The 71,736-nt window shown below is 44.4% G+C and overlaps 5 protein-coding genes and 1 pseudogene across 10 annotated transcripts; 2 read left to right on the top strand and 4 right to left on the bottom strand.

The window, feature by feature from the left end:
- Window positions 1–33,046: 33,046 nt before the first annotated feature.
- LOC125524684 (PLASMODESMATA CALLOSE-BINDING PROTEIN 5-like) lies at window positions 33,047–36,001 on the top strand. Its single transcript, XM_048689720.1, has 3 exons — window positions 33,047–33,529; window positions 33,686–33,713; window positions 35,769–36,001. Exons 1-3 carry the CDS (start codon window positions 33,175–33,177, stop codon window positions 35,920–35,922), a joined length of 537 nt encoding a protein of 178 aa, XP_048545677.1. The 5' UTR covers window positions 33,047–33,174; the 3' UTR covers window positions 35,923–36,001.
- A 301-nt stretch (window positions 36,002–36,302) lies between these two features.
- Window positions 36,303–37,294, bottom strand: LOC125524685 (RING-H2 finger protein ATL39-like). The gene has a single exon (XM_048689721.1). The coding sequence runs from the start codon at window positions 36,946–36,948 to the stop codon at window positions 36,499–36,501; it is 450 nt and encodes a 149-aa protein (XP_048545678.1). The 5' UTR covers window positions 36,949–37,294; the 3' UTR covers window positions 36,303–36,498.
- A 2,964-nt stretch (window positions 37,295–40,258) lies between these two features.
- LOC125524665 (RING-H2 finger protein ATL43-like) lies at window positions 40,259–41,158 on the bottom strand. The gene has a single exon (XM_048689697.1). The coding sequence runs from the start codon at window positions 41,113–41,115 to the stop codon at window positions 40,543–40,545; it is 573 nt and encodes a 190-aa protein (XP_048545654.1). The 5' UTR covers window positions 41,116–41,158; the 3' UTR covers window positions 40,259–40,542.
- A 2,260-nt stretch (window positions 41,159–43,418) lies between these two features.
- Window positions 43,419–57,042, bottom strand: LOC125520091 (protein GFS12-like). 6 transcript variants are annotated; one of them, XR_007288436.1, is made up of 19 exons: window positions 56,718–57,042; window positions 56,445–56,479; window positions 55,523–55,594; window positions 53,364–55,433; window positions 52,911–53,238; window positions 52,578–52,793; window positions 52,426–52,498; window positions 52,145–52,350; window positions 51,586–51,648; window positions 51,268–51,473; window positions 51,060–51,180; window positions 50,467–50,976; window positions 49,765–50,051; window positions 49,132–49,375; window positions 48,958–49,031; window positions 48,503–48,638; window positions 48,158–48,328; window positions 46,026–46,267; window positions 43,419–43,452 (listed from the first exon to the last, which is right to left on the bottom strand). XR_007288436.1 is itself a non-coding variant. In XM_048684903.1 (18 exons), exons 1-17 carry the CDS (start codon window positions 56,859–56,861, stop codon window positions 48,173–48,175), a joined length of 4,941 nt encoding a protein of 1,646 aa, XP_048540860.1. In that variant the 5' UTR covers window positions 56,862–57,042; the 3' UTR covers window positions 43,419–43,457; window positions 48,158–48,172. The 6 variants fall into 6 exon arrangements, 5 of the variants coding, with proteins under 5 accessions (XP_048540860.1, XP_048540859.1, XP_048540862.1 ...); XM_048684903.1 differs by lacking the exon at window positions 46,026–46,267 and having other exon boundaries at window positions 43,419–43,457; XM_048684902.1 differs by lacking the exon at window positions 46,026–46,267.
- On the top strand, window positions 44,193–45,003 carry LOC125518992 (annotated as a pseudogene).
- Window positions 46,415–47,236, bottom strand: LOC125520092. Its single transcript, XM_048684907.1, has one exon. The coding sequence runs from the start codon at window positions 47,077–47,079 to the stop codon at window positions 46,720–46,722; it is 360 nt and encodes a 119-aa protein (XP_048540864.1). The 5' UTR covers window positions 47,080–47,236; the 3' UTR covers window positions 46,415–46,719.
- Window positions 57,043–71,736: the final 14,694 nt, after the last annotated feature.

Genomic DNA, 71,736 nt, shown 5'->3' with positions numbered 1-71,736 from the left:
GCACTGACGGTGATAATGAAGTTACCGATGCAGGGCTTTGCCTAAGCACTACGACAATATGACCGAGGTGTAAAACTGTGGAGGGGGCACCACACACGGCTAAACATCAACTTATGTGTCTATGGGGTGCCCCCTGCACCGTATACAAAGGAGGGGAGGAGGAGGAGGGCTGGCCTCAAGGGGCGCGCCCAAAGGGGGGATTCCTACTCCTAGTAGGAGTAGGTTTCCCCCTTTCCTAGTCCATGTAGGAGAAGAAGGAAGGAGAGGGAGAGGGAGAAGGAAAGAGGGGGCTGCCGCCCCCTCGTAGTCCAATTCAGACCAGCCCATGGGGGGCGCTGATACGTCCATTTTGCATCATGCTTTTATATCGATATTTATTGCATTATGGGCTGTTATTTCACTTTATGTCACAATACTTATGGCTATTCTCTCTTATTTTACAAGGTTTACATGAAGAGGGAGAATGCCGGCAGCTGGAATTCGGGGCTGGAAAACGAGCAAATATTAGAAGACCTATTATGCGCAACTCCAAAATTCCTAAAACTCCACGGAACATCTTAAAATAAAAAAATAAAAATCCTCGCCAAAGATGAAGGCCAGGGGGCCCACACCCTGCTCATGAGAGTGGGGGGCGCCGCCCCCTCCTAGGGCGCGCCCCCCTACCTCGTGGGCCCCCTGGTGGGTCTCCGACATCCATCTTCTCCTATATGAAGTCTTTCGATGAGAAAAAAAGGAAGGAACCTTTCGGGACGAGACTTCGCCTCCACGAGGCGGAACCTTGGCGGAACCAATCTAGAGCTCCGGCAGAGCTGTTCTGCCGGGGATACTTCCCTCCGGGAGGGGGAAATCATCACCATCGTCATCACCAACGCTCCTCTCATCGGGAGAGGGCAATCTCCATCAAGATCTTCACCAGCACCATCTCATCTCCAAACCCTAGTTCATCTCTTGTATCCAATTCTTGTCTCAAAGCCCGGGATTGGTGCTAGCAGGTTGCTAGTAGTGTTGATTACTCCTTGTAGTTGATGCTAGTTGGTTTATTTGGTGGAAGATCATATGTTCAGATCCTATATGCATATTATTACCCCTCTGATTATGAACATGAATATGCTTTGTGAGTAATTACGTTTGTTCCTGAGGACAAGGGAGAAGTCTTGCTATTAGTAGTCATGTGAATTTGGTATTCGTTTGATATTTTGATAAGATGTATGTTGTCTAGCCTCTAGTGGTGTTATGTGAACGTCGACTACATAACACTTCACCATTATTTGGGCCTAGAGGAAGGCATTGGGAAGTAATAAGTAGATGATGGGTTGCTAGAGTGACAGAAGCTTAAACCCTAGTTTATGCGTTGCTTCGTAAGGGGCTGATTTGGATCCATATGTTTCATGCTATGGTTAGGTTTACCTTAATACTTTTGTTGTAGTGGCGGATGCTTGCAATAGAGGTTAATCATAAGTGGGATGCTTGCTCAAGTAAGAACAGCACCCAAGCACCGGTCCACCCACATATCAAATTATCAAAGTATCGAACGCGAATCATATGAACGTGATGAAAACTAGCTTGACGATATTCCCATGTGTCCTCGGGAGCGCTTTTCCTATTATAAGAGTTTGTTCCGGCTTGTCCTTTGCTACAAAAGGATTGGGCCATCTTGCTGCACTTTATTTACTTTTGTTACTTGTTGCGTTACCATTTATCTTGTCACAAAACTATCTGTTACCACTTATTTCAGTACTTGCAGAGAATACGTTGCTGAAAACCGCTTATCATTTCCTTCTGCTCCTCGTTGGGTTCGACACTCTTACTTATCGAAAGGACTACGATAGATCCCCTATACTTGTGGGTCATCAAGACTCTTTTCTGGCACCGTTGTCGAGGAGTGTAGTGCCTTTGGTAAGGAAAAATTTATATAGTGTGCTGAAATTTACTGTCACTTGCTACTATGGAAAGTAATTCTCTGAGGGGCTTGTTTGGGGTATCTTCACCCCGTCCAGTAGAGCAAAGAGTTGCTCCTCAACCTACTGAACCTATTGAAAGTGAAACTCCTTTTGAATTTCCTTCGGGTATGATGGAAAAACTGCTAGCTAACCCTTTTACAGGAGATGGAACAAAGCATCCTGATGAGCACTTAATATATGTGGATGAAGTTTGTGGATTATTTAAGCTTGCAGGTGTACCCGATGATGTTGCTAAGTAGAAGGTCTTCCCTTTATCTTTGAAGGGATACGCATTGATATGGTATAGGCTATGTGATGATATGAGATCATGGAACTATAAAAGATTGAAATTGGAATTTCATCAAAAGTATTACCCTATGCATCTTGTTCATCGTGATCGCAATTATATATATAATTTCTGGCCTCGCGAAGGATAAAGCATCGCTCAAGCTTGGGGGAGGCTTAAATAAATGTTATATTCATGCCCCAATCATGAGCTCTCGAGAGAAATAATTATGCAAAGTTTTTATGCTCGGCTTTCTCATAATAATCAAACCATGCTCGATACTTCTTGTGATGGCTCTTTTATGATGAAGACTATTGAATTCAGATGGAATTTATTGGATAGAATTAAACGCAACTCTGAAGATTGGAACCTCGACGAAGTTAAAGAGTCAGGTATGACACCTAAGTTTGATTGTGTTAAATCTTTTATGGATACCGATATTTTCCATAAGTTTAGCACTAAATATGGACTTGACTCTGAGATAGTAGCTTCTTTCTGTGAATCTTTTGCTACTTATGTTGATCTCCCTAAGGAGAAGTGGTTTAAATATCATCCTCCCATAGAAGTAAAAGTAGATGCACCTATTAAAGTTGAAGAAAAGACTGTCACTTATAATGATCCTATTGTTCCTACTTCTTATGTTGAGAAACCACCTTTTCCTGTTAGAGTAAAGGATCATGCTAAAGCTTCAACTGTTGTTCGTAAAAGCAATATTAGAACTTATACACCCCCTGAGAAAGTTAAAGTAGAACCTAATATTGCTATTGTTAAAGATCTCTTGTCTGATAATATTGATGGGCATGTTATTCAGTTCGAAGGTGAAACTGCTAGAATTGCTAAACCTTGTGCTAAAGATAAACATAGATCTGTGGTAGGCGTGCTTGTTATTTCTGTTAAAATAGGAGATCATTGTTATCATGGCTTATGTGATATGGGTGCGAGTGCTAGTGTTATACCGCATACTTTATACGAAGAAATTAAGAATGAAATTGCACCTGCTGAGTTAGAAGGTATTGATGTCACAATTACACTTGCCAATAGAGATATTATTTCACCAATTGGAATTGTTAGAGATGTTGAAGTCTTTTGTGGGAAAACTAAATATCCTACTGATTTTCTTGTTCTTACTTCTCCGCAAGATAGCTTTTGTCCCATTATATTTGGTAGACCCTTCTTGAACACTGTTAATGCTAGGATAGATTGCGAAAAGAATGTTGTTACTATTGGCTTGGATGATATGGTTCATGAGTTTAATTTCTCTAAATTTAGTAAAAAACATCGTGAGGAAGAATTACCTAGTAAGGATGAAATTATTGGTCTTGCTTCTATTGCCGTACCTCCTAGTGATCCTTTAGAACACTATTTGCTAGACCATGAAAATGATATGTTCATGAATGAAAGAAGGGAAATAGATGAAGTATTCTTTAAACAGGAACCTATTTTGCAACACAACTTGCCTGTTGAAATTTTAGGGGATCCTCCTCCACCCAAGGATGATCCCATGTTTGAGCTTAAACCTTTGCCTGATAATCTTAAATATGCTTATCTTGATGAAAAGAAGATATATCCTGTTATTATTAGTGCTAACCTTTCAGAGCATGAAGAAGAAAGATTATTGAAAACTCTGAAGAAGCATCATGCTGCTATTGGGTATACTCTTGATGATCTTTAAGGGCATTAGTCCCACTCTATGCCGACATAAAATAAATTTGGAAGCAGATGTCAAACCAGTTCGTGATCCTCAATGACATCTGAATCCTAAAATGAAAGAAGTGGTAAGAAAAGAAATACTCAAGCTTCTGGAGGCAGGTATAATCTATCCCGTTGCTGATAGTGAGTGGGTAAGTCCTGTCCATTGTGTCCCTAAGAAGGGAGGTATTACTGTTGTTCCTAATGATAAAGATGAATTGATTCCACAAAGAATTATCACAGGTTATAGGATGGTAATTGATTTCCGCAAATTAAATAAAACTACTAAGAAAGATCATTACCCCTTACCTTTTATTGATCAAATGATAGAAAGATTATGCAAACATACACACTATTGCTTTCTAGATGGTTATTCTGGTTTCTCTCAAATACCTATGTCGGCTAGAGATCAATCAAAGACTACTTTTACATGCCCTTTTGGTACTTTTGCTTATAGACGTATGCCTTTTGGTTTATGTAATGCACCTGCTACCTTTCAAAGATGCATGATGGCTATATTCTCTGACTTTTGTGAAAAGATTTGTGAGGTTTTCATGGACGATTTTTCCGTCTACGGTTCCTCTTTTGATGATTGCTTGAGTAATCTTCATCGAGTTTTGTAGAGATGTGAAGAAACTAATCTTGTCTTGAACTGGGAAAAGTGCCACTTTATGGTTAATGAAGGTATTGTCTTGGGGCATAAAGTTTCTGAAAGAGGTATTGAAGTTTATAAAGCCAAGGTCGATGCTATTGAAAAGATGCCATGTCCCAAGGACATCAAAGGTATAAGAAGTTTCCTTGGTCACGCCGGATTTTACAGGAGGTTCATTAAGGACTTCTCAAAAATTTCTCGTCCTCTGACTAATTTATTGCAAAAAGATATACCATTTGTCTTTGATGATGATTGTGTAGAAGCATCTGAAATACTTAAGAAAGCATTAGTCTCTGCACCTGTTGTTCAGCCACCTGATTGGAATTTACCCTTTGAAATTATGTGTGATGCTAGTGATTATGCTGTAGGTGCTGTTCTAGGGCAAAGAGTTGATAAGAAATTAAATGTTATTCATTATGCTAGTAAGACTCTAGACAATGCTCAAAGAAATTATGCTACTACTGAAAAAGAGCTTTTAGCAGTTGTATTTGCTTGTGATAAGTTCAGACCTTATATTGTTGATTCTAAAGTAACTATTCACACTGATCATGCTGCTATTAAATACCTTATGGAAAAGAAAGATGCTAAACCTAAACTTATTAGATGGGTTCTCTTGCTACAAGAATTTGATTCGCATATTGTTGATAGAAAGGGAGCTGAGACCCCGTTGCAGACAACTTGTCTAGGTTAGAGAATGTTCTTGATGACCCACTACCTATTAATGATAGCTTTCCTGATGAACAATTAAATGTTATAAGTACTTCTCGTAGTACTCCATGGTATGCTGATTATGCTAACTATATTGTTGCTAAGTTTATACCACCTAGCTTCACATACCAGCAAAAGAAAAAGTTTTTCTATGACTTGAGACATTACTTTTGGGATGACCCACATCTTTATAAAGAAGGAGTAGATGGTGTTATTAGATGTTGTGTACTTGAGCATGAACAGGAACAGATCCTACGCAAGTGTCATTCCGAGGCTTATGGAGGACACCACGCTGGAGATAGAACTGCACATAAGTTATTGCAATCTGGTTTTTATTGGCCTACTCTCTTCAAGGATGCCCGTAAGTTTGTCTTGTCTTGTGATGAATGTCAAAGAATTGGTAATATTAGTAGACATCAAGAAATGCCTATGAATTATTCTCTTGTTATTGAATCGTTTGATGTTTGGGGCTTTGATTATATGGGACCTTTTCCTGCCTCTAATGGATACACACATATTTTAGTTCATGTTGATTACATTACTAAGTGGGTAGAAGCTATTCCAACTAGTAGTGCTGATCATAACACTTCTATTAAAATGCTTAAGGAAGTTATTTTTCCGAGGTTTGGAGTCCCTAGATATTTAATGACTGATGGTGGTTCACACTTTATTCATGGTGCTTTCCGTAAAATGCTTGCTAAGTATGATGTTAATCATAGAATTGCATCTCCTTATCACCCATAGTCTAGTGGTCAAGTAGAGTTGAGCAATAGAGAGCTCAACTTAATTTTGCAAAAGACTGTTAATAGGTCTAGAAAGAATTGGTCCAAGAAACTTGATGATGCATTATGGGCCTATAGAACTGCATATAAAAATCCTATGGGTATGTCTCCGTATAAAATGGTTTATGGAAAAGCATATCACTTACCTCTCGAACTAGAACATAAGGCATATTGGGCTATTAAAGAGCTCAACTATGATTTTAAACTTGCCGGTGAGAAGAGGTTATTTGATATTAGCTCACTTGATGAATGGAGAACCCAAGCTTATGAAAATGCCAAGTTGTTTAAAGAAAAAGTTAAAAGATGGCATGACAAAAGGATACAAAAGCGTGAGTTTAATGTAGGTGATTATGTATTGCTAGACAACTCTCGTTTAAGATTTTTTGCAGGAAAACCTCTCTCTAAATGGGAAGGCCCCTATGTTATCGAAGAGGTCTATCGTTCTGGTGCCATAAAAATCAACAACTTCGAGGGCGCAAATCCGAAGGTGGTAAACGGTCAAAGAATCAAATATTATATCTCAGGTAATCCCATAAATGTTGAAACCAATATTATTGAAACCGTAACCCTGGAGGAATACATAAGGGACACCTTCCAGACCGTTTCAGACTCCGAAAAGGAATAGGTATGTGGTTCGGTAAGTAAACCGACTCCAAAACAATTTTTTAGGCAATATTTCTCCGTTTTGGAATATTTAGAAAAATAAAAAAATAAGTAGCAGTCCGGGAAGGACACGAGGGCCTCATGAGGGTGGTGGGCGCGCCCTACCCCTCTGGGCACGCCCCCCTACCTCGTGAGCACCTCATGTGCCTTCCGGACTCCGTTTTCTTGCACAATACGTATTTTGGTCGGTAAAAATTCATTGTATAACCTCCCGAAGGTTTTGACTCCCGTATCACGCAAATCTCCTCTATTCTTGTTTCGAGTTGTTTTCTGTCAGGGGTTTCCAGGCTAGGCATCATGTCGTCTCCCTCCTCCAACAATGGTGACAATGATGCTTGGCTAATGAAGATAGATCTGAAGAGGGAAGAACCCATGAGGGTCAACAAGGATGAAAGGATCAAGAAGGCCACGGAGGATCAAGCTCCGTCAGCAAAAGACATCCTTCAACTTGATCATAACCTTCTTACCCCAACTGAGATTGAAGCTTTCAAGATGATTGAGTTAGCTCGTATACAAAACAAGTATCTCACCCAAGAAAATATTTTGTTGAAGGAGCATATTGTCGCACTCAAGGGCATTATTGGCAAGCTGGAGGACCTCTTACGCTCGATGTGCGATTATCCGTCACCTCCACCTTCTTCACCAACAAAGAAGGAGATATAATCACATGGGTATGGGCACTCCCCTTGGCAACTGCCAAGCTTGGGGGAGGTGCCCCGGTATCGTATCACAATCACAACTCCTATCTTTACCGTTTTTCTTAGTTCAATCCTATTAGTAGTATCTTGATCTAGTAGAATAAAGTTTATGGCATGATCTAGTTTTGAGTTTTGCTTTATGATCTTTCTTTGTAATCGAGTTCGTGAGCTATATATAATAAAGATTAGTGTTGAGTCAAGGGCTTGATTATTTTTCCATGATCTTGGGTGAATAAAAGAAAGAAGAAAAGAATAAAAAGAAACAAAAAGTTCATATTGATCTTATTGAGAGTAATGACTTCACATAGAAAGAGTATGATGATTAAAATTTGTTGGGAGTTGGCAGACATAGCTTTGGTCATTGTTGCAATTAATAGGAAGTAATAAGGAAAGAGAGGTTTTCACATATAGATATATTATCATTGACATCTTTTATGATTGGGAGCACTCATTAAAATATGACATGCTAAAGAGTTGATGTTGGACAAGGAAGACAACGTAATGAGTTATGTCTTTCTTATATCTGAGATAAAGTATGTTGTCATGGATCCTCTAACTTGTTGAGCTTGCCTTTCCCCCTCATGCTAGCCAAATTCTCAGCACCAAGTAGAAATACTACTTGTGCTTCCAAAATCCCTAAACCAGTTTTGCCATGAGAGTCCACCATATCTACCTATGGATTGAGTAAGATCCTTCAAGTAAGTTGTCATCGGTGCAAAGCAATAAAAATTGCTCTAAATATGTATGATTGATTGGTGTGGGAGAAATAAGCTTTATATGATCTTGTGATGTGGAAGTAATAAAAGTGATGGACTGCATAATAAAGGTTCATATCACAAGGGGCAATATAAAGTGACGTTCTTTCGCATTGAGATTTTGTGCATCCAACCATAAAAGCGCATGGCAACCTCTGCTTCCCTCTGCGAAGGGCCTATCTTTTATTATTACCTTCTACCTTATGCAAGAGTCATGGTGATCTTCACCTTTCCTTTTTCATTTTATCCTTTGGCAAGCTCAGCATGTTGGAAAGAACATGATATATATATATATATATATCTAATTGGATGTAGGGGAGCATGAACCATTATTGTTGACATTACCCTTGAGGTAAAAGGTTGTGGGGCAAAACTATAAGCCCCTATCTTTCTCTGTGTCCGATTAAAACTTCATAACCACAAGTATTGCGTGAGTGTTAGCAATTATGAAGGACTAAATGATAGTTGAGTATGTGGACTTGCTTTTTAGCTCTGACATAGACTCTTTCCGATGTTATGATAAATTGCAATTGCTTCAATGACTGAGATTATAGTTTGTTGGAGCCCAATAAGGTTTACAATTTATACTTTTGCATTGTGAATAGATCATCACTTGAACATAAGTAATCATATGACAAAATCTATATATGTTGCTGTTATGAGAACAATCATGATGCCTTCATGTCCGTATTTTATTTTTACCAACGCCTCTACCTCTAAACATGAGGACATATTTATTGTTATCGGCTTTTCGCTTGAGGACAAGCGAGGTCTAAGCTTGGGGGAGTTGATACATCCATTTTGCATCATGCTTTTATATCGATATTTATTGCATTATGGGTTGTTATTTCACTTTATGTCACAATACTTATGGCTATTCTCTCTTATTTTACAAGGTTTACAAGAAGAGGGAGAATGCTGGCAGCTGGAATCCTGGGCTGGAAAAGGAGCAAATATTAGAAGACCTATTATGCGCAACTCCAAAAGTCCTGAAACTCCACGGAACATCTTAAAATAAATAAAGAAAAATCCTCACCAAAGATGAAGGCCAGGGGGCCCACACCCTGCTCATGAGGGTGGGGGGCGCCCCCCCCCCTCCTAGGGCGCGCCCCCCTACCTCGTGGGCCCCCTGGTGGGTCTCCGACATCCATCTTCTCCTATATGAAGTCTTTCGATGAGAAAAAAAATAGGAAGGAACCTTTCGGGATGAGACTCCGCCGCCACGAGGCGGAACCTTGGCGGAACCAATCTAGAGCTCCGGCAGAGCTGTTCTGCCGAGGATACTTCCCTCCGGGAGGGGGAAATCATCACCATCGTCATCACCAACGCTCCTCTAATCGAGAGTGGGCAATCTCCATCAACATCTTCACCAGCACCATCTCATCTCCAAACCCTAGTTCATCTCTTGTATCCAATTCTTGTCTCAAAGCCCGGGATTGGTGCTAGCAGGTTGCTAGTAGTGTTGATTACTCCTTGTAGTTGATGCTAGTTGGTTTATTTGGTGGAAGATCATATGTTCAGATCCTATATGCATATTATTACCCCTCTGATTATGAACATGAATATGCTTTGTGAGTAATTATGTTTGTTCCTGAGGACAAGGGAGAAGTCTTGCTATTAGTAGTCATGTGAATTTGGTATTCGTTTGATATTTTGATAAGATGTATGTTGTCTAGCCTCTAGTGGTGTTATGTGAACGTCGACTACATAACACTTCACCATTATTTGGGCCTATAGGAAGGCATTGGGAAGTAATAAGTAGATGATGGGTTTCTAGAGTGACAGAAGCTTAAACCCTAGTTTATGCGTTGCTTCGTAAGGGGCTGATTTGGATCCATATGTTTCATGCTATGGTTAGGTTTACCTTAATACTTTTGTTGTAGTTGCGGATGCTTGCAATAGAGGTTAATCATAAGTGGGATGCTTGTTCAAGTAAGAACAGCACCCAAGCACCGGTCCACCCACATATCAAATTATCAAAGTATCGAATGCGAATCATATGAACGTGATGAAAACTAGCTTGACGATATTCCCATGTGTCCTCGGGAGCGCTTTTCCTATTATAAGAGTTTGTTCCGGCTTGTCCTTTGCTACAAAAGGATTGGGCCATCTTGCTGCACTTTATTTACTTTTGTTACTTGTTGCTCGTTACCATTTATCTTGTCACAAAACTATCTGTTACCACTTATTTCAGTACTTGCAGAGAATACCTTGCTGAAAACCGCTTATCATTTCCTTCTGCTCCTCGTTGGGTTCAACACTCTTACTTATCAAAAGGACTACGATAGATCCCCTATACTTGTGGGTCATCAGGCGCGCTGCCACCCCTTGAGGTCCTTCTCTCCTTTCCCGTATGGCCCATTAAGGCCCACTACTTCCCCTGGCAAATTCCCGTAACTCTCCGGTACTCTGAAAAATACCCGAATCATCGGAACCTTTCCGATGGTCGAATATAGCCTTCCAATATATTGATATTTACGTCTCGGCCATTTTTAGACTCCTCGTCATGTCTGTGATCTCATCCGGGACTCCCAACAACCTTTGGTACATCAAATCACATAACTCATAATACAAATCATTATCGAACGTTAAGCGTGCGGACCCTGCGGGTTCGAGAACTATGTAGACATGACCGAGACACATCTTCGGTCAATAACCAATAGCGGAACCTGGATGCTCATATTGGCTCCTACATATTCTACGAAGATCTTTATCAGTCAAACTGCATAACAACATACGTTGTTCCCTTTGTCATCGGTATGTTACTTGCCTGAGATTCGATCATCGGTATCATCATACCTAGTTCAATCTCGTTACCGGCAAGTCTGTTTACTTGTTCCGTAATGCATCATCCCATAACTAACTCTTTAGTCACATTGCTTGCAAGTCTTATAGTGATGAGCATTACCGAGAGGGCCCAGAGATACCTCTCCGACAATCAGAGAGACAAATCCTAATCTTGATCTATGCCAACTCAACAAACACCATCGGAGACACCTATAGAGCATCTTTATAATCACCCAGTTACGTTGTGACGTTTGATAGCACACTAAGTGTTCCTCTGGTATTCGGGAGTTGCATAATCTCATAGTTATAGGAACATGTATAAGTGATGAAGAAAGCAATAGCAATAAACTAAACGATCATAGTGCTAAGCTAATGGATGGGTCTTGTCCATCACATCGTTCTCTAATGATGTGATCCCGTTCATCAAATGACAACACATGTCTGTGGTCAGGAAACATAACCATTTTTGATTAACGAGCTGGTCAAGTAGAGGCATAGTAGGGCCACTTTGTTTGTCTATGTATTCACACATGTACTAAGTTTCCGGTTAATACAATTCTAACATGAATAATAAACATTTATCATGATATAAGGAAATATAAATAATAACTTTATTATTGCCTCTAGGGCATATTTCCTTCAAGAACTGGATTATGAAAATGGTATGACCTTTGAAGAAATTGATGTGAAGACTTTGAAGCTTGAAGATTTTCGTTTTTGTAGTTTCTTTATTCTTATTTCTACTCATAGGAAAAACCGTACTGTTAAAGGGGTCTAGGTGAATCATAGTTCACATTTCCAAAGTGATGCTCAAACCTATACATACACAAGCCGCTTCGAGTGAAACCTTTGGAAATCTCCGAAATAGCTGACAAATTTGCTAGCGACAATGACGAAGTTCATCTGGTCGCTCACGAATTTGGTCACACACATGAGTTTGGATTTCACTAGTGCGATCTACCTATCGTGAGGAAATTGAGTGCCCTGACGAAATTGAGAGTTCAATTTTCCGATCATTGTTGCGCCACGGGCCAGCTGTCGAGTGTATCCTTGTCTTGACAACGGTCATGTCTGAGAAGGACATTTATGGCAATTCATGTCAGGTTACCCTGGTTATAAATAGCCGTCCCCCACAACCACTTGTTGGTTGGCTACTGAGAGAGAACTTTGACACTTGTCATTTGAGAGCAACCCATCCTCTGATGACTTTGAGAGAATCCTATGTGAGGAAAATGCCACCAGAGCCAGAGTGATTGAGCATCACTGAAGAGATTGATTTGTGTGATCCGATGCCTGTTACCTTTGAAGACTGTCATTTTTCCAGACGGTTAGGCGTCATGTTCTGAGCCGGTGAACAAGTCTGTGAAAGTTTTGAAAGTCTACCTTGAAGACTGACCACGAGTGATTGGACGAGGTCTAAGTGACCTTAGCTCAATAGGAATACGGTGAGGATTGTGTGTCCTTTCAGTTCGTCTCATCCGCCTCAATCAGACGTACAGTTGATACAACAACTAGAAACGGTCTACCAAATTGTTGTGTCCTCACCGATCCTACATGATTTCAAATTCCTCATCCCTACCTTTATTTTATTCTGCGGTTGAAGAATTTGTGATCTACTCTCTGACGAATTTGAACTAAAGACTTTCATCATGCTATCTTTCATTTCCTCAGTTTCATCATGCTTGTATGCTCATATGACTGCATGTTGTTCACCTATATGTATCATGTATCCTGTATGCATGATTTCTGCCTCTGTGATGAACTGACATTTTGTACGCCTTGTGTAAAAAAAGACAAAATAATGTCTCATGAAAAGCCCTTTTTAACACTAAATTTTGTCTTTTTACATGTGACACCAAAGTTGCTAGTTTTCCGCAAAACGAGTCTTTGTGCATGTAGAATATCGAAATGTAGCTGGAAATCATTTTGACAAAATTTTGTGAAATTTCAAAATATGTTTAAAACACATTTTAAAAACCAGGAGCATATGCTCCCATGTGCCAAAACACCTCTCTCGTCCTCTGTTATCATTTGATCAAATGTAGGATCACCAAGACGTGCAAACCTCTTTTATCCTATGTAAGTGCATATTTATCCCTTAGTTGTTTTGGTGATTTATGACAATGCTTTTGCGGACTAATCATGTGAATTGAGTATTTCAGACATTTCATCACTAGGCGCAAGACGATTTGGTGTCCCTCGAAGACTATTGAAGACGGCGTTTCTCTACATTTCTTTTCGGTGGATTTGAGTCGTGGGAAAGCCGTACTATTAAGAGGGGATCCGCTTTGGAAAGGCTTGGGTGGAATCATCACGTACACGTATACTCCTTTGCACCGCCTTTCCTTTGGCACTTTGGAGCATCCTCCGTCTTTTCTTGTCTATGCAAAATGTCGTGTTTGTTGATCTGGGGCATGCGGTAGTACTGCTCCTAGGAGCGGTAGTACCGCAGGCCCTTGCAGTAGTACTGGCCTCTGGCACGGTAGTATCGCAAGTGCCCATGGTAGTACCGCTTCCTTGGAGCGGTAGTACTGTGGCCTTAGGCCAGGCGCTTCTGTTATTGCGGTAGTAGGGGCGGATGTAATTTTTTACATCCGCGCCCTACGCGGTAGTACCGCGCCAGGTGCGCGGTAGTACCGTGCGCTCTGGCCAGGCTCAGCAGCTTGCGCGGCAGTAGGAGCGGATGTAATTTTTTACATCCGCACCCCACGCGGTAGTACCGCTCCTGGCTTGCAGTACTACCGTCTCGGATTTTTGCATAGATCCCAACTCAGCGGAAGTTGCCACGGATGTATTTTTATATGTCCATTCCTTCCCAAAATCTGGACCATCCCTGCCTTGCGGTAGTACCGCGCCAGCGGTTACTGCCCTCTGCTTCATTGCATCTGGGTTGTTCTGGTTTCTACTGCTCGGGCGGTAGTACCGCGGGGCCCTGCCGTAGTACCGCGTCCCCGGCGCGGTAGTACCATGCTACACAGGCTGAGTTGGTGGATAACGGTTGGATTTGTCATGTGGTGAATAAAAATATAGCTCCAAGTAAAGTTACCGATAGACGAAGACGAAAGAGGGGATGCCTTCTGGGGCATCCCCAAGCTTAGGCTTTTTGGTGTCCTTGAATTTTACCTTGGGGTGCCATGGGCATCCCCAAGCTTAGGCTCTTTCCACTCCTCGTTCCATAATACATCAAATCTTTACCCAAAACTTGAAAACTTCACAACACAAAACTTAAATAGAAAATCTCGTGAGATCTGTTAGCGAAAGAAAACAAAACACCACTTCAAGGTACTGTAATGAACTCGTTCTTGATTTATATTGGTGTTAAACCTACTGTATTCCAACTTCTCTACGGTTTATAAACTCTTTTACTAGGCATAGATTCATCAAAATAAGCAAACAACACACGAAAAACAGAATCTGTCAAAAATAATTAACTAAATATCACTTTCTGGAACCCCAAAAATTCTAAAATAAATGGACGTGAGGAATTTATCTATTAATCATCTACAAAAAAAATTAACTAAATATCACTTTCTAAATAAAAATGGCAGCAATTCTCCTGAGCGCTAAAGTTTCTGCTTTTTACAGCAAGATCAAAAAGACTTTCCCCAAGTCTTCCCAACGGTTCTACTTGGCACAAACACTAATTAAACACAAAAAACATGACCAAAACAGAGGCTAGATAAATTATTTATTGAATAACAACAAGGGAAATATTCGGTTGTCTCCCAACAAGCGCTTTTCTTTAAAGCCTTATAGCTAGGCATAAGATTTCAATGATGCTCACATGAAAGACAAGAATTGAAGCGCAAAGAGAGCATCATAAAACACGTGACAAATGTTGGAAATATGCCCTAGAGGCAATAATAAAAGCATTATTATTATATTTCCTTGTTCATGATAATTGTCTTTATTCATGCTATAATTGTGTTATCCGGAAATCGTAATACATGTGTGAATAACAGACACCAACATGTCCCTAGTATGCCTCTAGTTGACTAGCTCGTTGATCAACAGATAGCCATGGTTTCCTGACTATGGACATTGGATGTCATTGATAACGAGATCACATCATTAGGAGAATGATGTGACGGACAAGACCCAATCCTAAACATAGCGCAAGATCGTATAGTTCGTTTGCTAGAGTTTTCCAATGTCAAAGTATCTTTTCCTTAGACCATGAGATCGTGTAACTCCCGGATACCGTAGGAGTGCTTTGGGTATACCAAACATCACAACGTAACTGGGTGACTATAAAGGTAGACTACGGGTATCTCCGAAAGTGTCTGTTGGGTTGACATGGATCAAGACTGGGATTTGTCACTCCGTATGACGGAGAGGTATCACCGGGCCCACTCGGTAATGCATCATCATAATGAGCTCAAAGTGACCAAGTGTCTGGTCACGGGATCATGCATTACGGTATGAGTAAAGTGAGTTGCCGGTAACGAGATTGAACGAGGTATTGGGATACCGACGATCGAATCTCGGGCAAGTAACATATCGATTGACAAAGGGAATTGCATACGGGGTTGATTGAATCCTCGACATCATGGTTCATCCGATGAGATCATCGTGGAGCATGTGGGAGCCAACATGGGTATCCAGATCCCGCTGTTGTTTATTGACCGGAGAGTCGTCTCGGTCATGTCTGCTTGTCTCCCGAACCCGTAGGGTCTACACACTTAAGGTTCGGTGACGCTAGGGTTGTGAAGATATGTATATGCAGTAACCCGAATATTGTTCAGAGTCCCGGATGAGATCCTGGACGTCACGAGGAGTTCCGGAATGGTCCGGAGGTAAAGAATTATATATAGGAAGTGCTGTTTCGGCCATCGGGACAAGTTTCGGGGTCACCGGTATTGTACCGGGACCACCGGAAGGGTCCCGGGGGTCCACCGGGTGGGGCCACCTATCCCGGAGGGCCCCATGGGCTGAAGTGGGAAGGGACCCAGCCCAAAGTGGGCTGGGGCGCCAAAACCCCAAGGGCCCATGCGGCTAGGGTTGGGGGAAACCCTAAGGGGGGCGCCCCCTTGCTTGGGGGGCAAGCCCCCCACCCCTTGGCCGCCCCCCCCCCTAGTAGATCCATCTACTAGGGCCGGCGCCCCCCCCTTGGCACCCCTATATATAGTTGAGGAGAGGGAGGGACTTCATACCTCAGCCTTGGCGCCTCCCTCTCTCCCGTTACGTCTCTCTCTCGTAGTATAGGCGAAGCCCTGCTACTGTGACGCCCTGCATCCACCACCACGCCGTCGTGCTGCTGGATCTTCATCAACCTCTCCTTCCCCCTTGCTGGATCAAGAAGGAGGAGACGTCTCCCGTCCCGTATGTGTGTTGAACGCGGAGGTGCCGTCCGTTCGGCGCTTGGTCATCGGTGATTTGGATCACGTCGTGTTCGACTACATCATCACCGTTCTTTGAACGCTTCCGTGCGCGATCTACAAAGGTATGTAGATGCATCCGATGGCTCGTTGCTAGATGAACTCCTAGATGGATCTTGGTGAAACGAGTAGGAAAATTTTTGTTTTCTGCAACGTTCCCCAACAACAAAAACATCTAAGTCTAACATACTTCCTATGCATAGGCATCTTATAGTCAAACAAATTATCAAGGCAAGCTAAAACTAGCATATGCAAGGAAGCGAAAAGAAACAGTAGCAATCTCAACATAACGAGAGGTAATTTAGTAACATGAAAATTTCTACAACCATATTTTCCTCTCTCATAATAATTACATGTGGGATCATAAGAAAATTCAACAAAATAGCTATCACATAAAATATTCTCAACATGATCCACATGCATGCAAAGTTGACACTCTTCCAAAATAGTGGGATTAACATTAACTAAAGTTATGACATTTCCAAACCCACTTTTATCAAAAACTTAATAAGATTGAACATTCTCCAAATATGTGGGATCTAAAGTTGACACTCTTCCAAACCCACTTTCAATATTATTGCAAACATTATAATAAATCTCATATTCATCATGGGGCTTAAATAAATTTTCAAGATCATAAGAAGAATCACCCCAATCATGATCATCGCAACAAGTAGTAGGCATAGCAAAACTAGCATCCCCAAGCTTAGGGTTTTGCATATTATAAGCACAATTGACATTAATAGAATTTATAATATCATCATTGCAATCATGCTTTCTATTCAAAGATCCATCGTGAATCACTCCATAAAGTACTTCATCACAATTTTTAGATTCACGAATTTCAAGCAAAACTTCATAAAGATAATCTAGTGCACAAAACTCACTAGCAATTGGTTCATCATAATTAGATCTCTTAAACAGATTAGCAAGCGGATGAGGATCCATAGATCTTAGGTTCTCTATTTAGCAATAAATAAACAACTGTTCCAACCAAACGAGCACATGAGCCAAGTAAGACATCAAAGCAAATGGAAAGACGAACAGAAGAAGGGCGAATAAAACGGCAAGGGTGAAGTGGGGGAGAGGAAAACGAGAGGAAATGGCAAATAATGTAATGCGGAGGATAAGAGTTGTGATGGGTACTTGGTATGTATTGACTTGGCATAGATCTCCCCAGCAACGGCGCCAGAAATGGCTCGTTGCTGGGAGTCAAATCTTGACTTGACTTGGCATGAATCTCTCCAGCAACGACGCCAGAAATCCTTCTTGCTACCTCTTGAGCACTGTGTTGGTTTTCCCTTGAAGAGGAAAGGGTGATGCAGTAAAGTAGCGTAAGTATTTCCCTCAGTTTTTGAGAACCAAGGTATCAATCCAGTAGGAGATCACGCTCGAGTCCCACACACCTACACAAACAAATAAGAACCTCGCAACCAACGCGATAAAGGGGTTGTCAATCCCTTCACGGTCACTTACAAGAGTGAGATCTGATAGATATGATAAGATAATATTTTTTGGTATTTTTATGATAAAGAGAAATAAAGATGCAAAGTAAAATAAATGGCAATAGAAATAGCTAAGTGTTGGAAGATTAATATGATGGAGGATAGACCCGGGGGCCATAGGTTTCACTAGTGGCTTCTCTCAAGAGCACAAGTATTACGGTGGGTAAACGAATTACTGTTGAGCAATTGATAGAATTGAGCATAGTTATGAGAATATCTAGGTATGATCATGTATATAGGCATCACGTCCGTGACAAGTAGACCGAAGCGATTCTGCATCTACTACTATTACTCCACACATCGACCGCTATCCAGCATGCATCTAGAGTATTAAGTTCATAAGAACAGAGTAATGCTTTAAGTAAGATGACATGATGTAGAGGGATAAACTCATGCAATATGATATAAACTCCATCTTTTTATCCTTGATGGCAACAATACAATACATGCCTTGCTGCCCCTGCTGTCACTGGGAAAGGACACCGCAAGATTGAACCCAAAGCTAAGCACTTCTCCCATTGCAAGAAAGATCAATCTAGTAGGCCAAACCAAACTGATAATTCGAAGAGACTTGCAAAGATAACCAATCATACATAAAAGAATTTAGAGGAGATTCAAATATTGTTCATAGATAAACTTGATCATAAACCCACAATTCATCGGATCTCGACAAACACACTGCAAAACAAGATTACATCGCATAGATCTCCAAGAAGATCGAGGAGAACTTTGTATTGAGATCCAAAGAGAGAGAAGAAGCCATCTAGCTAATAACTATGGACCCGAAGGTCTGAAGTAAACTACTCACACATCATTGGAGATGCCATGGAGTTGATGTAGAGGCCCTCTGTGATCAATGCCCCCTCCGGCGGAGCTCCGGAAAAGGCCCCAGGATGGGATCTCTCGGGTAAAGAAGGTTGCGGTGGTGGAATTAGGTTTTCGTGGTGCTCCTGGATGTTTGGGGGGTATGTGGATATATATTGGAGGAAGAAGTACGTCGGTGGAGCAACAAGGGGCCCACGAGGGTGGAGAGCGCGCCCCCCTGCCATGTGGCCTCCTCGATTGTTTCTTGACGCCCACTCCAAGTCTCCTGGATCACGTTTGTTGAGAAAATCACGTTCCCGAAGGTTTCATTCCATTTGGACTCCGTTTGATATTCCTTTTCGGCAAAACTCTAAAATAGGCAAAAAAACAGCAATTTGGGCTGGGCCTCCGGTTAGTAGGTTAGTCCCAAAAATGATATAAAAGTGTAAAATAAAGCCCATTAACATCCAAAACAGGTAATATAATAGCATGGAGCAATCAAAAATTATAGATACGTTGGAGACGTATCAGGGCATAGTCGTGACTATGCCGATGAGATTTCGGATCTTTCCAATGCTCTTGAGGAAGAGCAAGGTCTTCGTTTGGCTCTTGAGGAGTCATACAACGGTGACCACGCTAAATTAATGAAAGATCTTGATTATGCTCTTGTTGTATATCGTGTGTTAAACTCCGAGAATGCCAAGCTTGGGGTTGATCTTGCTAGACTCAAAGAGGAGTTTGACTTACTTGATAAGGCTCACAAGGTCTTGAAGGGTGCTCATGCTAGTCTCAAAGAGTCTCATGATCAACTCCAAGTAAATCTAACCAAGGAGAAAGCCACTTTTCCTCACATGGTTTTAATTGATAATGCAAATGATACTAACCCTTGTTGTGAGCATGTGCATCTTGTTGAGGAGAATGCAAAGTTGAATAAGCAACTTGATAAAGGCCTTGTGTCATGCATACAAGGTGAGAAGAACCTCAACGACCTTTTGAGCAATCAAAAGTAGGTTGTGGCCAAGGAATGAATTGGGTTCACACCCAAGTCCAAGAACAAGAAGAACGAAGACAAGGCCAAACGACCCCCCCCCCTCTCAAGCAAACTTTTTTGAAGGAGGGAGAGGGTGCTTCCAAGGAGAAGAAGAAGAACATTGTGAAGGGTAGTGATGCCAAGAAGGGCAATGCTACCCCTCCCAACAAAGCCAGCGACTTCAACCCTTCTTATGTATTATGCCGTGCTAGTGATGGACATGTTTATGCCAAATTTGTTGGTTCCTTCTATGAGTACATTGAATGGTCTATTTGGGTTCCTAAGACCCTTGTTACTAACCTCAAAGGACCCATTACAAAATGGGTACCTAAAACCAAGCATTGATCTCTTGTAGGTGTTTGCTTCCGGTGGGGGATCATGGTTGTTCGATAGTGGAGCCACTAATCATATGACCGGAAGCAAGGACTTGGTGGTGGACGTTCACAAGATTCCATCTATGCCCACAAATGTCGAGTGTGGTGATGCCTCGTCCTCTAAGGTACTGGGACTTGGCAAGGTTTTCATTTCTCGTGATCTCACGATCGAGAAGGTCATGCTTGTTGAGTCCCTTGCATACAATTTACTTTCCGTTCGTCAACTCACACTCATGGGCTTTGCCACTTTCTTTGATGTTGATACCGTGGCCCTCTTGTGGAGCAAGACTCTTAAAGTAGCCTTTGTTGGGCATGTCGAGAACGGTCTCTATGTGATTAACTTTTCAGAGCGACCCACTAAGACCGTGACATGCCTAATGGCTAAAGTTGACGTGGGATGGCTTTGGCATCGCCGTTTAGCCCATGTTAATATGAGATCTTTGCAAAGTCTTCTCAAGAGGCACCATGTCCGTGGACTAACAAATGTTAGTTTTGCTAAAGATCGTGCTTGCAGTGCTTGTATCGAAGGAAAGCTACATGAAAAGGCTCACCCTCTCACAACTATCATTTACTCGAAGAGGCCTTTGGAGCTCCTTCACATGGATCTCTTTGGGCCTCCATATTTTGATAGTCTTGGGGGTAGAAAGTATTGCTTGGTGATTGTGGATGATTATTCAAAATACACTTGGATATATTTCTTCAAGAGGAAGAGCGAGACCCAACAAACCGTCATTGACTTTGCAAATGAAGCTCAACGTCGACACAATGCAAAGATCTTGACAATAAGAAGTGACAACGGCACCGAGTTCAAGAACTACACCTTGGATGAGTTTATTAGTGATGAGGGATCAAGCATCAATATTCCGCACCTTACACCCCTCAACAAAATGGTGTAGCGGAGAGGAAGAACCGGACGTTGATGGATGCGGCAAGGACCATGATGGCGGAGTTCAAGTCTCCATACAACTTTTGGGCCGAAGCCATTAATACCGCGTGTCATCCATCCAATCAGCTCTACCTCCGCAAAGGCTTGAAAAAGACTCCATATGAGATACTCACCGGTAACAAGCGCAACCTCAAGTACTTTCGGGTGTTCGAGTGTAAGTGTTTCATTCTCAAGAAAGGTGTCCGTTTGTCTAAATTTGAGGCTAGAGCTCATGAGGGCATATTTGTTGGTTATGCTACAAACTCCCATGCTTACCATGTCCTCAATAAGTCCACGGGACTTATTGAGGAGACATGCAACATGGAGTTTGATGAGAATAACGGCTCCCAAGTGGAGCAAAGTGGCACTTGTGATGTAGGTGATGAAATTCCTCCCCAAGCCATAAGAAGAATGGGTGTTGGTTTTATCCTACCCATTGAGGATCCCCTTATGGCCGAAGGAGAAGGACAATGTTCCACTCACGTGGAGCCATCACCAACCCAAGGCCCACATGCTTCTGAAGAACAAAGTGAAGGCCCTCAACCTCATGAACAAGACCAAGGGCAAGATCAACCTCAGGATGGTGTTGAATCACCAAGTGATGCCCAAGGTCAAGTTCTCTCATCTAAGCAAGTTCAAGATCAAGAGCAAGCTCAAGATCAAGAACGAGCTCAATACGACGCTCAAGATGATCAAGTAACCGCTCCTCAACTCTCTCTAGAGGAGGAATTAGAGTGTTGTGCCTCCAAGATCGCATCCAAGCTATCCACCAAAGATCATATCATGACAAATGTGCTTGGAAGCTTAATAAAGGGGGTAAGCACTCGTAGACAATTAGCAAACTATTGTGAACATCACGCGTTTGTCTCTTGTGTTGAACCCCAAAAGGTCTATGAGGCGCTCGAGGATCCGTATTGGCTTAATGCCATGCATGAAGAACTCAACAACTTCGAGCACAACAAGGTGTGGAGATTGGTGCCAAGGCCAACGGGGAACCACAATGTCATTGGAACCAAGCGGATATTCAAGAACAAGCAGGATGCTCATGGGATTATCATTCGCAACAAGGCTCGTTTGGTAGCTCAAGGCTACTCCCAAGTCGAGGGTATCGACTACGGTGAAACCTTTGCTCCCGTTGCTCGCCTTGAATCCAGTCGCATGTTGATTGCTTATGCTTGTCATCATAACTTTAAGTTACAACAAATGGATGTGAAGAGTGCTTTTCTTAATGGTCATATTAATGAGTTGGTATATGTCAAGTAACCCCCTAGGTTCGAGGATCCCTATTTTCCCGATCATGTGTACCAACTCCATAAGGCACTCTATGGCCTTGAGCAAGCCCCACGTGCGTGGTATGACCACCTTACCGAGTTATTGCAAGATCGTGGTTTTGAAATTGGGAAAATCGACCCCCACTCTTTTTACTAAGAAGGTCAAAGGGGAGTCGTTTGTGTGCCAACTATATGTTGATGATATTATCTTTGGTTCCCCTAACAAAGCTTTCAATGAGGAATTTTCCGCACTCATGACCTCCAAGTTCAAGATGTCCATGATGGGAGAGTTGAAGTTCTTTCTCGGGTTCGAAGTCAAGCAACGAAGAGAAGGAACCTTCATCAACCAAGCCAAATACACTCAAGACATGCTCAAGAGATTCAAGCTAAGTGATGTCAAGCCGGCTTCCACTCCAATGCCCATCAAATGCCAACTTGACATAGATCCCAATGGTAAAGCGGTGGATCAAAAGGTATATCACTCCATGATTGGCTCCTTGCTTTAACTTTGTGCATCTAGACCGGATATCATGTTGAGTGTGGGAATTTGTGCACGGTTTCAAGCCGCACCTAAGGAAAGCCACTATGTGGCGGTCAAGCGAATCTTTTGATATTTGGCTCATACCCCAAACTTTGGCTTATGGTATCCAAGAGGATCTAACTTCAACCTTGTGGGCTTTTCGGACTCCGATTGGGTGGGAGACAAAGTGGATAGGAAGTCAACTTCCGGAGGGTGCCAATTTCTTGGTTTCTCTTTGGTGAGTTGGTATTCCAAGAAGCAAAGTTGTGTGTCTCTCTCGTCCACGGAAGCGGAGTATGTGGCTGCCAGTAGTTGTTGTGCACAACTTCTATGGATGAGACAAACTTTAAAGTATTACTGTGTCATTTGTGACAAAGTGCCTCTTTGATGTGACAATGAAAGTGCCATCAAGATTTCTATCAACCCGGTGCAACACTTCAAGATGAAGCATATTGAGATTCGGTATCACTTCATCCGGGATCATATTAGGCGAGGGGAGATCAAGCTCAACTATGTCAACACTCTTGATAACCTTGTAGATATCTTCACAAAGCCCTTGGATGAAGCAAGATTTCGCGAGTTAAGGCATGAGCTAAATATCATTGATTTGAGCAATGTTGCTTGAACCCTTGCACACCCCACCATACTCAACTTGTTATCTTGTTTAGGTGTATGCGTGGACATAGGGGGGTGTTGTTCTCTCAATGAACTCTTCCTCCCCCTATTATGCATAAATTGATCAACTCTTTCACATTAGCCATTGTTGATGGTACTTGTGCTTCAAAGACGAGTTTTGGACATGGGCCCAAGGATAATTCTTCGCGATGCCATACCAATTGACTCAAACATAGGTGGCTTCGGCCACCGCCCTATCTTTGGAGAGGTTGTGTTGCATGTTTAGTCCTTGTTTGTCTCTTGTCTCTCTTTCTTCGTGTCGAGCTTGTGTGTGTTGTCTCGTGTGTCAGCGTTTTGGTGCATCCGTTCGCTTGAAGGTTGCTTTTGCAAAGGCCCTTTGGTCTTCTCTATTTTGAAACCTGCATTTTCTTGGGCACATGGTACTACCGCGGCATGCCATGGTACTACCGCAGGAGCTGCGCACTGTACTACCGCACCCAGCATGGCAGTAATTTTTTACTGCCGCCTAGGGGAGCGGTACTACCGTCCTCGGTGTGGTACTTCCGCCCAGGCGGTACTACCGCGATGACACGCGGTACTACCACGCAATCGAGAGTGCGTGGGGGTTAAGAGCGAGCAGGGGGAGTTCCAACTCCCCCATACCCATTCACTCTTTCTCCCCATGCCGTTTCTCACTCTCCTGCCCAAGAACGGCGCCGGAGACCCTTGTCGGATCTCCGTCTCCGGCCGCTCTCCTCGCATTCCGTCCGGTGGGATCGTTCCCCACCACTTCCTCTTGCCATGGAACAAGGTTTCTCCCCAAATCCCTCTCTCTTTGGTTCGTTCTTTCGTTTCTAGGTTTTTGGGGAGATGCATGTTGTTCTTGAGATTTTAGGCTAAATCTATGCAAGAGTAGGATGTAGGAGAGTAGTAATGCGTAGAGATGGTACTTGCTATGTTGTCCCGTGGTAGATTTGATCAACCGTAGTACCGCTTCGTTGTCACGGCTGTGCTCAGATCCTATTGAGGTTCGGATCTGACACTGTGCGGTACTACCGCATCTCCTGTGCGGTACTACCGCTCGTACGGTACTACCGCTCCTCAGGAGCAGTACTACCGCGCGAGGCGCGGAACTAAAATTTTACTACCGCCCCGAGACATGGTACTACCGTGCCACCCCGGCGTGGTACTACCGTGGCTAGGAGCAGCACTAAAATTTTAGTACCGCGTAGCCATGCGGTACTACCGTTGTAGTCAAATCTTCCAAGTGGCAATTACCAAGTGCGAGTTCTACTTGTTTCACCTGTTGTGCTGTGGTCTTTGCATTGATCCTTATCGCTTCTCGTGTGTGTTTTTGTGTCTTGTGTCTTAGGTGGTGGCTCTGGTGCACCTGCTCGCCGTTCTAATCCCAGCCGTGACACGGGCTCCAAGCGTCTGCGCAACCAAGACGAAGCTCCAGAGGGCTCGAATGCCCCCCAACGCAGGTCCAAGACCACCGCCACCAAGCTCAAGGAGCCCTCCAAGGGCATGGATGAGATACCACTTGCTGAGTTTGCCACTCGAAGGAAGATCAACCCCTATGTGAATCCTCGTGCCAACTTCAGAGGGAATGATATGTTCTGGACCAAGCAGCAGTATCTCATTTGTGTGGATGTGATCAAGGACAAGCAGAACATCTATGTGGACGTGCACTGGATTGACATGCATCACATGAGGGATGATATGCACCATGCTTACTTTGGTGAGGCTCTGGATCTCGTGGAGCAGTTTGGCATTGAGCACGCGATCTCATTCCATTTGGATTATGACCCTGAGATTGTGGCCCAGTTCTTTGCCTCGGTGTAACGCCCGGATAATTAGGCTACAGTAAACCTCTGTTAATGATGCCATGTCACCACGGTTACTGTTGCTAACCTCGCGATGATTCGAAACCGTTTCAAAATTCGAATTCAAATTAAAGTCAAATGATGAAAGTTTTCAAATATTAAAACAAAAATGTTCAGAATGTGACATAATTAAGTTTATTAAATTAGGTGCAACCTATGCAATTTTTTTAAAACTATACTGTTTAGGGAATATGAGAAAACAGAAAAGAAATAAAGAAAAAGAGAAAGAGCAAAACAGTAAACAAAAGATAAAAAAGGAAAACAAGGGCCCCCACCCCCACTAGGCCACGGCCCAGCTAACCGGTCCAGTTTTTCCCGTGGCCTATAACCCCCCCATCCTGTAACCAAACCCTAACCCGATCCCCCTCTCCCCCCCCCCCCCCACGATCCCCTTCTCACACCCGTCTGGATCAGGATCGAGGCGATCTCGCCTCGTCCCCATCGCCCCCGACGCCTCGGCCCATTCCCGCCGCCTCGCAGTTTGTCGGCGCCGCCCACCGGATGGCCCCGTCCTCATCTCCTATCCGCCATCCCCTCGTCACCGGGCTGCTCCCGCTCTTCATCGTTGTGCGCCACCACCACCACCCGAGGACCCCGTCGTCGCCGACCACCGTCACCGGCACGACATCGCCGGATCGCTTCTCCGGCCTCGCCCTCACCGGACCACCTCGACCCCAGTGCCTAAACCCTACCGCCCCTGTGAGCTCCCCCTCCGCCTTCTCCCTCCCGTAGTCGCCGCGGTCCCCGCCGATCTTGTCCGCGGTTGATGTGCTCCGGGCGCGTTCGATGCGCGGTCACTCCACCACCCGCGCCCTCTCTCCGCAGCTCCACGCCGGCGTGCCGTGCTTGCGGCCACCGCGGTCCCGGCCACGCCCGCTCGACCACGCGCGTGTGTCCCCGCCACGCTCCGCCCGCCCATGCCGTGTTCCGCCCGCGCTCGCACGACGCGCATGCGCGTGCCACGTGCTACTTCTCCTCCTGCCGCCTACGCAACCGCGCCCTCTTGTTGCTGGCTCTACCCCACCGACGCCACCCTCCGCCGGCGCCGCTCGCTGTCGACCTCCTGCAAGCCCCCCTACGGCCGCTCAGATCGCCGCCGTCCGCTTCCTCCCACCGGGCGGGCACCCACAATCATAGCGCCCGTTCGGGCTGGCGCCCGCACTCCCCTCTGCCCGCTAGCGCCCGCCCCGCTAGGCCCCGATGGGCCACTGCTAGAGGGCCCCACGCCCCTTTTGGTTAAAACGAAAACAAAAAACAAAATAATAAAATAAATTTAATTAATTAATTAACTAAATTAATTAAGTTAATTAATCCTAATTAATTAATCTAATTAACCTATTAGTTTAATTAAAAAGTAATTAGTTTAACTAAACCCTAATTAACCTAACAGAGTATGACAGGTGGGTCCCACTGGACCCACGCGTCAGTTTGACCCAGTCAACCCCCGTTGACTGTTGACGTTAGCATGACATCATGCTGATGTCATAAATCCAATTTCGAATTAAATTAAATAATTAATTAAATTCCAGAAATTAATAAAATCTTTAGAAAATCATATCTTTTAATCCGTAACTTGGATTAAATTATTTTCAACATGAAAGTTGCTCAGAACGACGAGACGAATCCGGATACGCAGCTCGTTCGTCCGCCACGCATCCCTAGCATAGTGAACACGCAACTTTCCCCCTCTGTTTCATCTAACCGAAAACGCGAAACACCGGGGATACTTTCCCGGATGTTTCCCCCCTTCACCGGTATCGCCTCATACCGCGTTAGGGCACCCCTAGCACCGCACTTTGTCATGTCATGCATCGTCATGCATTTGTTTGCATTATATTTATTGTTTCTTCCCCCTCTTCTCTTGCTAGACACCGAGACCGACGCCGCTGCTACCCAGTACGACTACGGTGTTGACGACCCCTCTCTCTTGCCAGAGCAACCAGGCAAGCCCCCTCCCCTTGATCACTAGATATCGCTTACTCTCCTCTATACTGCTTGCATTAGAGTAGTGTAGCATGTTACTGCTTTCCGTTAATCCTATCCTGATGCATAGCCTGTCCTTGCTACTACTGTTATTACCTTTACCTGCAATCCTAATGCTTAGTATAGGATGCTAGTTTATCATCAGTGGCCCTACATTCTTGTCCGTCTGCCATGCTATACTATCGGGCCGTGATCACTCGGGAGGTGATCACGGGTATATACTATATACTTTATACATGTTACATGTGATAACTAAAGTCGGGTTGGCTCGAGGAGTACCCGCGAGTGATTCACAGATTGGGGGCTGAAAGGACCTTTGTCCCGATGGCCCTCTGGGTGGATCTTTGTGGCGGAGCGACAGGGCAGGTTGAGACCACCTAGGAAAGAGGTGGGCCTGGCCCTGGTCGGCGTCCGTGGTTATTTCAAAATAACACACTTAACGGGATCTTGGTATTTGATCTGAGTCTGGCCACTGGCCTATATGCACTAACCATCTACGTGGGGACAGTTATGGGCACTCGACGTCGTGGTATCAGCCGAAGCCTTCGTGACGTCAGCGACTGAGCGGCACGCGCCGGGTTGGACCGCGTAACGCAACTTCCTTTGTAATGGAGGTTGCTAGGTCTGCTCTCCGGCCGCGTTCGTAAAGTGCAGGTGTGCAAAGGGCGATGGGCCCAGACCCCTGCGCCATAGGATTTAGACTGGCGTGTTGACCTCTCTGTTGTGCCTAGGTAGGGCTGCGACGTGTTGATCTTCCGAGGCCGGGCATGACCCAGAAAAGTGTGTCCGGACAAAGGGGATCGAGCGTGTTGGGAAATGTGGTGCACCCCTGCAGGGAAGTTGATCTATTCAAATAGTCGTGTCCCTCGGTAAAAGGACGACCCGGAGTTGTACCTTGACCTTATGATAACTAGAACCGGATACTTAATAAAACACACCCTTCCAAGTGCCAGATACAACCGGTGATCGCTCTCTCACGGGGCGACGAGGGGAGGATCATCGGTTAGGATTATGTTATGCGATGATACTTGGTGAACTTACCATCTACTCTTTTCTCCTGCTGCAAGATGGAGGTTACCAGAAGCGTAGTCTTCGACAGGACTAGCTATCCCCCTCTTATCCCGGCATTCTGCAGTTCAGTCCATATATGATAGCCTTTTCCATTTGATACCAATGCATACATATGTAGTGTAGCTCCTTGCTTGCGAGTACTTTGGATGAGTACTCATGGTTGCTTTGCTCCCTCATTTCCCCCTTTCTATACTCGATTGCTGCGACCAGGCGTTGGAGCCCAGGAGCCATACGCCATCGTCGACGACGACTACTACTACTCGGGAGGTGCCTACTACTACGTGCAGCCCGCTGACGACGACCAGGAGTAGTTTAGGAGGATCCCAGGCAGGAGGCCTGCGCCTCTTTTGATCTGTATCCCAGTTTGTGCTAGCCTTCTTAAGGCAAACTTGTTTAACTTATGTCTGTACTCAGATATTGTTGCTTCCGCTGATTCTTCTATGATCGAGCTCTTGTATTCGAGCCCTCGAGGCCCCTGGCTTGTAATATGATGCTTGTATGACTTATTTTATTTGTAGAGTTGTGTTGTGATATCTTCCCGTGAGTCCTTGATCTTGATCGTACACGTTTGCGTGTATGATTAGTGTACGGTCAAATCGGGGGCGTCACACTCGGTCCACTTCCATACTAATGAGGAACGGCACATGACCTGGATGACCAATGGACAGCGGATGACTGCTACATGAAAGGATTTCATGGATTTGCTTCAGGTTCCTGATGAGGGGCTCAACACACCCGTTGGTGTACGCCTTCATGCCAATTCCGAGTCAGCCAACAAGAACAAGTTTCAGCCCTACTATGTTGAGAAGTTGCTTCCCAGTGGCAAGAAAGCGTGGGTGCTGAACCCCTTCCTCGACATCATGTATCGCATCTTCCGCAACTCTCTTTTTCCCCGCATTGGTGACAAGGACAAAGTGCATGCCTATCTTGTGGATATGATGCTCATCTGTGAGGAGGCGCGTCTCTCTTAGACTCAACCACTTGACATCTCACATATCATGTGGTGCGAGCTTCGGTTTGCGGTGTTCACCCGTAAGGTACCCATCTATGGACCTTATCTGTTTCTGTTGATCTCGAGGACTTGGGAGAAGCTCTATCCCGATGAGGAGTTTCTTGCCCCTGACTAGATTCGTCATGAGCCCATTAAGCTCCGTGTCAAGCCCCAGTGGGCCAACACTACTACCCGTGCTGAGGCAGCGGCTGCTCAGATGGATGTGGATGCAGATGATATTGAGGAGGAGGACGCTGATGAGGGCAGCTCTGCTGGCTACTCGCCTTCATCTTCTGAGCCCGCTTGGGCTAAGAAGCTGAAGAACAAGATGAAGGCTTTGTTCTGCATGCAGGCCAAGGGGCAGTATAGGTCTCATGTTGCTCAGAAGGAGAGTCGCCGCCGCAACAAGCGGATTCTGAGGACGTTTGGCGAGTAGATATCCAACGGATCTAAGAGGGTCATCACGCCAGAGGCAGCCTGGATGGCGAAGCAGGGCTACAAGTGGACCGATTCTGAGGAGAACAAGGAGGAGACCATCCCTATTGCCGAGTCTGACGAGGAGCGTGCGAGTGATTACTCCGCTTGAGCCACCACTTGTGTTGTAGGTGTCCTCTTTGCCTTTTTGGTGTCTCGATGCCAAATGGGGAGAGAATGTAGGATTTGCGAGTTGTGAGTCGTGTTTCGTCTTTTCGCTTTGCTTTCGTTCCGTTGAACCTCGTTTGCTTTGGTTGGTTTGTGCTTGTGAGACCTTTCGATCATATGGTGTAAGATATATGCACTCTACCGTACCTTATTGAGCTTATGCTATCTTGTGCTATTTACATTATGCTCATATGTACTATCTTACTTAGTGTTAGCCTTATTGTTGTAAGATATGCCTTGTCTATAAAATATAGGGGGAGTGTTGATCCTAGTATGTGTGTCGTGCAGTCCAAAGCACTCATCTAGATAACACACATCTAGGGGGAGCCTGTCTATATTTTAGAGGTGTGGGGTTTGCCCATGTTATATGTTATCTCCCTTTATGCAAATCCCATATTGTCATCAATCCACCAAAAAGGGCGAGATTGTAAGGGCATATTTTCCCTTAGTTGTTTTGGTGATTGATGACAATGCTTTTGCGGACTAATCGTGTGCATTGAGGCCTTGTTTGGTTCAGCTTTTATCGACGGATTCCACTGCCGCGCAGCAGAATCTGAACCAAAGGGCGAACCCAGCAGAATCTGATTCCAGAAATCCGCTGCCAAAATCTAAACCAAAAGCGGAAGCAGCCCAGGACGTGCTTTCCAAAATCCGATTCCGCTGCGGGTCAAAATCTGGAAAAGCTGTATCAGCCGGTTTGCCAAATGACCTACATCTTTTTCACATCAGATTTTCCACAGCTGTTTTTCCACAGCAGATTTTTCACAGCTGCTTTTAAAAATCCACAGCCGAACCAAACAGGGCCTGAGTATTTTAGACATTTCATCACTAGGCACAAGACGATTTCGTGCTCCTCAAAGACTATTGAAGACGGCGTTTCTGTATGTTTCTTTTCGGTGGATTTGAGTCGTAGGAAACCCGTACTATTAAGAGGGGATCCGTTTTGGAAAGGCTTGGGTGGAATCATCACGTACATGTCTACTCCTTTGCACCGCCTTTCCTTTGGCACTTTGGAGCATCCTCCGTCTTTTCTTGTCTATGCAAAATGTCGTGTTTGCTGATATGGGGCATGCGGTAGTACTGCTCCTAGGAGCGGTAGTACCGCATGCCCTTGTGGTAGTATCGGCCTCTGGCGCGGTAGTACCGCAAGTGCCCACGGTAGTACCGCTTCCTTGGAGCGGTAGTACTGTGGCCTCAGGCCAGGCGCTGCTGTTATTGCGGTAGTAGGGGCAGATGTAATTTTTTACATCTGCGCCCTACGCGGTAGTACCACGCCGTGCGCTCTGGCCAGGCTCAGCAGCTTGCGCGGCAGTAGGAGCGGATGTAATTTTTTACATCCGCACCCCGCGCGGTAGTACTGCTTCTGGCTTGCAGTACTACCGTGTCAGATTTTTGCATAGATCCCAACTCAGCGGAAGTTGCCACGGATGTATTTTTATATGTCCGTGCCTTCCCAAAATCTGGACCATCCCTGCCTTGCGGTAGTACCGCAAGGGGGAGCGGTAGTACCGAGCCAGCGGTTCTACCGCCCTCTGCTTCATTGCATCTGGGCTGTTCTGGTTTCTGCTGCTCAGGCGGTAGTACCACGGGGCTTTGCGATAGTACCGCGTCCCCAGCGCGGTAGTACCGTGCTACGCAGGTTGAGTTGGTGGATAACAGTTGGATTTGTTCTTCCACTATATAAGGGGTGTCTTCTTCTCCAAGTTGACCATCTCTTCCATCCCCAAGCTCCATTGTTTCTCCAAGCTCCATTTTCGCCCGATCTCTCTCCCTAGCCAATCAAACTTGTTGATTCTCTAGGGATTGGTTGAGAAGGCCTAGATCCACACTTCCACCAAGAGAAATTTGATTCCCCCACTCATCCCTTGCGGATCTTGTTACTCTTGGGTCTTTGAGCATCCTAGACGATTGAGTTCACCATGGAGCCATATTCCATTGTGGTGAAGCTTTGTGGTATCGTTGGTAGCCTCCAATTAAGTTGTGGAGATAGCCCCAACCTTGTTTGTAAAGGTTCGGTCGCCGCCTTCAAGGACACCAATAGTGGAATCATGGCATCTCGCATTGTGTGAGGGCCTGACGAGAATACGATGGCCCTAGTGGCTTCTTGGGGGGCATTGTGCCTCCACACCGCTCCAGCGGAGACGTACTTCCCCTCAAAAGGAAGGAACTTCGGTAACACATCCTCGTCTTCACCGGCTCCACTCTTGGTTATCTCGTGTCTTTACTTGTGCAAGCTTATTTGTGTTATATCCCTTGCTTGCTTGTGTACTTGTTCTTGTTGCATCATATAGGTTGTTCACCTAGTTGCATATCTAGACAACCTACTTTGATGCAAAGTTTAAATTGGTAAAGAAAAGCTAAAAATTGTTAGTTGCCTATTCACCCCCTCCCCCTCTAGTCAATTATATCGATCATTTCATCCTAGATATTATAACGTCTAGGTTGGGGCTACGACACGGTTAAACTGAATTTGAGCTCATGCGGGCTCGGATGAACAATAAAAGAGAATTAAAAAATTCTGAATTCTTTTTAGCAAGCATCGATTAATGTTTTGATAGCTTGCAAAGTTCCCAACATCGGATGACATTCGTGAAAAACATGGCAAAAGCATTTTGGAGCATCGTATTTTTGCCTTATCTTTCCCGAATGTCATTTTGTGATGAAACTTTGCAAACAATGAAAACATCTGTCAATATTTGCTAAAAAATCAACTTTTAAATATTTTTTCTCATTTTTTATTTTATTGTTCACTCAAGCTCAGAAAAGCACTTTCGCCCGGGCTATTCCTTTGTTGTTGTTTTTTTGGCACAAAACGTCTATGCCAGTCCTACTATTATTTTTCTTTGACGAGAATGATCACCAACAGTTTCAAATTCCTTTTTGGGGGGGAGGAGGTGGGGGGATAATTCTGAACATAGATCATACATCATATTCCATATGAATTCAAAAATTCCCCTAAAATATATGGATTCAAACCACTCCTAATAATTTCCCGGTGCAATGGTGCGGGGTATTTTTTTTTAGTTTATTTATATTACATATAAAAAGAGAAAGCTAAAAGGGAGCAGCACATTCCCGGGCCCGCTACAGACCAGAAAGCAGCCGGAAGCGGGAGCGAAAGCGCCTCGAGACGCGCCGTGCTCCCGCACACTCCACTTCATCACACTCTGCTGTGCTCCGCGTCCTCCAATCCGGCGCCCCCAAAATCGTCGGAGCCCAATGGCGGCAGCCTCGCCTCCCTCCCTCCACCTCGCCCTCCTCCTCTTCGCAGTCCGCGCGGCCGTCAGCGGCGCCGCGGGGGCGGTCGGGGTGAGCGGCGGCGGGCAGCTGTGGTGCGTGGCGAAGAACAACGCCGAGGACGGCGCGCTGCAGTCGGCCATCGACTGGGCCTGCGGCCCCTACGGCGGCGCCGACTGCCGCGCCATCCAGCAGGGCGGCGCCTGCTACGAGCCGCCCGACCTCCTTGCGCACGCCTCCTACGCCTTCAACGACTACTTCCTCCGATCCGGCGGCGCCGCCAGCCCCGCCGCCTGCGACTTCTCCGGCGCCGCCGCGCTCATCGGCCTCAACCCTAGTAAGCACCGGCTCGACCCGGATTCTCTCGTGGATGATGAAGCGTCCATTGATTTCAAATTTACCAAGCATTGTTTTGCTTCGCTAAAGGCTGGATTCATGCTATGGAGTTGTGACACCTTGGTGTCGGTGCTGCCACCGGCATTTGTTTTTGCAGGTCATGGGAACTGCGTGTTTCCTTCCAGGTTCGTGCACCGCGCCTGGCCTCCAAGTTCAGCTTTCATTCTTTGAATGGTATCTCTGCATTCGCCATCTTTGAGTATCAGTTAATCTTCTGGCTTCCTGCCTAAATTGTGGATATTGGTCCTATTGTTCGAGGAACTGGATATTTTATTTCAAAATTATCAAGAACCAACAAAGCAGAGTGTGTGTGTTAGACTGTTGGAGGGTCGTGTTTGGAAGTGTCACCCACATCATTGTCAGAAACAACTTGAGCTCAGTGCTAGAGATTGAAAACCAAAATCTCTAGAAAACATAACTTCTGCTAAGTGCCCTATAGACAAATACTGTAGTCAATATTGCATCAGAAGGGCAGATCAGATGATCTATATCAGTTATCTTTTGCAAGCATCAATTAATTGCTAGGTTTTATCAAATCTCAGTATCAGTAACTACATGGAATGCATGGCATTTTGTGTGGTTGAGACTAGACTCAGGGCTAGGATAAGCACTAGCTATGAAGAAAGTGTCCATCTGATGATATGACCTAAGCATGCTATTAGTCTTTCCTTCTCCTTTTTCTTCCCCGAGTTCATCTGATGATACCCTTTTAGTCTAGAAATATTAGTATGGTCAAGGCTAGTAATGCAGTTTGTCTAACCAATCATTCTTCGTGAGTTATGTACTGCCGATTCTTTTCTTTCTAAGTTTTAATTACGTGATGTTCACAGAATCTAATCAAGTATTATTTTACTTCTCCATTCATCATATATTAATCTAGTGAGCATGTGAGCGGGTTTCAAATATCATTTGCATTTATTTGGTTGGTATCATGGTATATGTCATCACTGATTCTCCGGTGCCAAGTTTTTAACTTTCAACTCGGCTCATCACCATGTTCAGTTCCTGGCTCCGCCCTTGCACTAGTTGTTCCTCCACCATGCTCCGCCCTTGCCCTTGCACTAGTTGTTCCTCCACCATGCTCCGCCCTTGCCCTTGCACTGTTTCATCCATGTTGATGGTGTGGTTTTGAGGTAGTGGTGTAGATATCTTATTTTTTTCTGTCACAATAAAATACCAATTTATTGCTTTCACATACATACACATTGCTTAACCATATCATGCATTGGAGGATACCAGTTTTTAATTCGACCTTTAAAATTGTTGGGTGTAATCTTTCATATGATTTATATATCATTGATTGAGTGAGGATGATATAAGACTGGCATGCATGTCTACATGTAGTTGTACACATAATTAGTCGTCAAATAAATTTTACCAGTCATAGATATCCACTAGACCACTAAGGTGAGATACCAATTGTAGTTCCGTAGCTAGACACTTACCCAAAGTTTTGGAGGTTCTTTCTAAGTGATTAGCATATCTGTTGCATGGAAATATGGAATGGAACAAGCAAATTTTATTTGGTACGTTATTGAAGATACACATTTTAGATTCAGCTTGTTGACGTGTATATGTGGATTGCTTATCCCTTTCCATCAGTTCAGACTTTTAGTTGCGTTGGCTAGTGCATGAAGCTTAACATGGTATCAGGGCCTAAGATCTTGAGTTCAAATCCCGACTTTCACAATTTATCCAAAAATTGATGCCACTCCCTCTGTGTCCACGTATAGGCTTCTTGAGCCATACCTCTGAGTCTATTCACGTGTTGGCTAATGCATGAAGCTTAATGCAACTTATGGTTATTGTGTTGTGCTAGTTTTTATTAAGCTGCCGTGGAAAAAAAGTTGTGAAAAATTACTCTGTTTTGATAAATTAAACTATGATTATATTTCTTGATCCAATGGTCTTCTCACATTTCATATGTTCTAGAAAGTAATAGTATATCCCTTTTTGAAGTCATGAGAAAAGGCAGTTAGCCGAACACACCCAAATATCCCAAAACAGCTTCACCAACAAGATTATCATAATCCACCTGAGCCAAGAGTCACGATAATGCAGCCAGTTTGCCTATTTCAATTCTTAGAAACTGGATCATGGAAAATTCTTTTTTGAGCTACATATTGTTTAACATGTCAAGTCTTTGCGGAACCATTAACCCCATACTTGTCCCACTGCAGTTCATCCCCCAGAAATGGCAGCTTCACAGGAATAACAACCTATGGTCGGACCGGTGCAGATTTAAGCCAAAGTTCTTCATGGCAACTCAACACCTGGTCATTTATTTTGTGCATGTCTCTGTCTGCAACAATTTTTGTTGTCTCGCGTTTCTGATGGGTTTGCTTAACTCCTGTCTGCATGTCTATGTACATGATAAACTATTGAGCTGCAGCAATGCATTGTGTTTTCCATATGTGGTGGAGCGTGGAGTGAGGAAAAAAAGATCCTCTCTTGATGCTTCCCCCCTTTTTTTCCTGGTCTTGCAACTGAGCAATCAGAGGGGTTCTTGCCCCCGTCGCCTCATGTACACGCATTTTCTTTATGCATTCATTCATCTCCTACTACATTTTATTTGGTTCGCTTCGGTTTTATGTATTCATCTCCTGCTATCTGTTATATTTCATTATCACATTCCTGATGATTAGATTGACATTATGTCATGCATTCCCCTGCTCGAATGCTGCGTCGACTTGAAATATTTGGGTCTCACATGTTGACATTGGAAGTGTACAATTTGGCAATCAATTCATGCCTTCATGGGATCCTGATGGCTGAGATGCAACTCCAAGTGAAACACACGAGTCTACAGTTCACACTATATATATACACCGGCATACATGCAGGTTTTATCTCGAAGTTCAGAAAAAAGCTGTACAGAGATATCTCTTGCGGATGTGATGGTCGATCAATCTATGCAGGTGAGAGGCAAGCAAGGTCCTGAGCCGAGCGATCACCGCCGACCGTGCACCGGCAGAGAGGGCACGTCGAGTGCGCGGCGAGCCACAGGTCGATGCACTCGACGTGGTACACGTGGGCGCACGCCGGCAGCAGCTTGGCCATGGCGCCGACCCGGATGGTGCCGAGGCAGACCGCGCACTCCGTCGAGCCCGCGTCGTCGCCCTTGCCGCTGTGCCGGACGAGCCGGTTGTACATGAACGGCGGGAGAATGCTGGACGCCACCGTGGTCACCGCGAGCGGCCGGCGCTCCTCCATGTCCCCGTCCGGTGCGTCCGCGCTGGGGTGGTGCCGCCGTTGGCGCACGAGGTGCTTGTACAGCGAGAAGAGGCCGAAGGCGGCGGTGACGGCCGCCGCGGCGGCGTAGAAGAGGAGGAGGCTGTCGGGCGACATGGCGAAACGCATGCCGCTTAGCCTAGCTAGGAGCCGAGCTTGGAATGGGCGTGAGCTGAGGGGCGCTGGAGTGGAGCTGCGTGTGGCATGATTCGGTTTATGTCTCTTGTGGTTGCGTGCACAGTACTGCCTCCGCCTCGAAGTTTTTGAGCTGAAGTGGACCGTTCTGATGATTAGGTTTAGTTTGTCTGACTGATTGAAGCCTCAACTGACGCTTCTCTGGTGGTTAACATAGCAGCAGCGGCGGCGAGAGCGACCATTCCACTGATTTGAAGGGGTCGGTAGTAGTACGGGTTCGTAACAAATGAAGAGATCCTTGCGTGCATATCTTATTTATCAGAAGATTATACGCTCTGGATTATGCTAATGAGTAATAGTATATTGTTGACAGGGACTAGGGAATTGAACGAGAGGCCGGGCTACATATTTGGCAGACGGTCACATCAGCAATTTGCGAGGCTAAGTCTCAGTCCACTATGACTTAATCAAGTTCCGTGTACGCTCAACTTTTTTTTGCGGGGTTAAAGGAATTTCATTGCTCAAACTGGAGGAAGCTCCTCCAAACAAAGTTGGAGTACATTAGCAGGGCCAGATTTTAGCCAAACTGCCGTCCTAGCTTCTACACGACCAAAAGTCGCCAACCTATGACTGACAGTATTTTGACACCTACTAATATGAGCAATGGAACAATCCCTACCACCAAGAAGCGACTTCACTTCATTTATCATCATCGCATGCAGCGACCTATCCTCCACTGGTGCCCAAATCGAATCCACGGCAACCAGACAATCCATCTCGACATCCACAGGAAGTGGCGACCATTGCATAGCAAAGTTTAAACCCTCCAAGCAGGCTGCAAGTTCAGCTTGCAAGGGATTTGCGTAGTTAACCAGGCTTCTGCAAGTCGAGAAAATGATGGCACCGTCGCTATCGCGCAGTACCATGCCCGCATCTGCCTTTCCAGAAGCTTCACAGTAGGACCCATCAACATTTAATTTTACACGACCATGGGCTGGAGGTTGCCATTTGATGGGGAGAGACTGAGTGCCCTCTGCATGTGATAGCAGCGGCAGCCGGCCTCCATCATCAGTCACCATTTTACCTTTAACAAGTTCACCTGTAGGATACCTCTTGATAGCGAGCAACGACGATTCATAGCTGAGTAAGAATCGGCAAGATACTTCAACTGGGGGCAGACGTTTGTCGTGGACGATTTCACTTCTAAGGTGCCAAAAGCGCCAGAGTACCATCAACACTCGCATGCGGTCATCGGCTCCTAGATTGTGCAGGACGTCGAAGAGCCATTCAACGCCCGTAGAATGCATAGTGGTTAAGTTCGGCAAGTTCCAATGTTTGACCATAGCTCGCCAGAGCTCCACCGCGCGGGGACATCTGTAAAACACATGGAACACTCAACTTATCATACCGAATTTAAGCACTTTTTTGGTTCTCAAATGGAACGTGCGGATGGACACGGAAATATGATCCTCAATCTTGCGTAAAAAAACTTATGGCAGCTTCGTGTCCCTGGGAAAATTAAACATTTCAACTGGGAAGGTGCTACGGGACGTTCTCCCGTGCTACAGCGTCCTTGCAGGGCGTCAGATCCCGATTATCCCACAATGCCCGCTGTGTCGAGTGGGATATGAGGACATCCAGCATTGCTTATTCTCGTGTTCGTGTGCGAGGGAGGTTTGGTTAGCTTTAGGTCTAATTGAGATTATCGACAAGGCGGTCAGTGAAGACCGTTTAGGATCTATCACAATGGACATTCTCTTACGACAGCAACAGACGATTGAAGGTATGAACTTGGCCTGAGTTGGCGATCATTGCTTCTTGGTATATAATGATAGCAAAGAAGGCAAAGTACAAAGGGAGAGACCATCCAGGCTCCAGATCGGACATCTATCTCAATCTGGGTTTTGGCGATGAATTACACTAGAGCATATACGCCAAAACAACCGGTCCGGCAGTATGATAATATGTGGAAGAGGCCGCTGACGGGAATTACTAAAGTGAATGTTGATGCTTCCTTCCATTATGAAACTATGCCCGGTGCAACTTGGGCTGTTGCCCGAGACGACCATGGAAATTTTATAGCAGCAGCTACATGGGTTTTGCCTCAAATTTCCAGTGCTGTATCAGCCGAGATCAATGCTATTCGAAACGGCCTATACTTAGCATCGCAGGTGGGTTGTAATCGCGTGTTAATCGAGTCAGATTGCAAGGCGGCCGTTGACGTGGTGATGGGCATAGAAGATTATCTCGGTCATGATGTTTCAGTAGTTGCTGAATGTGAACTTTTGGCTCTAGATTTTGCTAGTGTTGGCTTTGCCTTTTGTCCTAGAGAAGCTAATGAGGTACAGTAGCAAATAGTTTAGCTAAGGATTCTTATTGTAGTAAATCTTCCTACTCTTGGGATACTATCCTTGATTTATTCTCTCCTACATTATAAACGATATGGCTACCATTTCAGGAATAAAGTCTCTTATTTTCAAAAAAAAAGTGGCATAACATATAAGAAAGAAAAAAAAACTTGAAAGAAATCTTCACTCAAGATCTCATGAATATAACATCGGCTAAGACATAACCAAGTCTCAGTCGACTAAGATTTAGCAACACTGTAATCGTAATTTATCGGTGTAGAAACTGAAACGCGTTCCATGGCAAAGGAAGCAACCTCACTTATCATCCGCAACTCTACAAGAATATCGTAGGAGACAATTCAATTTAGCCACAATCATGATCGACAAAGTCATGATATATGTTTCACTATCGACGAAAATGCCATCTTCTACTAGAATATTACTACACGGGAGATGTCTTCATCATAACCCAGGCTAATTCCCTAGCTATGCCTCAATGAGATATGCAAAGTTTGATCCTTGCCGGGCTAAAGTTCAACAACCCTCCCGACCATCTAACAATGTGTTTTTTTTTGTGAAAACAATTTTTGTGCACCATAGAGAATATTCCCTATTATGTGAGATTTTTTTGGGGGGGGGGGGGGGGGGGTATGTTCAGCGTCCATAGAGGATTTTAATACTCCCTTGGTCCCTTCATTCCTAAATATAAGTATTTGTAGACATTTCAAATGAAATACAACATATAAATGTATGTATACATATTTTAGAGTATAAATTCACTCATTTTGCTTCGAATGTGGTCACTTGTTGGAATTTCTATAAAGACTTATATTTGGGAATTGAAGGAGTATATTGTAAGAAAAATGTTCAAGCTGATTTGTGAATTTGTTTCACTACAGCTTGCAAAAACGTTTTATATTGTAGGATGGAGGGAGTAACAAATAAGCAAAATATACCATTTTTACATGCAAGGAAGCAAAATATGTACAGCATGTATAGTACACGAAGGGTCTCTTTAGAACACATCTAGATGTGACATAGTTATGTCACATTTAAGCTGATTTTCACTCTGTTTGTGGTCTATTTTTTTTGTCTTAGTTTTTTTTGTTTTTTGTTGATGCATTATATACTTGTGGGAGGTTAGATGTGACATCCTTAAAAAATATCTAGATGTGAATTAGACAAACTGGTACACGAATATCTAAAGCAGCACGCACCATACACCTCTCCACGGAAAAACCTAAACAGACGGTGGCCGGCCGACGCCCGCGGCCGGGCCGGTGTCGGAGCGGCAGACCGGGCACGTCGAGTGCGCGTCCAGCCAGGGGTCGATGCACTCCGCGTGGTACATGTGCAGGCACGCCGGCAGCAGCCGCACCGTCTCGCCGAGCTGCAGCGCGCCGAGGCACACCGAGCACGTCGCCGCCTCCTCCTCCCCGCCGCCCGTCATGTTGCGCTTCACGGACGGGCTGTACGTGAACGCCGGGAGGCCGGCCGTGGGGCTGGCGGCGTAGGCCCGGCCAAGCTGCCGCTCGCCAACGACGCGCACGCCATTGCGTTCCGGCACGGGCCACCGCCAAGCGGCGGCCGCGGCTCGAGCGCGGCGGTCGCGGTACTCCCTGCAGAGGGTGCACACGGCGGTGAACACGATCAAGCACGCCACGACGCCGATGAGGAGGCCGGCGAGTATCCTGCCTTGGGTAGACGATGGCCTAGCATTGGACGGCGGCGGCGGTAGTGAAGGATGGAATGGCCACCGCGGTGGAGGGGGAGAGGTGACAATGGGGACGAAGCCCGGGGGCGATTGAGCCATTGATGCTCGTCGTGCGCAACTGTTGCTTGTGGTATGGTTTAAGCAGTATAAGCAGACTCTGTCGGGGAAGAATTATAAGCGGATAAAATCAACCACTCCTACTTGCAAGCCTGTGGTCAAAGGGGTTAGTTAATTGATTGCCGATTCATTGTCAAATGCGCGTTTAATGGAAGGGAAATCGCGGCACGATACCAAGCGACGTCGTGGCACTGCTGCTGTCTATGTCATGGGCTTCGCGCAGGCTGGAGGAAAGGTGCGAGTGTAGGTGAACTACGGACATACCCAAGTCCAATTGTAAGTGAAAATTGCATCCCTTCTACATAATGACACACACATGATCCTTATTTCAGCCCAAATGATAAGTGTCACACTTGTGGCACGAAGCACTCCGGTCATGGCGTTTTTTACAACTAAATAAAACTACCATCCGAAAAGAAAAAACTAACTAAAATAATACTAAAACTTGTCATTCGAAAAGGAAGTTGCCATGCTTGACAATTAAAATAGCCATCCTCGCGTCACTGTACTTATTATAAAAAACGTTCAAAGTTGCCATGTGTTTGTGTTATACGTGTGACATTTATAAAGGTCCCCTTTCATATGGTTGGGCAAAGCCATTGCGGACGATCTCAACAGTTCTACTGAGGAACCGTATAATTCGAAGGTTTCCATAAAGACAAAGCCGGGAGAGTGAGATCTTCAAGACAAGACATTGGAGACCAAATGACCCTGAGGACGTCCACAAATACTTGCAAATAGGACAGATGCATCATTTGAAGATTCCTGTCTTATGTTGCCCAGACAACTGAGTAGACGTATTTTTGAATATATACAGCAAGCAAAATCAATCCAGCAAACTAACACCCGGCAAAATGTGCATCTAGCTAGACAGCGGCCGGGTCGGTGTCGGAGCGGCAGAGCGGGCACGTCGAGTGCGCGTCCAGCCACGGGTCGATGCACTCGGCGTGGTACAGGTGCAGGCACGCCGGCAGCAGCCGCACCGTCTCGCCGACCTGCAGCGCGCCGAGGCACACCGAGCACGTCGCTGCCTCCTCCCCTCCGCCCGCCACGTTGTGCTTCACCGACAGGCTGTACGTGAACGCCGGGAGCCCGGCCGTCGGGCTGGCGGCGCATGCCCGGTGAAGCTGCCGCACGCCGCCGCTCTCCGGCAGGCTCTGCGTCGGAGCCGCTGCCGCGGCGCGTGCGCGGCTGCTGCGACGCCTCTTGCAGAGGCTGCACACGGCGAGGCCAACGAGCAGGCAAGCGACGAGGCCGCCGAAGGTGCCGGCGACGGTCCTGCCTTGAGACGAACCGCCGGACGGCGGCGGCGGCGGCGGCATGGAAGGACGGTATGGCCACGCCGGCGGGGGGAGGGAGAAGCCGGGGAAGCCCGGCGGCCACCGAGCCATCGGTGCGTGTGTAGCAAAACTGCAAACCAACTCTACCGTTGTCTGCTGGTTTTATAATCTTGATTGAAGCAAATTATCTTGTTGGAGCGCAACTTCATGGAAACTGACCCCGTGGACAAACTGACAGCCGACGTTGAAGCAAATTATTATTTTTCTCTGCGAAACGAAGGGGAAATCAGGGGACTCGGCACGGCTTCGCCTCGCTTGCACGCTAGGGTAACTGGGCGGTGGCGCTAAGCTGACGTTGCCAAGGCCGTTCCCGTTCCTGTGAATTATGTGGTGTTGGAGATCAGCAGGTTAAATAGAAGAAGCTGTTTTTTTCCTTGTAGACGCGAGACCGGTCGGCTTCGCCTCACTTTCCGTTTACACACGATCTTGAGCTGAACCGGATCTCTACTCTGGTCCTGCAACAGGCACCGAGCTTTTACAACCGAAGCAAACCAACCGAGATTTAGCGCCATCCAATACCTCTGTAAATAGACTAGGTTACAACTTACAAAGTCATAAACCAAACACGAACTCAGGGTCAGGGAGCATGTCGATATGGCCACAAAGCAGAGAAGCAAGCAAATGACACCACTTGTGCAGCACCGAGCTTTTACACCCCTGTTGACAGACATGCCCTTCCATTTCGACCGCAAAACCACTCTGGTCTGCTATATAAACCCATGAGACACAAGCAACTGAAATGAGCTCCCTTTCCATGAAGTGCCTGCTCTTCACCTCGGCAGTCGCCGCCCTTGCCCTTTTCCGCATTGCCGCTGTAGGCGCCGGCCTGGAAGTCGGATTCTACAGCAAGAGCTGCCCATCAGCAGAGAACCTGGTAAAGCAGGCAGTCACCTGCAACCTTCAAGAACAATCACTGGTGTCGCCTGCGCTTCCACAACTGTTTTGTCAAGGCATGTAGACGGCATATACTTTCCTATACCTGCACTATCAACATAAGGTAAGCATGAGTTGTATGTATGTTCACGGTAACAACCAATAGGATTCCTTCTTTGCACCCCTAGTTGAATTATGAACTGCAGGAAAAGTATCGATTCTGCAGCATGCCACATACGTAGAAGCTAGAGTAAAGTACTCAGGAACATCTATTTGTTGTCACATATGCACAACGTAGAAACTACAACAAATATGAGTTACAAACACCTTTCTCATAGCAGAAAAGACGGTACCATCCTTTATAATCAACATAAGCACATAGCATAAAGCGATCGTGTAAGTATTATTTTCAAGCTAGCCGCAACTGCAGGCTGATAATTATTTGTATCGTTGACTAGTTCGTGCTGCCACCAAAGCACCTCAGACCCATCGCGGAGGTAAGGGTATTTGATCTGTCAAAAACTCCCAACACACAGGCAAAGATTGGTTTGTGGCACGCATTCTCGTTAAAGTCTCAATTTGTATGCAAATTTGCATTTAGCCAGCATATGGCCCAAAAAGATAAAGCTGATATGCAATATGCAATATTGATCAGTCAACACTGCTTTTGTATATACCAACAAGAAACATGCATGTTAACAAAATGCAAAAGAGCAACCAGCATATATGTCTATCATCAAATCTAATGCCCACGTTCATACTCAAACAAATATTTGCGAGGTGATCTACTGTTATAAAACACAATTTCCATATGCTAACAGGTTTGTGATGGCTCAGTCCTGAATCAGAATTGACTCGACGGCAAACAAAACTTCTGAGAAAGACGTCATTCCCAACAAACCCAGCCTCCGTGGGTTCGAGGTAACTGAAACTGCAAAGAAGGCCATCAAAGCCCAATGCCCCAAGACAGTCTCATGCGTGGACATCCTTGCCTTCGCCGCCCACGACGGCATCACGCTAGGAGGAAATGTTACTTACAAGGTGCCTGCTGGGCGCCGCGACGGCAGGACGTCCACTGACCAGAATGCCCTCAACAACCTACCCTCACTAGTCACCACTCTGAACAGCTTCTGAGCTGGTTGGCGACTTCACCTGAAGGACCTCACAGCTCAGGACATGGTCATCCTCTCTCGTGCGCACACCATAGGCGTCTCGCATTGCTCGTCCTTACAAAGATCCTATATGGCTTCAGCAACACCAGTCAGGTATGATGGTGTTCAGAACTATCGCTAGATCTCAGACATTTTCCTTTCGGGCCTTATGGTATGCATCTAGTCTAGTATCTATGTCTATAATGATTGTTTTACTGCCAGGTTGATCTTACCCCGAGTCCCCGACGATGCTTGACAACAAGTATTATGTGGGTCTGACAAACAACCTAGGCCTGTTCACGTCAGACCAGGCATTGCTCACAAACTCAAATCTGGGAGCATCGGTTGACGAGTCTGTCAAAAGCGAGAAGAGATGGAAGAGCAAGTTTGTTAAGTCCATGGTTAAGATACGGCTCAGCTGCAGGGTCATAAACAAAGGTTGTACTGGTCTTGAGCTTAACAATGACCCCGACTCTGGTGAATTCACTGAACTAGCGACAAGCTAGTGGCAGTTGTGGACTGGTCTCTAGTAACTCGATAAACGCTATGCTTAGGTCATTGCTTTGACAAGAATAAAAGAAAAACAGACATATAGAACAACTCAAGGAAAAGAAAAAATTGTCCAGTTTTCTGCTTTGTTCTGTCTGTTTAGTTTTCTTGTAATAATGCCAGATAAAAGTTCTTTTTACAATGTTGCGCGTCGGAATCAGGTTTTGGTTACCATGCGGTATTTTCGGTTACCGCCCGGTAGCTACATTAACCAATCACCTCCGGTAAACAGATGAAAACTACTGGCTTTATTCACATCAACCTCAATGTGAATAAGATTGCAGGTCCATAGAAATATCACAAGTCTTTGAGATCCTTGCTGCTAATTAGGTATGACAATAAGCAAAAGGAGGGCAACATCAATGCCGTCAATTCCAGATAATGATATTCTGGTCATAGCTCTCGGAAACTTTGAGCCCAAACATGTGCACATAATGCTGAGTTTTATTCTATAGCTGTGGTCAAAGTTGTTTACAACCTATTTTCTTCAGCTTTGAGCTCCAGTCTTGACTATCTCCAGTTTTCATACACGCGGGATTCTTCAAGAACTACTCCTAATCTGACAATGACATTCACCGCCGTATTTTCGGCTTTGTTTTGGGCACAAGAAACAGATGCCCCTCTATTTGGACTCTTAAATTTATGCTAATAAATGGCAACTGAATTGTCATCTCAAGAAATATTTAGTAGTAGTTAAACTAATATCGGGAGCATTTTTCTTGAAGAGAACTAGTACTGGAAACTAATCGGCTTAAATGCTAAAAGCTGACTTGCCCTTCTTATACTTCGTTCAGGCCCAAATGAGACATCATATTCACATTCAAAGAAATTAGCATCAAGGGCCACTAGCAATTACAGAGGTACTTTTAGACTTTTAGCTACATGAACATGAGTGTGATATAATCAGTGCATATATCAAACAGGAAGACTAGCATCTCAACAAAGAAAATGATGTAAGTACAAGTAGTGGTTAGTTTACTTGGAAGATCTTCAACGGTTCCCATTACAACCTCTCGGCATTTGTAGTAGATAAGAGAACCAGCCATTCATAAGGAAAAGGAGGGGGAAAGGCCATAAACTTGACGCAAAAAAGTTCGAATATTCTAAACAAGCTGGGACCTATCACTGAGCAACAATTATCAATTATAACTGGCTGGCTGTAGTCTTCCAGGTGCTTAACCAATGTCCATAACTAAAGATGATGCCGCAAGTTGAACCAACCTATGAATGGTCACAGAAAATAAACAAGAACAAAGATATGGAAATGCATTTAATCAACAACATAATAAACTGAAAGCACACTGAGAAGAATGACGGAAATACTTAAAGAGACGAGACTCGGAACACAGGACAAGGTTGTGGTGATCCAGCTCATGGGTTCAAATCCTCACTCTCCAAATCAAAGTTACAGCAATGGGACTTCGAACCCACGACAGCAATACAACCTCTAAGAAGTACACAAGGTTAAATAACAACCAAGAACAAGTCTTTTACAAAGACACGGGACACAGATCACTTGAAAACAACACACAACACATAAGCCATAACACAATACTGCTAAACTAGAGCAAGCAAGAAGCTTACTCTCTACCACCACGGTAGAATGCTGCACCTGCGTAGCTCTCAAGAGCAAAAGCTTAAACATCAAGACACCAAGACAGACAACAACACGATCAGGGATTGGCAGCACCATGAATGCCGACCACGCCACTGCTGCCGGACGAGCCACCAGTGCCAGGGAAGGAGCTAGAGCCCGGCATCCCGCCGAAGCCTACCTGTGGTGTGACGCCGTTTGGCCCCGGAAACACCCAGTTGACCGACGGGCCAGGGTAGAAACCACCGAACCCAAAGACGTTCTGGGGACGGTAGGACTCGGGCTCAGTTGCTGGGATGTCCCTCGCACCATGGCAAGCAACGGTGGTGGCGAGCAGGAGGCCAAGAACAAGGCTCGCGCTGACGCCGTTACATCTCTCCATTGTTGCTACTGCTTTTGCTTGCCGACCATCTGGTTTGGCCAAGAGCAAGTTGCACATCCCCCTCTTTTATAACCGCTAGTGTAGTGTACTGTGCATGATCGTTGCGGTGGCTGTGACTGAAACTGAAAGGTGGGCCTAACTTGTGTTTCTTTGCGGCAGGACCCACCTGCCAGTGAGCGTAGCTATGCCAGTGGCTCCAAAGGTTTTGGCTACGGTCAAACCAAAACATGGACCGCAGATCTCCATGGGACCATACATGTTTACTCTGTTGGTGTACTTCTAGCTTGAGTTAAGATCATAATTCATAAAGCTAAGACTTGACATACTGAACTTATGTTCATATCTGATGCTGGGTGTACAGTGGCCTGGGTGCGCATACCGAGGGTTGCAAGGCCTCAGACTGCAGTAAACGAGAGCATTCATATCACGACTGTAACAGGAACCAAGCTCCAATTTACTCTTCCTCCACAACTACCCAACTACCCACATTTAAGCTCCCATGATCCATGTCAGGTACGTCTGCAGCAAATTCAAGGCATCCTCAGCTTTGTGGCAGAACAAACCAATAGGAAATCGACAGACAACACTGTAACATTTCTCCAATAAAGGACAGGCAGGTTTCAGAACAGATCTCAACTCAAGGGGTAGAAGATGGCTTCACGGTTAACAAGAAATGATTTATTAGAAGAGTGATCCAGACTCCAGAGTCCAGTACAACAAATGTATGTGATACATACTGACAAGTTTTCCTAGCGTTGATCAGGTTTTGCCAACTACAATTTGGATACATTGTGTCCAAAACCGAGCAAGCAAAACCATACGGTGCAACAAACTAGAGCAAAGAGTGAGAGCTACAAGCTTCGGCTTCACTAGAACAACAAAGCTAGAAAGTTCAAGTAATATATAGCGATGTGTTATTGCATAATTGCAAGGGAAAAGATTAGACAAAACTTGAAGCTTATACTCAGCCATGAATTTTACAACAGTAAATTTGGCTACATATGTATCCTGTAACCTGTAGTGTCTGCTGGCGAATTGAAGTAAACAAAAACTATGAGCAAGGCACCACTAAAATTTTAGAAATGAGAGAGGCACTGCTAAAATATTTGAGTCGATACAAGGGAAAGATGATTACCACTACTGGAACCATCTAGTGGCAGATTTTGAGAAAACCATCTTCTGTTCCAACGACAAACAATCTTGACAAAGGAAGCACAGAAATAGCCGAAAGAACAGACATGTTTTTATATTTTACTCCTCTGTCAGTCGAATATAAGTTCTGAAGTACGAGCTGCTGATGTCCGATCTGCATGGATTTTTTTTTTCACAAAATGTACCAACAGTTACTTCGGCAGGAACAGAGTGGACTTGCAATTCATATGGTATGTGAAATTCCAAAAGAGGCTGCACTGCTGCTCCAAATAGTAAAGTTTGCAAAAGAGCGTGGTGGTGAATGTGGTCAAGAGGAGAAAGTACATACCTCACTTGTTGGTCTCGATAGGGAAGTAAGTGCAATTTTGTTTCTTGACACTGATACCAGGTCTTGACCCCAAACAGAGAAGTCAAAGATGCCATCTGAATGGCTTCTGAAAATGTTTGACTGGACTGATAGGTTCCTGTCACATTGCGCACAAGACTTTAAGAAACTAAGAAAGTTTAAACTGGAAACAAATCATAAGCAATAAGATATATGCGTATATCCAAAGTTGAGAATCAAACTGCTGCTTCTATGAAATTGTGGATTCAGTGTGATATAACATAATCTTATCACTATCACTATGGCCCAAACAAGATAGTCATGTATCAAGAAAGTTTGAGAACACAAATAGTGCAAGAAAATATTGTATACTGCAGTAATACAATAAGAGAATGGAGAACATGTCATACCAAAATAGGTAATACAACCAATGAATTGTTGCAGTCAAAGAATAATACCTTCTTAGATCCCAAATTCGAAGAGTCTTGTCAAGGGAGCTAGATGCAATCAAGTGGTCCTCTGGTGATGCCAACTTTATGCGCAAATAAAAAGGAACCCATCAGATGCCAGAATAACAATTGCTCATGGTTTTGCCCTATGATGGATAGAACCTAGTAGGGGCAATGGCATACCTTCGTAATGTGACCATCATGTGCTCGCCAAACTGCAATGATTTTTCCACTACGCTCGTCAAGTAATCGACAATAACCAGAGCTTAGACCTGCTGCAATCCAGGATGATGAAGCCAACAGGCTTCCATTCCTCGGCTTGTCTGAGCCAGACGAGCAAATAGCTGATACGAGTGATGAGAAGGAGATTTCAGCCGAATCGCTCTTCCATAAATGCAGCTTCTGATCCCGAGAGATATCAATAAATCTGCATTTTAACTCAATCAATGTGCAGTTCAATAGTGGACAAATTCTTCGGTAGTGAGGTAGAAACACAGTGAAATAACAGTGAGTTGCAGCGAGAAAGAAATATGTTCTAACTTGCATTACTGATCCTAACAACAAAAACTAACAATGCTTCCAAGCTCACATAACAATGCCCTGGTTAAGTGAAGTAGATATTCTCCCTATTTTGTTTCAGATGTCACTACCAAACATAGTCAAAATTGTGAACATAAATAATGAAGTGGAACGGCAGTGATCACCCATACACTTACCCAGTAGAATAGTAGGAAGTATATTTTCAGTATATTTTCAACGTAAGTTAGAAACATAATAAAATGACCAAATCCAACAAACAGATGACAAAGTGTATACCTGATAGATCCATTTCCCATGCCAGCAACAAGTTTATCTTCAGATGCCATGTAATGCATGGTCGTATACAAGCTACCACGAAATGCATTCGACAATATTCCACCTGAGAGCGCGTCCTGATTAAGCATGTTTGCCTGTTCAACAGATGCAGTTTGCGGCGGAAAGCTTGTTGATGACTCGGTATGAGCTGCTATGAGCTTTCCTGTCTGCCCATTCCAAATATGAATCGTGCCATCACAAGAAGCTACTTTTCCAGTAATTGACAGGATACAGATGGAATTGACAACCTATGTAAATAAAATATCAGAAAATGAACTGTTGGAATGTATTGATAAAGCGCTATATCTAGGGGGTGAAATTAACTTACAAAGAGTACATCAATGAGTTCAAACGCAGAAGAAATGCAAGCAAGATCAAGCAATCCAATATATGGTATAGAATCTAATACTATTAGAACAGTTGAGCTAGAAATCAATCGGCATTTACTGAAAGAACACCGTCCTCTCAGTGATATTACCCTATAGTGATTTATTGTTTCATCACAGCAAACATAACCACTAAACGATCAGAGCACCATATTTCAGACACTAAGCTAAACATCACTACATGGTCTATACAAACTGTGTTTCATTCAGAAAATAAGAACCATCCAACAATAATAGCAAAAAAGAAAGTCATATGAAGGTAGCAAGAGAAACTGACCTCTTCATGCCCGTAATATCCAGATGTGCAATTCATGTTGGCCAACTCCCAACGCTGTATACTTCCTTTAAAACCAGGTCCAACTCCCCCAGTAAAAATCGTGCACTCATCATCATGGACTTCTAATGACCGCAGAGCCCCAGGGTGTGCACGGGCTGAGTAAAGGACTGAAGCTTCGATCTTCCATGGAAGTTCATCCTTCAAACCGCTACTGCGTCCAAGAAGATCTGGTACGCCCCAACTACTGTCAGGAGAAGGGAACCAAAACCACGGCTGATTTCCAGAAGTTGATGCAGACAAATTGTCACTAGATGACCCATGCTCGAGCCTAAATCTGTGCTTGGAAGCTGCCATCCAACCAGTTTTAGGGATTTGAGATTGAGACACAGACGACCCTGCCCCATTAAAAAGTTCTGTTGGAACAACCTCAGACGAGGTGTCATTGCCAGGCTGAAACCTTTGAGTTTTCATGTTTTCACCACTTATAGAACATTTACTGGAAGGCTCAAACTGAAAGAAAGCACAGCTAGTCAAATAAGAAGGAAAACACAAATCTCACCGGTCAATAGGAACCAAGGCAGCTTTTCACATACCTTCCAATTGTACAACCTTTGAAGAGACTGCTCCAATAGAAACCATGTAGAGCAGTATTCACGGATCTTCTCTATTCCAACAAGTGATGCCAAGAAAGGATATAGCAACAACCTACAACAGCTACCTTCAATAAGTAAATATAATGAAGCGTGTATAATTACTTATACCAAACAACGTAACAACGGAAAAATACATGTTTCTACTTACACGAGATCAACTCTAGATTCCATTTTAATCGTCTCACTTTTGTTTCTTTCTGAGATTTTTAACCCTTTTGTAGGAAGGCTAACAGCAGAAGAGTCTTGAAAAAAGGCCAATTCAGCAAAAAGCTCTTTTAGATGTGGCAAAACATGTATGACGGTATTATCTGGTCCAATTCGTAGACAAAGGTCAACAAATGCAGTAGCTGCCACCTAATTAATAGAAAGCAAGCAAATTAACTCGATCAAATGAATTTGAAGGAGTGTTATTGAGAGAGAACTAGTACAAGAAAATCATGTCACTTTGTCAGTGAAGAGTTATTGCCTGAATCACATCAAGGTCCAAATGGATCAGCATAAGAATCTTTATATGAAGACAGACTTGGTCCTGTAAATGCGGTCAAGGTAGGAGTAAGTACACATTTAATTTGACATATATGCCAATTTAAACGTAAGAATTTCATGGCCAGGTCATTATCTATAGAAAGTAATAATATAATTCAATAAAATGAAAGAGGAATTAGCATCTAAATTTAAACTAACAAAATGATGCATTTATAAACCTGAATTCAAATTTATCAATGGTGGGACATCTTGTGCAAGTTCATTTAAATATTGTAATGTGCTGAATTCTTGCTATAATTTTTTTATATCATATTGACTTGTACATGAAACCCCCCAAAAAAGTGTAATTAAGATATGATGATTGGTATCTGGTAGTCATCAAAGTTGTGCTTAAAGTAGAGTTATATCGGAATTTGATTTGTGCTCACTTTTGAAAATATATGTTCCAATTTAGCAAAGCTCTAACAGAACTCAAAATATATCCATTTTCACCAATGATTATATTTATTCACCAAACTTAGTTTTTTTCACTAAAATACCTGGAGAAGCTCCCTGAGAACTGCCTTAACAGGAAGAACTGATACAAGGCCTTCCAACACAGATAAGCCATCAATCAGAGCAAAAGAGTTCCAACTCTGCTGTGGTTCTGGCTTAGTCACCTTGGAGGAGTCGATACAAAAAAGTATAACATTCCTCAGCAAGGGGAGAATTTGCTTGACAATAAAACTTTCCCCAAGAAGTCCACCTATTATGAATAACGTCAAGCACCGACCAAAGAACAAACATTTTCACCACAAGGAGACAGTGTTAACTGGGATACCTATCCTGACCAAAGTTTCCATTCCATCATCACATAAACCTTTGCCGAAAGAGTGGATTAGTGGTAAAACTGTCTGCATAAAATGGACACATTAATCAGTGAAGGATGGTGTCAGTGCAGTACACCAAGACAATGTGTTCACTGAGACTTGCCTGATGAACAGTGATTGGTATTCCTAGTTCCTCACTTGAACCAATTAAAACAATGGATGCAGAAGATGCAGTGATCTTGTTAGGTGAATTGTGTAAGTTTGCTATGACCAACGGATGCACCTTCTCAATATAGGTTCGTTTTCCCAATTTTTTCCATAACTCTCGGACAAAAGAATCTTGAAGGAGAGAAACCTTCAGATGGGAATATTCTGGTGCCTGTAGCAACAACCAGCAGAAATGACTCATCAGAACAAAGACACATATGCAAAGACCAGAACCTTGAAATGAAAGAAAATATAAGATAAATTTCCCCACTGATGTGTCTTAACCGGCCTGTAAGATTTTCTGAATGATGGGCAGAATATGTTTCTTAGCTGCTTGGACACTCAAGCACTTCAAAAACTCTTTAAGCAGACGCAAGCAAGACTCGGTGTCAACATCCAACCCAGATGATGAAACAAAAGGTAGGCAGTAAGGTGCACACACTTCAGCAGCAAATTCTCCCATGGCTTTAAGTGTCCCTTCACTTGCAAGCTTAGTAACATACTTCAGGCGGTCTCCAGATGTACACAGAAGTTGAAGTGGAGCAAGAAACATATATGCGGATCGAACTGATGGAGGAAAATATGGTGACTCCAGAAGATGCTTTGAACACGGCCTCCTGCAAGAGATCACAAAATTCAAAAACATTCAAACAGTTTCTGCTTGTAAATTTAAGAAAAACATCACCAATGTGCAGGGTATTAAACTACAAATATAAACATCAGACATAATTATTTAAGTTACCTTTTCCATTGCCTTTGGATGCATGACTCAACAAGCAAACGGACATGAACAGGCAATTCATGGAGTGCTCCTGGCAGCATACCAGTTTCTTTATATGCAGCTAGCAAGGAAGCATCAAAAAGTGGTCTGTGCAGATAGATTTCTGCTAACATGCACCCTATTGAAAATATATCATTTGCATGATGCTCAATAACAGAACAAGACCTTTGCTTCCAGCGCAACAGCTCTTGATAACCAATAAAAGAACTATCATCAGACTCAAAGCATTCAAGATAGGAGCCAAAATCAAAATCAGGCACCACCGATAATACACTATCAGGTTGCAATACCTCCTGATCTGAAAATTGGCTCTTGGGATATTTGACTGATGAACAACAAGAAGCAGCAGTGTTAGAGTAACTGTATATTGGATTCAAATGGTGTTGAAGCTCCATAAATAATGTTGCTTGTTCAAACTCTTCCAAATAGTCAACTTGTGAAAACATATTTGGGGAATTACAGTCATTTAACAATAGATCAGTAGTTGAGTTACTTCCTTTTCCTTGGCATCTTGCACAAGATTCCACTTTATTGTGGTAGGCTGAGTGAGGTGTGCTAATAAGACGCTTAGGATGTGGCTTTGTAAAAAGTTGCCGTCGCCCAATTGATTTAGGCCTTGATGGATCACTGGGAGGCAACATGACATTCTTAGCTTCAACAGATGCCTCTCCAGCAAGTTTATAGCCAAAGGTTATATCAATCCAATGATGCAGTTGTTGTGAGACTCGGTCACTCTCCAAGGCATCCCTGTGAAGACAAATGAATTCCTCCGAAGAGGTCACCCAGGAAGGCAAAGCCAAATTACTCATTTCAGAATGAAGAGAGACAAAAATCCAAGGATCGCTATAGAACTCTGGGATGCATTCATCTGGAGTCCATTGATAAAGCCTTTGCATACTAGATGGGTATTCGTTGGGCTCGTAGACAGAGCGGACAGCTGACCTCAAGATGGACTTTGATAGCCTTCTTGCTTTGTAACTGCAAACTGCTAGCTCTGAGAGACACTCATCAGAAACATGATATGGAACATCAGATGATGAGTAAGTAAAATCCAATTGTTCATCGCCCTTTGCCAACCGCCATTTACTTTTGGTGAGGTCTCTCCAGCCAATGTCAGAATTTTCGTCAGGCCTCACTGTGAAATCTATTACCCAAGGCATCACCGGATGAAAAGCTGGATCACCCCATCTCCTACCAGCTAACTTGTTCAAGACAAGAAGGTACTCATAATTGCTCAACTCACCCGTCCACCATCGTTTGAAGTGAGAAGACCAATCTAAGGATGATGGAAGATTGAAACTAGCAAAAATTGATCTTGAAGAACAATCCTCCTCAGCACAGCATGAATTAGGTGTTGAACCTTCAGGTCCCCCAAAACCCCAGTTCTGTTTAACATGAGATATATCACTTATGCTGAGATAAGGCCATAGAGAATCTGACATCAAGATGGTTGATGGTTTCAGATTGCCGTGATGAACTCCAAAATCATGAAGATATGACAATGCAGACATTATTTGGTAGATGAAAAATCTGATGTGCCAATCTGAGCACAATGCCTCTGGACTGTAGTGCATGATGTTCTCCAAAGTGTATGGAGCCTTTGGTTGAAACATGTAGCAACAATCAGATGATTCTACAACACCTAACACAGGTAAGATGTTGGGGTGTCTCACAAGCCCAGAAGGATGTATATCATCAAATGCTGAAAATCCAACAAAACTGAGAAAACCTAAACCAGCTGGTCCACTGATGGTGTTTTCACACAACAGATTTAGTGAATCAATCACATCCTGTTCAATGGATAAATTCATATAACTTGCCATAAGATCTCTAATTTCTGTAGTGGAGACTCTGCCCAGATAGTAAACAGGAGTTAACTTGGTGATTATGTTTACAATTAGTTGCTGATTATTCGAGCTAGAAGAACTTTGAAGATCTCCAATATGTTCAATACCAGGAGAGGAATCTGCTTGCACAGCACAATGATTATCATCTTTAAATATGAGTGATTGCTCCAATGGGTTGTTTTCACTGCAGGGATGAAAAATGTGGAGCATGTAATATCTTGAACATAGAAGCCTTTTGGAGATGTACATAATACACTTGATAAGAAGCTTTACCATTTTTTTGTATCCACATATGTCTTACCACCATTTAGTACCACCAACACAAAATAACCACAGGTCTTCTGGCTGCAAGATACATATTTGTCACTTTTTAACAAATAAAAATAACAAATTATAAGAAAGGGGAAACTGGTAGTTGAGTTTGCCGGTTTTGCCGCAACCCTTTCACTAATAATATTTTAGCCACTAACGAAATGCCACTATTCCACAATGCTTCTTTGATTTATGTGTAGAAGCGGTAGTAGTGAAGAAAATGGCGGGAGAAGAAAGAAAGCGATGTGACACGAGAATAGATCACATCCGACAGCACTACCTCTGATAAGCACGGACTGCATGGAGGTGCTAATGTTAATTTGCTTTAGCTATTGCTTTGTTTTATGAGTGTTTACTGGGATTACATATATGACTAAAGAACGACACTATCCATATGGTTAAAGTATGACATTATCCATATGATTAAGTTGGCTAGTTTTGCAACTACTTTCCATTGAATATAATTTCTCATTATTCTTGTTTCCAAAACTGTAAGGCTTGTCAACACTGTCAAGACTTCGTTTCATAGTACACAAATTTATTCCATGTATCTGGCATTAATTCTCAGTATCTCCTCCTAAAAAAAATCCAATGTACAACAGAAACGTTCGCAGTAGCTTTGATTAGATCAAAAGTAGAATCACTACAGTTGGATACGTCAATTGACAAGTACCTACTTGTATTGGTGTGGTTACAAGTTTAGAGAAACCCATTACTTAAAAATGTAGAGAAGTACATATTTTAATTACCCTCTCGATCTAACTAAGGTATAAAGTTGTGTTTTCATAACAAGTTAATAGGATGTACATTCTGATCTTACAGTATGATTCATATCCAAATCAAATGGAGAAAATGACAGTAAACCAAGAATGCCTAGGCTTACCTCCCAATACATTGGTCGGGTCCATCAGATGCCATCTGCAGTGAAGAGAACACATGAATTATGCCTAAAGTACAATAATTAACTCTTCTACAAGCTTACATGGACAGGGCTTTAGCATGCTTCTCAAAAATGAACTAAAACGCACACATAAAGGTGATTGGCTAAAATGTTTATCGGAAAGAGCAGGTGGCTCGAACTGGGCGCGAGCTTCAGAGACCGTATTATCCAGGACAGGAGAATAACGAGAAATTAGGAGACGGAGTGGCGACGGACCTGGACGACAGCAGAGGAGGCGAAGGGGAGCGGGGAGTCGGAGACGCCGTGGACGAAGGAGAGTCCGGAACCAGCGAGGTCGGATCGGATGCGCCGCTCCAGGCAATCGGGGCACATCGCCCCCGTCCCCGGCGAGCGAGCCATCGCCCACGGCGAGGCCGGCCTGGTTCGAAGGTTCAACAGGCAGCCTCGCTTCCCGGTTTAGCCCGGCGCAGTGCCTTCCGGTCGACGGCCTCGGAGGGCACCCGGCGGCGGCTGGACACCAGCTCTGCGTGAGCAGGGAGAGAAGCAGGAACAGGTGCCTCTATGCTCATTCCTCACCAAAGCAAAGAATAGAGAACCAAACTGTGGGGTTTTTTTTTTTTTGAAAAACAACTTGAACTTTACTATTTAAAATAATGATTACATCGTCTATCAGAAGAGTTACAAGATTTTCCATGGGCTCATCTATTCAATCCCTAGTCATAGAACATTTTGCTAACCTAGCAAACTCATGCGCTACTTGATTCGCTTCTCTATTACAAATGTTCAAAAGTGATTTGAGGAAAATCAGAGGCCATAAAAAACAATCCTCGAAAATTGCAGCCGCCGCTCCCGCAGACTATCCTCGGTTTTTCATTGTGTCGATGGCTTTCATATTATCAGAATTGATAATGAGACGATTGCAGCCTGTCTTTTGTGTCAGCAGTAGACCAAACCTGAATGCTAACACCTCCACTGTCAAAGCATTCGCACAATACTAAATCTTCCAGTTACCACCTACTATGAAGTCTCCTTCTAATAACAGCACCCGTTGTGCCCCTAAGCTGATCATGATAAAAAAAAAGCATCCACATTCAACTTGACAACCCCATGGGAGGTCTGCACCATCCTTCATTCTTTCTCTTTGCTTTAGGAGAGTGGACATTTACATAATTCACTATTATAGCCCGAATCCCCGTCGAGGTTTGGGACGCCTCCTGAGACTTACCCTCATGGACTAGTGTCCGTCTATTCCATCATAAATACCAAGCAGCTATAGCGATTAGTTCCCCTGCATTTCAGAAGCCCAAGATGAGTAGTTCATGATCATGCATAAGGAGTAAGAATTTAAGGACGGCCTCTCCTGCACCACAATGACGCAGGCTTTTCTTTACCACTTCATACAGCCCCAAATATTCCCACACTTCTTTTGTCTTCTGGCACAGAAATAATATATGTTTCGTGTCCTCTGGTCCATCCAAACATGTTGGGCAACTTGGCTGAGTTTTATATGTCTGTTGGCCAATGTAACGCGACACGGTAGAATCCCGTGAAGCGTCCGCCAAATAAAAAATTTAACCTTCGCGATACTTTACAAGACTCGGTGTGCATCAGTATCCTCCTGAGTCATCACCATGCTCACTATACTGTTGCTCTCGTTATCGATTTTTGTTCTTCTTTCTCATTGGCGTGTTCCGGCATCCCCGTGACGTAGTCACATGTGTCTGGCCAGACGATGATGAATGCCGTCACACCGAGAGAGCCCTAAGAATATCTCTCCATCGTCGGAGCAGAAAATCCCACTCTTGAGCTATCCGGTCATTTGTCAAACTTTTCGGTGAGCCCAAAAGTTGTCGTTATGATCACCTTGTTACAGATGACGTTTGAGCAACCCCAAAGCCCACTGTCTGGTAGGAAGTGACCGAGACACTCTAATGGTCTGAGGAACCAAAACACATGCTAACACTTCGTGCTAACAGATGATTTCAGACGATATAGTCACAAAGTATAATAGACAAGAGAATCCACTCCCGCCATAATGCTTTGCCAAGTACAAGAGGAGCCCTTTTTAGTACTGCGCTCATCAAATCGCCTTCATGGAAATACTTGGTTCTTAGGATTGTTGCACATAACGATCCAGGATTATCCAAGGGTTAGTTGGCTAGAGAGCGCTCAAATCTACGATTCTAGTAAAAGAACACACAGAAAGACCAACCTGTGGTTGGATGGTCAGAGGGACTGTGGTATTCCTAGCCCATCAGGGCTCAAGTCCTGGTGCTCAAGATGATATGCCAGCTCAGTGTTTCGGAGGTGCTCATAAGGGTACGGTGTGCGTGTGTGCGTTCATGCGGTGAGTGTATGCGCGTGTATATAAGCGCTTGCATCTGTACTGTGTTCAAAAAAAAGATCCCGTAAAATAGCACATCTCGTTAAAAGAAATTGCAGGTCACCGCATATTATCTACCACATACCCTATATCTGCAGTTTTCGAGCCAATTTTTGAGGTGAACCGTAAAATAGTCAACGTCGGAGTAGGCAGTAGGAACGTCACCCGGGCAAGCAGATGAGCTTGGCAGCGGCCGCCGGAGCGTCGCCGGAGTAGCGGGGCTCGGCAGTGACAGTCGGAGCATCACCAGAGCAGGCGAAAGAGCTCGGTAGCGGCCACCGGAGCGTCGCCGAAGCAGCGGAGCTCAACAGCGGTCGTTGAAAGCATCACCGGAGCAAGCGTAGGAGCCCGGCAGGACCGTCGTCGGAGCATCGCCGGTTAGCGACCGCCGGAGCCTCGCCAGAGGGTCGCCGGAGCAAGCGGAGGAGCGTCCTGTTGGGAAACGTAGTAGAAAACAAAAAAAATTATCCAACGAAAGCCTAGGAACAATATGAAGATGCATATCGGGTTTGGATCAACCATCATTACCGACTTTGGAGTGCAGCGGAGGTAGACGAGTCGGTGTAGATCATACTTGGAGTCTCTCAAACATCAATGACGATCCCGCGAACCGCCCTCGAACGGAAGACCGAAAGCACAATCTCTCTATTTGGTTGAAAGCGTACGGTCTTCACGATCCGGCGCCACTTCGCCGTCCAGAGCTAATCACCGCTGGAGAATTAGAGGAAGGAGATTAGAACCACACGAGGCTTCTAATTATGAGAATTAGAGATGGCTAGAGCTAGCTCTAGTCAACTAGGACCAACTAAGATTAGAAGTAGATCAAATAGAGGAGGCTCCAAAACTTGTGTGTACTATAGACCAAAATCCCCGGTATATATAGGTTGGAGGGGAGGGAGAGGGCAGCCACCAAGGGGCCCTTGTGGCCCAAGTTACCTTCCATCTCTTGGTCTTTTTAGGACCATTGATATTTAAATTAAATATAAAATGTTCTAAATATTTTCAGACCATTATATATAATTTAACATCTCTGGAAACATTTTGCACCTATATATATTTATCAGTAATACCCGATATTCACTGAAACCCTTCCGGTGACCCCAAAACGCTTCTAGAACCTCTCGGAACTATTCTGGATATTGATGAAACAATTTCATAAATATATTCTCACTACTCCAGTACCACTAACACTCAGCAGATCGTGATTATCTTAAGCTTGTGATCCCATAGGTTCGGTAATCATGGACATGAACGAAACCCCTTCGTTCAATGACGATAGCGGAACCGTGGACATCCATATCGGTCCCTATGATTATATGAATGACATTCGAGTGAACCTTTGGTTATCATGTGATGTTCCCTTTGCTTCGCGATACTTTACAAAACTCGGTGTGCATCGGTATCCTCCCGAGTCATCACCATGCTCACTATACTGTTGCACCCATTACCGGTTTTTGTTCTTCTTTCTCATTGGCGTGTTCCGGCATCCCCGTGACGTAGTCACCTGTGTCTGGCCAGACGATGATGAATGCCGTTACACCGAGAGGGCCCTAAGAATATCTCTCCATCGTCGGAGCAGAAAATCCCACTCTTGAGCTATCCGATCACTTGTCCAACTTTCTGGTGAGCCTAAAAGTTGTTGTTATGATCACCTTGTTACAGATGACGCTTGAGCAACCCCAAAGCCCACCGTCTGGTAGGAAGTGACCGAGACACTCTAATGGTCTGAGGAACCAAAACACATGCTAACGCTCTGTGCTATAATAGATGATTTCAGACGATATACTCACAAAGTATAACATACAAGATTGGGTCGATTCAATATGATCGTTCTTCCAATGTCATAACCCCATTCTGTTTTAGGACTATCATTACACTTAATGATATCATAAGATCCAAAAAACGTGATCACCAACAACACTTGAGCTAGTCTTAGAGGTGAGACTAGGAACCTATTGTTAACAGTTTATCATTCCACACGTGCATATGAGTTTTCCACTGAATCGCATATTCCAGGATCATAGCAGTTATAACATGAAATATAAACTCTTAACTATGAATATGGAAATATAATAATACAAATATTATTGCCTCTAGGGCATATTTCCAACAGTCGCTGGAGCAAGCGGGGGGATTTTTTGTAGTACAGTTTTGCGGTATCTGTTCTGGCAGGCCCAATTTCATACCGAAAACAGTTTACGGTGACCTGTAAATTGATTTTACAGTACCGCGATATAGGGTATCTGTTAGAGTTACTCTTAAAAGGAAAGTGGTATCCCTAGCCTACCAGAATTCAAGTACTAGACTTTGACACCATTTATTTTAGGCCTTCCGGCGATATGCATTTTCTTTTGAGCAAACACAGTGGGGAAAACTCCCACTGTAACTCTTTATCATTAATATGGATGGAACATATACATGGTTTTATACCAGGGGTTACATTAAGGATCTAGTTCACAAGTAATTTAGCCATGATTGCATTCCTTCTTCCAGACTTGGTTTTTCCTTCTTGATAATGATGCCAAAGTGCTCCTTAAAACAGGCAATGCAATATGCTAGATTTTTGGTCTTGTTGTAAAATATGATGCCATTTCCGTGCATCCATAAGCTCCGGCATCCATAAATTAAGCATTCCTTGTAAAAACCTGAGTTGTCCCTTTTCCTTCCATCCATCAGCATCTCTATCAGATCATAATCAGTGTTTCACTGGGAACCTAGTGTTGGGGAACGCAGTAATTTCAAAATTTTCCTACGCACACACAAGATCATGGTGATGCATAGCAACGAGAGGGGAGAGTGTGATCTACGTACCCTTGTAGATCGACAACGGAAGCGTTTGGTTGATGTAGTCGTACGTCTCCACGGCCCGACCGATCAAGCACCGAAACTACGGCACCTCCGAGTTCTAGCACACGTTCAGCTCGATGACGATCCCCGGACTCTGATCCAGCAAAGTGTCGGGAAAGAGTTCCGTCAGCACGACGGCATGGTGACGATCTTGATGTACTACTGTCGCAGGGCTTCGCCTAAGCACCGCTACAATATTATCGAGGACTATGGTGGAAGGGGGCACCGCACACGGCTAAGAATATGATCACGTGGATCAACTTGTGTCTCTAGGGGTGCCCCTGCCTCCGTATATAAAGGTTCAAGAGGGGGAGGCCGGCCGGCCATCATAGGGCGCGCCAGGAGGAGTCCTACTCCCTCCGGGAGTAGGACTTCTCCCCCAATCCTAGTTGGAATAGGATTCGCGAGGTGGGAACGGAGAGAGAGAGAAGGAGGGGGGCGCCGGCCCCCTCTCTCCTTGTCCTATTCGGACTAGGGGGGAGGGGCGCGCGGCCCAGCCCTGGCCGCCTCTCCTCTTCTTCCACTAAGGCCCATTAAGGCCCATGTACCTCCCGGGGGGTTCCGGTAACCTCCCGATTTTCCGGTAAAATCCCGATTTCACCCGGAACACTTCCGATATCCAAATATAGGCTTTCAATATATCAATCTTTATGTCTCGACCATTTCGAGACTCCTCGTCATGTCCGTGATCACATCCGGGACTCCGAACAAACTTCGGTACATCAAAATGCATAAACTCATAATAATAACTGTCATCGTAACCTTAAGCGTGCGGACCCTACGGGTTCGAGAACAATGTAGACATGACCGAGACACGTCTCCGGTCAATAACCAATAGCGGAACCTGGATGCTCATATTGGCTCCTACATATTCTACGAAGATCTTTATCGGTCAGACCGCATAACAACATACGTTGTTCCCTTTGTCATCGGTATGTTACTTGCCCGAGATTCGATCGTCGGTATCCAATACCTAGTTCAATCTCGTTACCGGCAAGTCTCTTTACTCGTTCCGTAATACATCATCTCCGCAACTAACTCATTAGTTGCAATGCTTGCAAGGCTTAAGTGATGTGCATTACCGAGAGGGCCCAGAGATACCTCTCCGACGATCGGAGTGACAAATCCTAATCTCGAAATACGCAACCCCAACAAGTACCTTTGGAGACACCTGTAGAGCACCTTTATAATCACCCAGTTACGTTGTGACGTTTGGTAGCACACAAAGTGTTCCTCCGGTAAACGGGAGTTGCATAATCTCATAGTCATAGGAACATGTATAAGTCATGAAGAAAGCAATAGAAACATACTAAACGATCGTGTGCTAAGCTAATGGAATGGGTCATGCCAATCAGATCATTCTACTAATGATGTGATCCCATTAATCAAATGACAACTCTTTGTCCATGGTTAGGAAACATAACCATCTTTGATTAACGAGCTAGTCAAGTAGAGGCATACTAGTGACACTCTGTTTGTCTATGTATTCACACATGTATTATGTTTCCGGTTAATACAATTCTAGCATGAATAATAAACTTTTATCATGATATAAGGAAATAAATAATAACTTTTATTATTGCCTCTAGGGCATATTTCCTTCAGTCTCCCACTTGCACTAGAGTCAATAATCTAGATTACACAGTAATGATTCTAACACCCATGGAGCTATGGTGCTGATCATGTTTTGCTCGTGGAAGAGGCTTAGTTAACGGGTCTGCTACATTCAGCTCCGTATGTATCTTGCAAATCTCTATGTCTCCCACCTGGACTAGATCCTGGATGGAATTGAAGCGTCTTTTGATGTGTTTGGTTCTTTTGTGAAATTTGGATTCCTTCGCTAAGGCAATTGCACCAGTATTGTCACAAAAGATTTTCATTGGACCCGATGCACTAGGTATGACACCTAGATCGGATATGAACTCCTTCATCCAGACTCCTTCGTTTGCTGCTTCCGAAGCAGCTGTGTACTCCGCTTCACATGTAGATCCCGCCACGACGCTTTGTTTAGAACTGCACCAACTGACAGCTCCACCGTTTAATGTAAACACGTATCCGGTTTGCGATTTAGAATCGTTCGGATCAGTGTCAAAGCTTGCATCAACGTAACCGTTTACGATGAGCTCTTTGTCACCTCCATATACGAGAAACATATCCTTAGTCCTTTTCAGGTACTTCAGGATGTTCTTGACCGCTGTCCAGTGATCCACTCCTAGATTACTTTGGTACCTCCCTGCTAGACTTATAGCAAGGCACACATCAGGTCTGGTACACAGCATTGCATACATGATAGAGCCTATGACTGAAGCATAGGGAACATCTTTCATTTTCTCTCTATCTTCTGCAGTGGTCGGGCATTGAGTCTGACTCAACTTCACACCTTGTAACACAGGCAAGAACCCTTTCTTTGCTTGATCCATTTTGAACTTCTTCAAAATCTTGTCAAGGTATGTGCTTTGTGAAAGTCCAATTAAGCGTCTTGATCTATCTCTATAGATCTTTATGCCTAATATGTAAGCAGCTTCACCGAGGTCTTTCATTGAAAAACTCTTATTCAAGTATCCCTTTATGCTATCCAGAAATTCTATATCATTTCCAATTAGTAATATGTCATCCACATATAATATTAGAAATGCTACAGAGCTCCCACTCACTTTCTTGTAAATATAGGCTTCTCCAAAAGTCTGTATAAACCCAAATGCTTTGATCACACTATCAAAACATTTATTCCAACTCCGATAGGCTTGCACCAGTCCATAAATGGATCGCTGGAGCTTGCACACTTTGTTAGCTCCCTTTGGATCGACAAAACCTTCCGGTTGCATCATATACAACTCTTCTTCCAAAATCCATTCAGGGATGTAGTTTTGACATCCATCTGCCAAATTTCATAATCATAAAATACGGCAATTGCTAACATGATTCGGACAGACTTAAGCATCGCTACGGGTGAGAAGGTCTCATCGTAGTCAACCCCTTGAACTTGTCGAAAACCTTTTGCGACAAGTCGAGCTTTGTAGACAGTAATATTACCGTCAGCATCAGTCTTCTTCTTGAAGATCCATTTATTCTCAATTGCTTGCCGATCAACGGGCAAGTCAACCTAAGTCCATACTTTGTTATCATACATGGATCCCATCTCAGATTTCATGGCTTCAAGCCATTTTACGGAATCTGGGCTCACCATCGCTTCTTCAGAGTTCGTAGGTTCATCATGATCTAGTAGCATGATTTCCAGAACAGGATTACTGTACCACTCTGGCACGGATCTTACTCTGGTTGATCTACGAGGTTCAGTAGTATCTTGTTCTGAAGCGTCATGATCATTATCATTAGCTTCCTCACTAATTGGTGTAGGTGTCGCAGAAACAGGTTTCTGTGATGTACTACTTTCCAATAAGGGAGCAGGTACAGTTACCTCGTCAAGTTCTACTTTCCTCCCACTCACTTCTTTCGAGAGAAACTCCTTCTCTAGAAAGGATCCATTCTTAACAACGAATGTCTTGCCTTCGGATCTGTGATAAAAGGTGTACCCAACAGTCTCCTTTGGGTATCCTATGAAGACACATTTCTCCGATTTGGGTTCGAGCTTATCAGGTTGAAGCTTTTTCACATAAGCATCGCAGCCCCAAACTTTAAGAAACGACAACTTTGGTTTCTTGCCAAACCATAGTTCATAAGGCGTCGTCTCAACGGATTTTGATGGTGCCCTATTTAACGTGAATGCGGCCGCCTCTAAAGCATAATCCCAAAAGGATAGCGGTAAATCAGTAAGAGACATCATAGATCGCACCATATCTAGTAAAGTACGATTACGACGTTCGGACACACCATTACGCTGTGGTGTTCTGGGTGGCGTGAGTTGCGAAACTATTCCGCTTTGTTTCAAATGTACACCAAACTCGTAACTCAAATATTCTCCTCCACGATCAGATCGTAGAAACTTTATTTTCTTGTTACGATGATTCTCAACTTCACTCTGAAATTCTTTGAACTTTTCAAATGTTTCAGACTTATGTTTCATTAAGTAGATATACCCATATCTGCTTAAGTCATCTGTGAAGGTGAGAAAATAACGATATCCGCCACGAGCCTCAATATTCATCGGACCACATACATCTGTATGTATGATTTCCAACAAATCTGTTGCTCTCTCCATAGTACCGGAGAACGGTGTTTTAGTCATCTTGCCCATGAGGCACGGTTCGCAAGTACCAAGTGATTCATAATCAAGTGGTTCCAAAAGTCCATCAGTATGGAGCTCCTTCATGCGCTTTATACCGATATGACCTAAACGGCAGTGCCACAAATAAGTTGCACTATCATTATCAACTCTGCATCTTTTGGCTTCAACATTATGAATATGTGTGTTACTACCATCGAGATTCATCAAAAATAGACCACTCTTCAAAGGTGCATGACCATAAAAGATATTACTCATATAAATAGAACAACCATTATTCTCTGATTTAAATGAATAACCGTCTCGCATTAAACAAGATCCAGATATAATGTTCATGCTCAACGCTGGCACCAAATAACAATTATTTAGGTCTAATACTAATCCCGAAGGTAGATGTAGAGGTAGTGTGCCGACCGCGATCACATCGACTTTGGAACCATTTCCTACGCGCATCGTCACCTCGTCCTTTGCGAGTGTTCGCTTAATCCGTAGTCCCTGTTTTGAGTTGCAAATATTAGCAACAGAACCAGTATCAAATACCCAGGTGCTATTGCGAGCTCTATTAAGGTACACATCAATAACATGTATATCACATATACCTTTGTTCACCTTGCCATCCTTCTTATCCGCCAAATACTTGGGGCAGTTCCGCTTCCAGTGACCAGTCTGCTTGCAGTAGAAGCACTCAGTTTCAGGCTTAGGTCCAGACTTGGGTTTCTTCTCTTGAGCAGCAACTTGCTTGCTGTTCTTCTTGAAGTTCCCCTTCTTCTTCCCTTTGCCCTTTTTCTTGAAACTAGTGGTCTTATTGACCATCAACACTTGATGCTCCTTTTTGATTTCTACCTCCGCAGCTTTCAGCATTGCGAAGAGCTCGGGAATAGTCTTATTCATCCCTTGCATATTATAGTTCATCACGAAGCTCTTGTAGCTTGGTGGCAGTGATTGGAGAATTCTGTCAATGACGCAATCATCTGGAAGATTAACTCCCATCTGAATCAAGTGATTATTATACCCAGACATTTTGAGTATATGCTCACTGACAGAACTGTTCTCCTCCATCTTGCAGCTATAAAACTTATTGGAGACTTCATATCTCTCAATCCGGGCATTTGCTTGAAATATTAACTTCAACTCCTGGAACATCTCATATGCTCCATGACGTTCAAAACGTCGTCGAAGTCCCGATTCTAAGCCGTAAAGCATGGCACACTGAACTATCGAGTAGTCATCAACTTTGCTCTGCCAGACGTTCATAACATCTGGTGTTGCTCCAGCAGCAGGCCTGGCACCCAGCGGTGCTTTCAGGACGTAATTCTTCTGTGCAGCAATGAGGATAATCCTCAAGTTACGGACCCAATCCGTGTAATTGCTACCATCATCTTTTAACTTTGCTTTCTCAAGGAACGCATTAAAATTCAACGGAACAACAGCACGGGCCATCTATCTATAATCAAACATACATAACCAAGGTACTATCAGGTACTAAGTTCATGATAAATTTAAGTTCAATTAATCAAATTACTTAAAGAACTCCCACTTAGATAGACATCCCTCTAATCCTCTAAGTGATCACGTGATCCAAATCAACTAAACCATAACCGATCATCACGTGAAATGGAGTAATTTTCAATGGTGAACATCGCTATGTTGATCATATCTACTATATGATTCACGCTCGATCTTTCGATCTCAGTGTTCTGAGGCCATATCTGCATATGCTAGGCTCGTCAAGTTTAACCTGAGTATTCTGCGTGTGCAAAACTGGCTTGCACCCGTTGTAGATGGACGTAGAGCTTATCACACCCGATCATCACGTGGTGTCTGGGCACGACGAACTTTGGCAACGGTGCATACTCAGGGAGAACACTTTTATCTTGATAATTTAGTGAGAGATCATCTTATAATGCTACCGTCAATCAAAGCAAGATAAGATGCATAAAAGATAAACATCACATGCAATCAATATTAAGTGATATGATATGGCCATCATCATCTTGTACTTGTGATCTCCATCTCCGAAGCACCGTCATGATCACCATCGTCACCGGCGCGACACCTTGATCTCCATCGTAGCATCGTTGTCGTCTCGCCAATCTTATGCTTCCACGACTATCGCTACCGCTTAGTGATAAAGTAAAGCATTACAGCGCGATTGCATTGCATACAATAAAGCGACAACCATATGGCTCCTGCCAGTTGCCGATAACTCGGTTACAAAACATGATCATCTCATACAATAAAATTTAGCATCATGTCTTGACCATATCACATCACAACATGCCCTGCAAAACAAGTTAGACGTCCTCTACTTTGTTGTTGCAAGTTTTACGTGGCTGCTACGGGCTTAAGCAAGAACCAATCTTACCTACGTATCAAAACCACAACGATAGTTTGTCAAGTTGGTGCTGTTTTAACCTTCGCAAGGACCGGGCGTAGCCACACTCGGTTCAACTAAAGTTGGAGAAACTGTCACCCGCAAGCCACCTATGTGCAAAGCACGTCGGGAGAACCGGTCTCGCGTAAGCGTACGCGTAATGTCGGTCCGGGCCGCTTCGTCCAACAATACCGCCAAACCAAAGTATAACATGCTGGTAAGCAGTATGACTTATATCTCCCACAACTCACTTGTGTTCTACTCGTGCATATAACATCAACACATAAAACCTGGCTCTGATACCACTGTTGGGGAACGCAGTAATTTCAAAAAAATTCTACGCACACGCAAGATCATGGTGATGAATAGCAATGAGAGGGGAGAGTGTGATCTACGTACCCTTGTAGATCGACAACGGAAGCGTTTGGTTGATGTAGTCGTACGTCTCCACGGCCCGACCGATCAAGCACCGAAACTACGGCACCTCCGAGTTCTAGCACACGTTCAGCTCGATGACGATCCCCGGACTCCGATCCAGCAAAGTGTCGGGAAAGAGTTCCGTCAGCACGACGGCATGGTGACGATCTTGATGTACTACTGTCGCAGGGCTTCGCCTAAGCACCGCTACAATATTATCGAGGACTATGGTGGAAGGGGGCACCGCACACGGCTAAGAATATGATCACGTGGATCAACTTGTGTCTCTAGGGGTGCCCCTGCCTCCGTATATAAAGGTTCAAGAGGGGGAGGCCGGCCGGCCATCATAGGGCGCGCCAGGAGGAGTCCTACTCCCTCCGGGAGTAGGACTTCTCCCCCAATCCTAGTTGGAATAGGATTCGCGAGGTGGGAACGGAGAGAGAGAGAAGGAGGGGGGCGCCGGCCCCCTCTCTCCTTGTCCTATTCGGACTAGGGGGGAGGGGCGCGCGGCCCAGCCCTGGCCGCCTCTCCTCTTCTTCCACTAAGGCCCATTAAGGCCCATGTACCTCCCGGGGGGTTCCGGTAACCTCCCGATTTTCCGGTAAAATCCCGATTTCACCCGGAACACTTCCGATATCCAAATATAGGCTTTCAATATATCAAATCTTTTATGTTCTCGACCATTTCGAGACTCCTCGTCATGTCCGTGATCACATCCGGGACTCCGAACAAACTTCGTTACAATAAAATGCATAAACTCATAATATAACTGTCATCATAACCTTAAGCGTGCGGACCCCTAGTTCAATCTCGTTACCGGCAAGTCTCTTTACTCGTTCCGTAATACATCATCCCGCAACTAACTCATTAGTTGCAATGCTTGCAAGGCTTAAGTGATGTGCATTACCGAGAGGGCCCATACATACCTCTCCGACGATCGGAGTGACAAATCCTAATCTCGAAATACGTCAACCCAACATGTACCTTTGGAGGCACCTGTAGAGCACCTTTATAATCACCCAGTTACGTTGTGACGTTTGGTAGCACACAAAGTGTTCCTCCGGCATACGGGAGTTACATAATCTCATAGTCATAGGAACATGTATAAGTCATGAAGAAAGCAATAGAAACATACTAAACGATCGTGTGCTAAGCTAATGGAATGGGTCATGCCAATCAGATCATTCTACTAATGATGTGATCCCGTTAATCAAATGACAACTCTTTGTCCATGGTTAGGAAACATAACCATCTTTGATTAATGAGCTAGTCAAGTAGAGGCATACTAGTGACACTCTGTTTGTCTATGTATTCACACATGTATTATGTTTCCGGTTATCAAGTAGAGGCATACTAGTGACACTCTGTTTGTCTATGTATTCACACATGTATTATGTTTCCGGTTAATACAATTCTAGCATGAATAATAAACTTTTATCATGATATAAGGAAATAAATAATAACTTTTATTATTGCCTCTAGGGCATATTTCCTTCAAAGACTCTCCTCCTTCTTGATCCAGCAAGGGGAAGGAGAGGATTGATGAAGATCCAGCAGCACGACGGCGTGGTGGTGGATGCAGGGCGTCACAGAAGCAGGGCTTCGCCTATACTACGAGGAGAGACGTAACGGGGAGAGATGGAGGCGCCAGGGGCTGGTATGAAATCCCTCCTCTCCCCCACTATATATAGGGGTGCCATGGGGGGGGGCCGGCCCTAGTAGATGAGATCTACTAGGGGGGGCGGCGGCCTAGGGTGGGGGGCTTGCCCCCCAAGCAAGGGGGCGCCCCCTCTAGGGTTTCCCCCAACCCTAGCCGCATGGGCCCTTGGGGGGTGGCGCCCCAGCCCACTATGGGCTGGGTTCCCTCCCACTTCAGCCCATGGGCCCCCCGGGATAGGTGGCCCCACCCGGTGGACCCCCGGGACCCTTCCGGTGGTCCCGGTACAATACCGGTGACCCCGAAACTTGTCCCGATGGCCGAAACAGCACTTCCTATATATAATTCTTTACCTCCGGACCATTCCGGAACTCCTCGTGACGTCCGGGATCTCATCCGGGACTCCGAACATATTCGGGTTACTGCATATACATATCTTCACAACCCTAGCGTCACCGAACCTTAAGTGTGTAGACCCTACGGGTTCGGGAGACAAGCCACATGACCGAGACGACTCTCCGGTCAATAACCAACAGCGGGATCTGGATACCCATGTTGGCTCCCCTGCTCCACGATGATCTCATCGGATGAACCACGATGTCGAGGATTCAATCAACCCCGTATGCAATTCCCTTTGTCAATCGATGTTACTTGCCCGAGATTCGATCGTCGGTATCCCAATACCTTTCAATCTCGTTACCGGCAAGTCACTTTACTCGTACCGTAATGCATGATCCCGTGACCAGACACTTGGTCACTTTGAGCTCATTATGATGATGCATTACCGAGTGGGCCCAGTGATACCTCTCCGTCATACGGAGTGACAAATCCCAGTCTTGATCCGTGTCAACCCAACAGACACTTTCGGAGATACCCGTAGTATACCTTTATAGTCACCCAGTTACGTTGTGACGTTTGGTATACCCAAAGCACTCCTACGGTATCCGGGAGTTACACGATCTCATGGTCTAAGGAAAAGATACTTGACATTGGAAAACTCTAGCAAACGAACTATACGATCTTGTGCTATGTTTAGGATTGGGTCTTGTCCATCACATCATTCTCCTAATGATGTGATCTCGTTATCAATGACATCCAATGTCCATAGTCAGGAAACCATGACTATCTGTTGATCAACGAGCTAGTCAACTAGAGGCTTACTAGGGACATGTTGGTGTCTGTTATTCACACATGTATTACGATTTCCGGATAGCACAATTATAGCATGAATAAAGACAATTATCATGAACAAGGAAATATAATAATAATGCTTTATTATTGCCTCTAGGGCATATTTCCAACAGTCTCCCACTTGCACTAGAGTCAATAATCTAGTTACATTGTGATGAATCGAACACCCATGGAATTCTGGTGTTGATCATGTTTTGCTCTAGGGAGAGGTTTAGTCAACGG

The sequence above is a fragment of the Triticum urartu genome, chromosome 7, assembly GCF_003073215.2.
Source record: "Triticum urartu cultivar G1812 chromosome 7, Tu2.1, whole genome shotgun sequence".
In the NCBI taxonomy this organism is placed as follows: Eukaryota; Viridiplantae; Streptophyta; class Magnoliopsida; order Poales; family Poaceae; genus Triticum; species Triticum urartu.
The sequence above is the reverse complement of the archived record's forward strand: the minus strand, read 5'-3'. Positions and strand labels throughout refer to the sequence as shown.

Bases quoted from the DNA above. Each gene is read 5' to 3' on its own strand.
- LOC125524684 (XM_048689720.1), top strand. From the start codon at position 33,175: ATGGCGGCAGCCTCGCCTCCCTCCCTCCACCTCGCCCTCCTCCTCTTC. The intron at 33,530-33,685 runs GTAAGCACCGGC...TTGTTTTTGCAG, and splicing joins GCTCATCGGCCTCAACCCTA to GTCATGGGAACTGCGTGTTT. The intron at 33,714-35,768 runs GTTCGTGCACCG...GTCCCACTGCAG, and splicing joins AACTGCGTGTTTCCTTCCAG to TTCATCCCCCAGAAATGGCA.
- LOC125524685 (XM_048689721.1), bottom strand. From the start codon at position 36,948: ATGCGTTTCGCCATGTCGCCCGACAGCCTCCTCCTCTTCTACGCCGCC.
- LOC125524665 (XM_048689697.1), bottom strand. From the start codon at position 41,115: ATGGCTCAATCGCCCCCGGGCTTCGTCCCCATTGTCACCTCTCCCCCT.
- LOC125520092 (XM_048684907.1), bottom strand. From the start codon at position 47,079: ATGTGCAACTTGCTCTTGGCCAAACCAGATGGTCGGCAAGCAAAAGCA.
- LOC125520091 (XM_048684903.1), bottom strand. From the start codon at position 56,861: ATGGCTCGCTCGCCGGGGACGGGGGCGATGTGCCCCGATTGCCTGGAG. The intron at 51,474-51,585 runs GCAATAACTCTT...TCTATTAATTAG, and splicing joins TGGACCTTGATGTGATTCAG to GTGGCAGCTACTGCATTTGT. The intron at 51,181-51,267 runs GTAAGTAGAAAC...TATTGAAGGTAG, and splicing joins GAATCTAGAGTTGATCTCGT to CTGTTGTAGGTTGTTGCTAT.